Consider the following 60948-nt stretch of genomic DNA (forward strand, 5'->3'; position numbering starts at 1 on the left):
TATTTTTTTGTTAAACAAAAAAAATTTTAACAATATTAAAAATGGCGTCCAAAAAAAGCTATCTTAAAAGATGACTTCCGATGCCGTTGTTGATTTTGACTCTTTTGAACATCTGAAACATAAAAACCAAATAAATTATTAATCAGTAGGGGTGCAGTTATCGCTGGGACTACAACAGAAAAAAATTGAAAATTAAAAAAAAATCGCGCTTTGAATTTCAGATTCTGAAAACAGCTATTTTTGGACCAGTTTTAGATCGAAAAAAAAAATCGAAGTTCTTAAAATCCAGCGATAGATATTGATTTTATAAACACCATATTAAAATTTCAAGTGATTCGGATGGATAGGCTTTTTTTTCATCAACGGCACTCCGAAAAAATTAGTTTTGAGATAAATGACGTACAATGCATCCATTCATCGAACCCCTCAACCGCGCGCTACCTGCTAAAACGGCTGTAGAAGCTAAAATAATGTGAATATCCTTCCAAAAATTGTACAGTATATTCTTAAAGGACTATACTTTCGAACTATTAAAACAAAAAAATGTATTTTTTGAAAATACTAGACCACCGGGACCCCTTAAGAAGAGGATATTAATAGGGATCTCACAGCCTTAGAACGCCTGTCCGTTGTGGTACCTAAAACTCCTATATACTGTATCGTATCGACAAAGCACTTTGAGCCTAGCACAGAATTTGTTGACGACTAATATCAGTTTTTGCTATGTCTCCTAGTTCACCGATGTTAAGACTTCCCAGTTGTTTCAATCTCAGTTTTGCAAAGGATGGACAATGGAGAAGGAAATGCCTTAATGTTTTCACTCTCCTCCATTCAACTTATACAACTTGCGTCTGAGAAGATTTTTATTCTTACCTTTAGAATGGCTATTGGAGAATTTCCAGTAAAACCCCCTACGTTTGTGACAAGATGAACTTTGCAAGTAAATCAGTATATTTTCTGCATTATACTCTAGACCAACAGAAATTTGCAATCGCACAGAAGCGGTTCGCCGACCAGCGTCTGCTAAGCACTCTTGAGGTTCATTAGTACAGTGCTAGAACATAGGTTGCCAATTCATATAATTTATTTGTCCATAGGTTACTATCTTTTATTGGTCTGGCGTCCATCTACCGCGACCATAATTCTCTCATTTTTGTTGCCATGTTGCTATTGTATCTATTTTTTTATTCTATTGCGCTCTTTTTATTATCGGATGTTTTCTTTAGTTCCCACAGCTTCTTCATTCCGTATGCTAGAAGGTCAATTGGGGTATTGCCGCTTGTAACTGCGCTGCGGTGCACTCTGGCCACTACCTTACACCAGTTTTCCTTTGTAACTACATAAGCTCAGATCTCAGCTCTGTATAATAGGACGCAGATTTTCGTCGACATTATCAGCTTTCTTTTTTCTTAGCTGGGGCCTCCTATGTTGGCCATTAGTCGGCTCAGTTGGGAAGTGATCTTCGCTGCCTTTCCTTCGGCGCGTTGGATTTGTAACCACAAGGTTATTTTGGGGTCCTGTCTTCACTGCTTTTTGTGTCCTCAGAATATCCGTACATCAGCTTAACAGGTTGGAGCATAGAATTAGGACATATTTTGTTTGCTCTATTTTACTTTTTTCGATTGGTGGCTAATTTAGAGGCATTGTAGTCTAGAAATAAAAAAAATATCAAAAGCTGTTTTTCTTTCTATTTTGAAGGTTTATTTAGGTTTAGGTTTATATATAGATATATGTATATATCTAAAGAAGGATTTTTCAAAATTCACTTTATTTTCGGAGATGTAGGTATTTTACTGACTCGGCCGAAACTGGTACTTGAAATCGTTTTTCTCATAACTAAATTTTATAAACGATACCCACAATTTCTCAGGTTCTACTGAACAATTTAACTGAAATTCTTAGAGAGTCTTCTTTATAGATTTATTTATGACTGGAAATATCGATACTCCCAACTTAAAGTTTTTATAATTTTTAAAAAATTGGACACAATCTAAAACGTGTTTTTTTTCAAGTAAATCGACGAAGAGGTGGTGCGTGTCGATCCACTTTTCACGGATCTTTTTTTGGGAATTTTGGAATTAGCTAGAGTACACTTAAATTTAAATCGTCAGGCATGCTTTCGTCGTACCATATTCTACAAGGAAAGTTCTTCGCTATCGTATTTGAATAGCTCGGCAATCCATCTACCCAGTTTGTTATTCTTCAGAGGGGTGATTGCGATTCGAACGTCTTCATGGCAATGATCGTCACTGATTGGGGAATCGAGTTCACCATCTCCTAGTGTTAGGCTTTCACTACCATTCAGTAGGAAAAGTGTTCTCTCCATAATTTCAGTATGCTCTGAGACTCAGTCACTAGATCACCTCTGCGTATGCTCCGGTTTATAAACTGCACCTTTTACCCTATAGGCCCTCTCTGTTTTTATACCCTGAACAGGGTATATTAAGTTTGTCACGAAGTTTGTAACACCCAGAAGGAAGCGTCGGATACCCTATAAAGTATGTATATAAATGATCAGTATGTTGAGCTGAGTCGATTTAGCCATGCCCGTCTGTCTGTCTGTCCGTCTGTGTATATACGAACTAGTCCCTCAGTTTTAAGATATCGTTTTGAAATTTTGCAAACGTCAATTTCTCTTCAAGAAGCTGCTCATTTGTCGGAACTGCCGATATCGGACCTTTATAACATATAGCTGCCATATAAACTGAACGATCGGAATCAAGTTCTTGTATGAAAAACTTTCACATTTGACAATGTATCTTCACGAAATTGGTAGAGATTATTTTCTAAGGCAACAATGTAATCTCCGAAGTAATTGTTCCGATCGGTTAACTATAGCATATAGCTGCCATACAAACTGAACACATTGTTACTAAAAGAAATGCACCTGTGAAGGGAATATTAGCTTCGGTGCAGCCAAAGTTAACGGTTTTTCTTGTTTTGTCTGCAAATTCGTCTCGCTTCCCTCCTCAACTCTCCGGTTACAAGGTTTTAACAGGTTACAAGCTACAAATTTATTCAACAGACGGTAACGTTATAAAAAAAAATTAGTTCATATTAGTCGCCCGTTAATTTTTCGAATGTTTTGAAGTACCTTTCTTTGATATATTTTGTGCCCCTCGTAAGTTAAGGGGCACCATTATTCGAAAACCTGTCTTAATTGTTGATTTCCGTAATCCTCTCAATTTCAACCCCATATTGCATTATTTTTCTAGATTTTTCAAAGACGCCATTTTAATTCCCCATCAATTTATTATTATTAATTCATCTTACTATATATCTGTTTAACATTATTGATTTATAACCTCCAAGATTTTTTCTAGAATTAAAACTTTATTCGATTTTGATTTATGGTGAGATGAACAGTATATTCTTAAACACAGTTTGTCATTTTATCCAATAGAAAACTAAAAAAAAAATCTTAGCTATAAAAGCAACTAATGACAATTTCACTTGTTCTAAATCAAAAAAACCGAAAATTCACCATACCCTAATGTTTAAACTACGATGAGAAACTTTCTGCATGCAATCGGTCTTATATATTATACTAGTACATACATACTTAATTCTGCATTTGACGCGAGTGTTTTCATAATTAATGAGAAATTTTGTGTAAAAGCAACACTTTGGCAGAGTTATTAGTTCTCAACTAATTTATACAACTCATAGAATTTGTTTTGGTCTTTAATTAACAATGTGCAACATATGCTATTAGACGTAGACGTGTGTTGCAATTACTTACACATTTGATGTCATTTTTCTATTATAACTAAATGCGTATAGTTAGTTATAGCGACCGCCGACAAAAGATACTAACAACAACCTTTGAGAAAAAATATAAATGAGGATTTCACCGTCATCTAAGGTCTACAGTAGCCTCTCCTAGGTCACAACGATTCACTTAGCTCCACTTATTCAATCCAATATTCTACTAGGTGCTATTGAGGCGATGTGTGTGCATCTACAGGCCGCAGGAGTTTTGGAATTTCAGGGTCCATGTCGCCGTACCGGCAATTTACACAAGGAGCTAGGCCCATGTGATATAAGTGCTTCTTGAGCTTGCTAATGGTCAGTGTAGAAACGACAAGTAGACGGGTTTGTCCCTTGGAAAGTTGATTACATACATATTTAAACCTGCTAGGTTGTAATGACCCATTAGCAACTTGGCATGGCTCATGCCTTCATCCTTGCGGAGCAGCTCCTTTATGATATGGGGACCAAAAACAATAAAAGGTTCAGGTCCTACCTTGTTGGTGGCTGTTGCGTAGCAGGCGAGCTCATCAGCGAGTTCATTCCCTGATATATCTTTGTGACCGGGCGCCCAGAAAAAGTACACTTTTTTACGATCTGACTTTTCAGCCGTTCTATGCACTCCTGCACCAGTTGCGATTTGATCTTTAAGTTCCGCTTGATTGTCGCTGAGTATAACTATATGTTTGTTGCGATAGTTGTGTTGCAGTCTTATCTCTACGCACCGACTTATAACAAAGACCTCTGCTTGAAATATACTCAGAAAACTTCCCGTACTCAATTCACCATATTCCCTCCGACATTTTCTAGCCGTCGGTGTACCACTTCATTGTACTACCCCTAAGCAGTAGCTCGAAAGCAGAATCATTCCGTTCAGTTTTACTGGATAATCTTGAACCTTTAATGAACTTTACTCTTTTGGCAATGCTGTCCCTTGGGAAAAGAGCCGATAGTATTTCGCTACTTAAGTCCTTCATACGTTGGGCTGAGATTACCTTGCCTCTGCCAAACCCTTCTGCTGTCATTTGAAGCAGTGTATATTTGGCGACCTAACCGATTACTAGGTGAAGTGCTGCCGTCTGGCATGTGCGCATGACACCCGTTGCAGCTTCGATAGTTGAAGTCCTACTGAAGTCTACGATACGTGATAATGGATCCCACGATCATCATGTATAACCACCTAACAATCCTTGGCTTATAGCTCCATAATTTACCAGCTGGTCGAATGCACACCATAAGTGCTTTAATTGCTTTGACCTAAAGTCAGGTCACCATGTTACTTCCACCGCAGAGTGGAATCCAGCGTAAGACCAAGTTATTTGACCATATTAGTCATCTCTATGTCTCTGCCTGTAAGGGTTAGATTTCTGAAGCCGGGCAGGGACCTGCGTCTCGTAAACGGGACGATGGTCGTCTTTGAGTGGTTGATTTCAGTCCAACCCCACTGCGCCATCCCTTAGTCAAGCCTAATCCCCTTTATAAAATATCGCAGAAAGTGTCCTTAACTTTTCATTTAGCTTAATAACAAAAACAGCAAAGAGTTGATGATTCGGAGCGGTGTTTTGAGATATTCAAGCGTAATAAACCCGAGTTTTTCCGTCGATATATGGTAAGGGATGAGAAATGCTTTACGATTTCACTCCGAAGTCAAATCGACAGTCATGTGAGTGGACTGCTCGACTATTACATAGCGTTATTTGACCGTTTGAAGGATGAAATCGGCGAAAAACTGCCGCATTTGAGGGAAATTAAAGTGTTGTTACACCAAGCCAAGGCACCGTGTAAGACATGTGGAGGGAACCTTGTATTGGAAACCTTTTTCATTTGATGAGATATTTTCACAAAATTTGGCATGGGTTATTATCTAAGGCAACTGTGCAATATGTGAAGAAATTATGCAGATCGGGCCAGCATACAGGTTTTGTGCGGAAAGTAATAGAACTGAGTCGATTTAAAAAAAATTTATTGAACCATTCTCCGGAATAGCCTTGAGAGCCGAGGTGCATGCTGCTTGGATCCCCTCTGCCGTCAAAAAATGCTTGTCTGTCATCGGCCTTTTTAGGCAAGGAAACAAAGAAAAGTCCGGGGGGGCACATCTGGGCTGTAGGGCGGCTGCGGAAGAGTTGGTATGCCGGCCTTGGTTAGGTAGCTGTTCACAAAAAAGGCGGTGTGAGCCTGGGCGTTGCCGTGGTGCAATTTCCAATCGGCGGCGATGTCTTGTCGAACCCGATTGACCCTTCGTTTGAGTCTCTTGAGGACTTCCACGTACAACTTGGCGTTGACGGTTTGTCCAGGAGGAAGAAATTCATGGTGTACGATGCCTCGCTCACTCGTTTGTTAGCTAGAGACGCCCTCTACCGAATCCAGTCGGTGCGCGCACGCTCCGAAGTACAGTCGCAGCGGAAGAAAATCAGTCCTATTATCAAAGCCTGTAGCATATAGCTGCCATACAAACTGACCGTTCAATATCAATTTTAATATTATTTTATATTCTGTTATTTGAATCTTTGGTGTAGTTGAAGTTAGTGTTTCTTCTTATTCTTGCTTATTTCAGCACTGAAAGCTCAACCAATTTTCAAACTTCCAAGGCTTGGAATACTTTTCTGTAAAATAGTCTAAGCGTCAAAAGCTATTGTGTTAAAAGCTATCGTGTTAAACTCCTCTTATATGCTCATCTTACAGTTTCAGTGAGTTCTCATTAGAAAATCTAATTTCCCCAAACGACGAGCCGAAAAATCATTGAATTATAAAAACTCACTAATCGCCTTAGAAGTATTTTGTTTTTCTTCTTGTTATTTTCTATTTTTGCTTTTGCAGCACAATGTGTGGGTGTCTTAAAACGCATTATTCCATATTAAATTTCCACTCTCACTCGCTTATTCCCTTGTGACAGCTACGCGTACTTCATGTCGTCATACTACACTTGCGTGCATGTAGTGGTAATTGTATAAGCGAGTAACTGTCAAGCGGCTAAATGGATGAAAATGAAGCTCATCAATTCCTTTCATTTCATTGCATCCACAATGAAGCAAGGAATTTGGCGACTCGTTGGCGTACAGCGCAACAGTGGCAACATCAGCGGCTACAAGAACAACAATAACAATTGCAATAACACAAGCATCATTTACACGCGTTGTCATCACCAACTCAACGCTATTTATCGACCCTACTGCACCGCGTACACCTCGTCATCGCACTTCTTGCGGCCTGCGTGCGCTGCTCTTGAGGCGTCTTCAGTTCGTAAAGTGAGTTAACTCCTCACAAGATGAGTAATTAAAGCGAGCTGTGCGCGCCGCAAGGCGTTGAAATTGACAGCATTGCTGCCGCTGCAACCAAAAGTTGGCGAGGGGCGGAGGGCGGGGGAAGGGAAGCGTGGTGGTGAAAGTGAGGCCAAGCGAACCGCGTGCAACTGCATCGATTGGCAATTGAAGACTGCTCGCCAAGGCGAACGCAGACACTTGAGCTTTTCAGCACAAACTTATTCTTTTATATGCTTATTATATATACTCATATATACATATATATATATATATATAGTACATAAGTATAATATTTAAAGAAATGTATAGATGTGTGTGTGTGTTCGCGCACACGCTCAAGTACATAATTATTCGCATTTGCACTCACTCGTTTGCATGCCAACTTAAGCAACTACTATCCAACTACAAATAATCGAGCAGCGAAATTCCTTCAGAAATTCTTCAAGTTGCTGCTTGGAATTTTGCCACCCTTTTTGTTGTTGTTGTTGTTGAAATTTGTGTTCATTGAATCCGGTGCGTGGAAAACTTTTATTTTACTCTTTATAAATTCTGATGATTTTGACGCAGCAGCATCGCAACAAACAGTCGACGCACCACTGTAGCCCGTCATGTAGCCTCCCATTTACCGTTGCTGCATAATGGAACGGATAAAATATTCCATCCTATTGAGTATACTTATTCAATTAGCGTCCCGAATGGCTGCTAAAAGATGCGGAGCGCTGCCATCTTTCTCAATAACCGGCGAATTATTATGTCCGAGCGCTACAATGTTGCCCCTTGGGGTGTTGTAAATTTACTTAACGAACGCTTTTGCTTATAAACATAATAGAATCAACTTTTTTATACTTTCGCAACACGTTGCACTGGTTGTTTGTATCCACTAAAACTAATCGGGAGAATTATAGGGTTACTTATATTGAGTAGTCGAAAAAGTCTTTCTTTCTACCTTTCTATACCATCGTATACTCTTGCCTAAAATGGTTGAAATCTAAGCAATACTTCTCCTAGTCCCCATATACCTAGTATACGTATTTTCAAACACCTGCCTGACTTTATGCCTTATACTACTGTGGGCAAAATAGACTTTTTAATTTAATTTTCGTGCGAAAACCCTTTCGTCCAATTTATTTTTTCTAGGTTGGTATGACTGTCAGTGACATCTGTGACAAATGTCACATTAAAGTAATCATTAGTGCTTAGTATTCGCTTGTCTTTCTGAAGTACATAAAGTTTATTCGGCGATTTTTACGATAAGTGAAATTATTCACAAAGAAGCTTCATTAAATTTTGTGTGTGGAATCAAATTTCTGTTGCCGAAAAGTTCAGAATGTTGGAAAAGGCCTTCGGTGATAATTGTTTGTCGCGAGAAAGTGTTTTTGATTGGTACAAACTATTCGACAGTCAGATCTTACTGGCATCGTTGAAATATCAGAGAAAACCATTTTGAAAGATAATTTAGATCTAAGAAAGGTGAAAGCACGATTATTTCCAAATTCACTAAATTTTTTCGAAAAACTGTGTCACGTTAACGCCTGTAAAACAATGCTTTCCGACTACCAGGATGTCACAAAACTTATTATTACTGGCGATGAGTCTATGCTCACCACCCGGAAACAGGCAATCATTCGGCCGAATATCGTGTGAAAGGTGAGCCGAAGCCGAAAAAACTATGACGAAGCAGGTGGAAAACGAAAGTTGTGTTGACAGTTTCCTTTCGATTGTCGAAGTGTGGTGCACTCCGAATTCCTTAAGACCTACCAAACTGTCGGCAAGGAAACTACTTGCGCATTATGAGTCGTTTACGCGAAACTATTCCTCAAAAGAGGCCCTAATTATGTGCCGACAGCTCTAGGTTTTAGCACCACGATAATGCACTGTGGCATACTGCATTGATTCGTCGTGAGTTTTTCGACAAATTTTCAACCAAAATATCGTGTTACAGCCACCGTATTCGCCTGGTTTAGCTCCGTGTGATTTCTGGCTATTCAGCAAAGTCAAACGACCGCTTCGGTAAAACCGCTTGGAGTCAATTGTAAATATTACGCGTGTATCGCTACGCTCATTGAGGGCTATTCCTGAAATTGACTTTAACAACTGAGTCGAGGTTTGGAAAAAATGTTGACCCATTTGCATTAGGGCCAAGGGGGATTACTTTGAGCGAGACGACATATATTTTGAAGAATCAATTATTCTTTAAACTTCTCTTTAAAAATTATGAACAAAGTCTTACAATTTTTTGCTCATATGTGAGGTTTATTAATTTGAAAATTGCAAGTGGAAAAAATGTCTGTTACACCCGAATTTAGACTTCCTTGCTTGTTTATATTCATAAAAGTGTAAGTATAGTACTTACAATATAAAAAAGATTGGACTAAACAGCATTTGGCTCCCTTACTTCGACCGTCCGTGTAATTTCTATTCGACTGTACAACTACTTCCTGCAAAAGGCGCTTTTAACTACTTTATAGATAGTAGTGACTAAGTGCTCAATTTTTTGAATTATGACAACGTCTCAGATGGTCCATCCATTGAGTCCAATTTTCAATGACTCGTTCGAGCATTTCGACTGGTAACTGGCGAATGATACGCGTGATATTTTGCTGCAAGGCCTGAATCGAAACGGGATTATCCGCATAGACTTTAGACTTTACATAACTCCACAGGAAAAAGTCTAACGGTTTGATATCAGATGATCTTTATGGATCATCGGCAGAAAAAGTGAAATTATCTGCTCACAGAAGTGTTCTCTCAATAAATTCACCGATTTATGCGATGTGTAGGAAGTAGCGCCGTCTTGTTCAAATCAAATGTCGCCGAGGTGATGAGCTTCAATGTCAGGCATTAAATAGTCGATTATTATGGTGCGATAACGGTCGTCATTGATGGTTACGTTCTCACTAGCATTATTTTTGAAAAAATGTGGACCGATGATTCCACAGGGCCACAAACCACACCAGACCGTTGTTTTTTCTAGATGAAATGGCAGCTCCTGAATCTATTCAGCTTGCTTTTCGCCCCAAATGCGACAATTTTCCTCCTTTACATACCCATTGCGCCAGAAATGGTTCTCATCGCTGAGCAAAATATTGAGCGGTTTCAGTTCTAGCACAAGTTGTATTTTTTGCTGAGCCGATTTATTCATTTCCGTCTGTCTATCTGTATATACACAAACTAGTTCCTCAGTTTTTCAGATATCGATCGAAAATTTCGCACACATCCTTTTCTTCTCCAGTAACCATTCATTTGTCACAAACACAAACTGACCAAACAAGTGCTTGTATGGAAGCCCTTTTGGCATGACATTGTCTAAGAAGAAATTGTCCAGATCGTATGACTATCGAATATAGCAGCCATACAAACTTAGCGAATATTTCGTAATACACAAATTAATTCGAGAACAAGAATTTTCCGGTATTAAATAGAAAGAGTCAGCTTTAAGCAAAGTCGAACAATTGCACCTGAGTTGCATATATACATACAAACTAACCAAGTTATCCACAAGTTTTCTTGTGTTTTTCTCGTAAGAAAAGTTTAAAGAAACGAGAAAATGGTCTGATAATTATATGCTGAACTTATTTTTCAATCTGCAAGTTAACTTTGCTACTCAAACCTACCTGACGTAACGTGAACTTAGTCAAGAATAATTTGTTTCAGCTTCTTTTCTTCGAACTACGTCAAGTCGAAAAGTATTATATTATATTTGAGAATACTTTACATACTTAATCTATTGTCCTACAGCACTGAAAAATTGTTCGCATGCCATGCATCGCTGCCTTGCTTATGCCGACAGCAGAGATGTAGCGCGCTGGAACTTAACCCCCACACCACGCTGACCTAGTAGTACACCAATAGCAGATATGCGAGACGCACTGCTGCCGCATAGTCTGCGCTTATTGTCTGCTGAATGGGAGAACCGACCAACGAAGTACGAAACTAGTGGCAACCCTGGCTACGATGAGCTGGATGAAGTAGGAAATTGCAACATCGCCCGTCAGCAGCATTATTGGCTTCGAGCGTGTCCGTCTCGTAGCTGGCTGCCCGACTATAAAGAGAAAGACTTAACAGAATTTTAAATTTATCAAAGTAGACTGAGTAAAAGCGGTTGGTGTGCCGTTTGAATGCAGTGAAAGTGAGTGGGTGTGCGGCCGTGTGAGTGGCAATGGCGGAGCAGAGAGTTTATGCACTCCGCAGCACTGCAGCGCACTGAATGCAATTATGGTAATGCAACTGAAAGCTTTTGCATCCTGCATATCAAATGTACGCCAGTTGACATGCCAACGTCAACGTTGTGTCAGCGCAGCAGCCACCCACACAATGCCACATGCCGCATGCCACTTACCTCTTTCGCTGTTTTCGCTTCCCTCGCCCTCGCATATGCACCGCACTAATGCTGCTACAACATTCAGCTATTGTATTACTTTTACTTTAGCCGCAACAACAGCAAAAACAACAATAGCAGCTGCTGTTGAATCTCCATTTACAGTTATTTTGCGTTGTGCATCTCTCCGGCTGCCACTACTTTGCGGCATTAGCCGTGCTGAAGACAGCTCTCAGGCCAATGTCGGCGTCACAGTAATATCAGCAATGCAACAGCAACAACAATCGAACCGAAATTGAATGTTAGTGCGTGACTGCCACTCGAAGCGCTCGCTTGTCGTGCGTGCAGTGCAGCAGCAGCGCATCATCTTGTCAATGTGTTCCCTTATTGCTCCGCTGTCGGCTTATGCCGTTATGTTTATTATTTGTGCACACTTTTTCATTCTTTTGCCATTTTATTTTCGTTATATTTTTTTTTATACCCTGATCCTCGCTACGAACTGGGTCAATTTAACCATGTTCTTCTAACTGTCTGTCTTTCTGTAACACGAGAATTGGTCGCTCAGTTAATTAGTTGAACCAATCGTTACAATTTTTTTTAAAACTTTCAAAAGAGACTTCTTCTGCGTCGATGCAGCGCTGTCAGATCGATTTCCAAGCATTGTGAGCCGAGGTGCATGCTACTTGGATCCCCTCTGTCGTCTAAAAATGCTTTCCTTTCATCGGCCTTTTCCGGCAATGAAACTAAAGAAAGGCGATGTGAGCCTGGCCGTTATTGTGGTGTAACTTCCAAGCGGATGCGATGTCTTATCGGACCCGATTAACCCTTCGTTTGAGTCTCTTAAAGGCTTCCACGCAAAACTCCTGGAGTAACAAATTCATGGTCGACGATGCCTTTGATGTCAAAAAAAATAATGAGCATCGTTTCCACTTTGGATTTGCTCATTCTTCCGGTCTTCACCAGCGACCTCTCCCCGGCCCTCCAAAAAGACCTGGTGCAACCGAAACACACCACTTTTTGCTAAAGCAACATCTGGGTAAGCCTGCGCGATCATAAACGTCTCTGTCACAGATTTACCGAGTTTCACACAAAATTTAGTCGCGTACCTCTGCTCTAACGAACGCTGCATTTTCGGCTCGCACCACCCACAGAAACACGCGAAAATGTTTGTCCTGACTCACTAGGTGCTCGGAGACAACTGACCAGGCGCTCGTTCGTTAGCTAGAAACGCCTTCTATCGAAGTACAGTTGCAGCGGATGAAAATTAGTCCTATTACTTTCCGGACAAAGCCTGTATGCGCGTTCCTTGACGAAATAATGCCTTTCGACCTTAAGACCAAAAATTTTTCAAATCCAACAAAAACTGCTCAAGCTCCTTGGTACAGAGTATTTGGGTCCCAGTACCTATAGTTGACTTTTTACCGAAAATATCGGTCATTGTGTGAAATATATAATTGAAATTCAGAGAGAATCTTTTCCTGATAGTAGTTTGTCTGTGTGCTACAAAAGGGTTGAATTGGGCTAATACCCCCTTAGCCCCCATATACCTAATATAAAGATTTTCGAACTTCCGAGTGACTTTATACCGCATATATCGGCCAATATCTGAGTTATCTTAATGAAATTGAGAGAGCGTCTTTTCTTAATAACGGTGCACAAATTTGCTTAGAATGAAAAAAATCGGGTAAAATCTTGCCCTAGACCCCATATCACTAACAAGCCTTATGTACCTGAAGGCACTTCCCTGGCTTTAATCCGTGCAAGATGCAGGAGTATAAAATAATCGGTTATACCCGATCTTAGCCCTTTCTCACTTGTTATTATTATTTTATTACTTTTATTTAAGTTTCTGCTCGCACGCTCACGAATGCCGCAGCATAATGCATGAATTATGCCAGTAGCAAAAGATCAAGTAGAATATGTACTTGGAAATTCCATTTTCTTGCACTTCTTTCTTTTCACTTTTACTTATGAAAAATCATGAATATCGAGCAAAATATAAATACGAATCTGCATATTTTATTGAACATTGTCCGAGCTCTAATTTGTGTGCGTTTGTATGCGCGTGTGTGTGGGGTGAGAAATATGCATAATTCGCATGCAAAGCCACTAAAGTTTGCTGTACCAATATGTGTTGCATAGTGTTAGATAAATTGCGCAAATTTTTGTTGCATGTGTTTTTCGGAATGCGGCGAATCAAAATATTTGCATAAATAATTGAATTTATTTGCATTAAATTTAGTTGCTGCGAATTGTTGGTAAGGTCAAACGAAGTTGAGTTGTCTTTTTGTTTGCATTGCACACATTTTTGTTGTATATGGCAAAACTGGTTAGCGGCGAGAAATTGAATTGTTTATAAGTTAGCAGTTTCATATACAAGTATATAATATTTAGACAGTTCAAGTGGAAAATAAAATATTCGGAATGCATTGAGTGTAGCAGAGAGATAAAAAATATAAAATAATATTTTTATTTTTACATTTTAATGAACCAAAAATGACAAATATGGAAATTATTTATATTGCAATAGTTTTACTTGCTTATACTTTAGTTTATGTGTCATAGACTGACCATTGACGTTGGTAGGTATTATTGGAAGTAATAATGTCATAACGTTGCTTTATTTGAAACATCTTCTTTTTGGTGAAAATGAATTATGCAATTTGTCACAATGTCTATTCAGTTTGTGGCTTGCTTAAGAAAATTAAAAACAGGAAAGTATGCACTGAAGCTATAAAAATCTTTTAAAATAATAATAACAGCTATATCCTATAGTAGTCCAGACTGAACAATTTATTCAAACGTTGCAGAATTGCCTTCGACAAGAATCCATAGCAATTTTCGTGAAGATATATCTTAATATGAAACAGTTTTCCATACAAGGTCAAAATCTTGATCGATCAGTTTGCAAGGTTGGCTTCTATATATCGATATTTTCAACCCTAGTGCTTCAAGCTGGCAACTCTCAACTTTATCGTAAAGTTTGACATTTTTGATGGTATGCATACTAAAAACGTTTTGAGATACGAGCGCTATTGGTGCTGTGTACAGGTACTTAAAATATTCATCTCAGCCAAACAATGGAAATTTTCGTGCGATGATTTTTACAATTTTCAATGTGGATTAACTCAGAAACATCAATCATTTATCGATGGTATGGTGAATCCAATAGAGGTCGTAGATCACTACGAAACGAATTTCGTGAAGATCATCCAAATGAGTTGTTGATCCGGAAACTATTGATGCTGTGTGCAAACTAAGATAAGAAGATCGTCGTGCGACTTTTTGTGAAATAGATAAAACTATAGACATGAGTGGAACTAGCTTACATTCAATATTGCGTGAACATTTGACTATAAAAATTGTTCACGTTGAACCCATACAATTTGTTGAGCACTCAAAAAAGGGATCGTATCGATTGTTCGAAAGAAATGCTAACAAAATACGATAGCGATGCTTCGAAACACGTCTATAAAATCGTGACAGGTGATGAATCCTGTACATATGATTGTATGATCCCGATAATAAATAGCTGTCATTTGTATGGGTGTTTCAGGATAAGCCGAATCCAAGAAAAGCTGTGCGCGGACGAAACTCTTACAAGAAAATTAGTTTCTGTTTCTTTGAAACAACTGCATATATCTCAACCATACCACTAAAACAACGCAGCAAAAGAAGCGGTGGATACGTATAGTATTTTGAAGATACCTCAATCAGAGTGGCAAATTTGTTTCGAAAATTGAAGATAACATAATTGCTTTAGCCAATAACCCATGAAAAATTTCGCCAATATATCTTGTCAAATGAAAAAAAGTTTCTTCAGACAAATGAACAGCTTATCACATAGAAAAGAATCAACATCTCAAAAACTGAGTGATTAGTTCGCTTTTATGCAGACAGACAAACGGGCAGATGAACTTGGCTAAATCGACTCAGCTCATCACGCAGATCTTTTATATACATCATAATGGGTTGTCAAAAAAGCCTTGCGGTATTTTTATTGAATTTTTTTTTTATTAAAATTGAAACGAATTTTTGATGACTCATGCCCAGCTCTTGACCGATGCTACGGCTGCTACTATGCCGGTCTCTTTCGAGCAATTCAGCGATTTTATCGCAATTTTCGACGACAGGCCCTCCGGAGCGTGGCGCATCTTCGACCACCTCTACACCAGAACGAAAACGTGGAAACCATCGTTGTGCGGTGGAAATGGAAACTGTATCGGGTCCATAAACTGCACAGATTTTATTGGCGGCTTGAGATGCATTTTTGCCTTTATCTTAGTAGTACTGTAAAATATGCCGTATTTTCTCTTTATTTTGCTCCATGTTTGCGAGGCTATAACTCACGAACGACTTAAACGAAACGACAATCATTCAAACACGTGTTAGCGCGTGAAATGAGCTTTCCAAAAAGGTATAGCATGATCCGATGCGACGAATAAAAGTAGAACTACGCGCTTTCAGCGCCAACTAGCGAAAATACCGCAAGACTTTTTTGACAACCCATATGTTGAATAAAGTCTTCCACGTTTCTCTCTTTTTTACAGACATCGTGCCAAACTTAATATACCCTGTTCAGGGTAGAGAAAATATTTTTTTGAATATACATATAAAAATAGTTCACTCAGGACCTTTGTACCTAAAATAACCTAGAAGAAATTTATCAGTCAAAATATTAAACAATAACAAAAGAAAAGTACCATATTTTTTACTTCAGTGACATATTGCACATAGTTTAAAAAATTTCTTCATATAACTTCAAACTTATTAAGATATAGAAGTAGAGCTATAAAGAGTGACATATAGCAAAATGAGTCCTTCAGATGTCCATGCACGTGCTCCATGACTCTGAAAATTTCAGTATTTCAAATCGTAAAGAAGAGTGTCATAACTTAGTAACAGATTATTGGCTTAAGCCCTCAAAAAAAAATGCTAACTTAGATAGTTTAATTCAAGAATAAGAAAAGCTAAATAATTTTTATCTTTTTCAGGCTTTATAAAGCATATTTTTGCTTGGCTCAAATTGAATAATGGTTTTAGGGCTGAAAAGAGTATTTTAACCATAGAAATATCGATTTTTGTGAATCCTAGACTGACTTTAAGCTACAGATTTCCAATTTAACATCTTTCACCACGTCTTTTAGTAACACAACTTTTGGAAATTGTCCTTTCTTTTAATATGTTTGAGGTGCAAATCTCGCAACCCACAAAATGTAAAGGAAAGTTAAAAAGAAAATAAGCACCATCAACTTTTAGGAGAAATTTCAGCACGCTTGCATATAGTAACATACTTATAATGCAGTTCGAAAATGGGGTACACTACGCAATCTTCCTATATAATGCGATTAGAATTCTATCGGGCCATACAACTGTGAGATCAAAATCAAGTTCTTGTATAGAAAACTTTTTTGTTTGACCAGGATTTTCCCGAAATTTAGCATGGATTATTGTCCAACCCCTTGCTAAAATCTGCGAACACATTTCTCAAATCGGGCCATTATAGCATATAGCTGTCATATAAACTAAATGATCAAAATCAAGTTCTTGTATAGCATGTTATACCACAAGTATCGGTAAAATGTAATGGAAATTATGATGACACATATTGTTCAGCACAATGATTTGGATCTAAAAATTTACGTAATCCCCATGTCCTTCTTAGTTCGAGTTAACAACAGCGCGCCAGTCATTTCTTCTTTGCGCTATTTGGCGCCTATTCCAGATACCAAATGCAGCCAGGTCCTTCTCCACCTGATCCACATGTCTTTATATAGCATAAGTCTTTTTATTAAGAGAAATATATTTATAAAATGAACCCGTAATGAGTGATATTTTGCCATGCCTTCCGTGTGACGAAATCTTATCATCATTCAGGTGATTAAACAAATCCCTAGTTCCAAGTTAATACCAAAAGGTTTGTCTGGTTATGCATGCGAGTAATTACGTTTATAGCGGGATTCTGTAACCAGTCTCTAGTCTCTATTTACTGTCACTTACAGAATAGCAATATCATCTCAAGTCTCAAAAATTGTCTCTAACTTAAAATCTCAAATTTAGAGACTTGAGACTGTCTCAAGTTACAGAATCGCACGGTTAATTTCATTATCAAAACAAATCTGAAGAAAAAGATTTGCGACTAATGTGACAAGAGGTCTGTGATGTATTCGAAGTATCCTGTTTACCAAGTTGAGTTAAAAAATTTTCGATTACGTAAATTGTACAAGCATTTTAGTCATTTTAGAAAATGGAGGTGATTTGAACCCTTGACTACAACACAAACCATCCTACGTGTTAGAAAATTTTTGCTATCATTTTCGGTTTTAGCAACCCAAAATTAGCAATAAACAGCCTCTAACATCACACTCGCAAAATAACTATATGTAAACTAGTGTTGTTACTCATTCGCACTGGCCAACAATTACACTTACATGATATGCATTTTAAATAAAACTATATAGAAATGGTAAAAAATAATGTACATATGTATATAAAGAATTGGAAGATCTAAAATCAGGAATTGGATGACTAACACATTTTGAGGGGGAAACTTTTGAATGTCCTTTGCCGGTTTCTATTGCCTTGTTCTGGTAGAATTTACGCTCTCCACTGATTCTCTTCTTTTATATTAAACGGCATTTTCAGCTTCCTGTTAATATTTTACTTTTTGTTTCTCTTTAAGTAACCTTTATTGCAAATGACTTCTTCTCATAGCATATTGAATATGTTTGCCTTTCGCAGTTACTAATATCTATATTGTTACTCGATTTTTCATTACTTGAATCAAAAAAAAAACAAAAAAATACATATAACCAACATTGCGAAACCTTTGTTTACGCCTTACTGAAAATAATACCAAAAACCCATTTTCGCTCTGTATGCGCCAACTGCGAACAGTGAGTACACCATGACGTATACGTGAAATGCCTTTTTATTCCATATAACCCAATTTGAACGGCCAAAATACTTTAAGCCGTTTTCTAAATAGCAACATTATTGTTTGGGGGAAAGATTGCCTTAAATTCTCCGATTTGCCAACAATGAAAATTACGTGCCTAGAATCGAATTATGTCGGAAAAACTAATGCTTCGTCACTTAGGCGCTACGTGCTTATTTAAATTCGACTAAACTTATCCCAAAAGTAATTGTGTTTCATTTTTCAAACGATTTGCTTTGTTGTTGCTTTTTTTTTTTTTTTTTTTTGTAGCATTTACGTCATTCTTTATTTATCTCCATAGGTGCATACACAGAAAACCCATAAATATCGGAGTAGTAGCAATACTAGAGCAGAGTAGTAGAGCAATGAAGCGAAGCGTTCATTTCTAATTTGCGAAAATAAATGTCGACCATCGCCATTCAACATCACTCGGCATATTGGGCACATACTCGCATGTATGTATATTTATATGCATATATATGTACACAAGTATTTGCTTGTAGGCGTCGTGTGCATTGGCTTTGACTTTCTAGCTCGATAGATTTCCACTATGTGGACATGACAAATGTGTTGAATATTTATGATGGTTTTCCAACGACCGCATTTTAGAGATTAATGACATTGTGCGACTAAAGTGGCAGCAGAAATGTTTTTGTTTTTTGTTTATAGGTCAAGCAGTCAAGCGTATAAATATATGGACTTGCTTCCAACTCCACTCACTCCAATGCATGCTGTGAGTGGTAAAGGGATGACCTTTAGTTTTTGTGACGGACGGTTGCAATTGCTTATGGTTTTGTGCTTTGGTTTGTGGAAGGTTTTTTTATTTTTAAATCTTTTTCTAATGTACGATCAAATCTAGTATGTTGAACAGCCGTTATTTGGTGCAAGTTATCACAACAACGGACTAGAAGATTGACGTAGTTCTGCTGTTTCAGGCATGTAAAGAGTTATTATTGGGTTTTGGGTTTGAATTTGGCCTCTGCACGTGATTATTCCATATCGGGTATATAAATTTGTGGCATTATAAACGACAAGACTGTACCCGAATGGAATCCAGAAAGGCCAAATTCAAGTATGACTTATATGAAAAATTCTATAGTTGAACATCAGTTAGAAGACAGGTACAGAACGACCTGGTATTTATCGTGTAACTATATTCGTGGTTCTTTTCTTTTTTAAAATTAATTTGATAAAAAACATCCAAAAAATAAGGTGACGTTGTATTTATTTTGAAAATTCTTTATTTATTCTTCCAAATCAATTTCATCCCCTTCAAATTAATCCCCTCCCGATGCAATGCACTTATGCCTCTATCGTATAAAAACGGTGTCCCCAGAGCGGTCTTTTGAGCTTGGTGAGCAGCCAGAAGTCGCACGGCGCCAGATCAGGTGAATACGGTGGTTGCGGAACGATATGGGTTGAGTTTTTGGCGAAATGATCACGAATTACGAGGGCAGTATGGGATGGTGCATTATCGTGGTGTAAAAACCAAGAATTGTCTTTCCACAATTCCGGCCTTTTTAGGCGGATAGCATTGCGCAAACGACGCATAACGTTCAAATAATATTCCTTGTTGACTGTTTGACCGGTTGGAAAGAATTCATAATGCACAACACCACGATAATAAAAAAAAAACAGTCAACTTGACCTTGATTTTTGAGCGACTTTGGCGCGATTTTTTTGGTCTCGGCTCTCTTTTGGCACGATATTCGCTCGATTGATCGGTTGTTTCGGGGTCGTAAGCATAGATCCAAGTCTCATCGCCAGTTATAATGTGTTTCATGACACCCTGGTAGTCGGAAAGCATCGTTTCACACATTTCAACGCGACGCCTTTTTTTCCAAAAAATTCAATGTTTTCGGTACCAGTCGAGATTTGACGCGCTTGGGGCCCAATACATCCTTCAAAATGGTATTGGCTGAGCCTTTCGATATGCCAACTTCATCAGCAAGGTCTCTAATTGTTAATCGACGGTTTTTCAACACCAAATCTTTGATTAGTTGAACGTGAGTTTCGTCGGTTGAGGTTGTCGCTCTGGACACTCTTCGTCTTCGACACGTTCACGGCCGGCTTGGAACTCACTATACCACTTGTAAATATTTTTTTTAGACATAGCCTCATCACCAAAGGCTTTCTGCACCATCCTCAACGTATCCGCAGCAGAAAATTGTTCCGTAAACAAAATTTAATGCAAATTCTTTGCTCAACAAATTTCGACATCGCAAAAAATTTAAAATTTTTGAAATCCTGTTCGGGTTTAAACCGTGTGCAGTCAGAACAGGCAAGGACTGGGCTAAAAGCGAGTGAGCTTTAATAGTTTTAACCAGTCTTACAACATGAGACCGAGAGTTATCATTTTAACAAACTATTGTCTCGTGTCTAGTCGCGAAGTGCAAGCCTTTTTTCGGCAATCGATCAATTCAATTTGTTTCAGTTGTTGTCGGTAGCGTTCTGCATTAATGGTATTACCTGATTTCTGAAGCACATAACACAGCACACCATTTTAATCCCATCAAATAAAGAAAATTAGCTGGGGATATTCGGCTTTACCATTGTTTCGTCAGGTTTCACATATGATTTTTAGCATTAAGGGGTTACTTCTGAAATTTTCGGAAACAATTGCGACGTCATTTCCGGTAACTCTTCGAAAAAAAGATGCGCCCGCGTTGGCAGAATAACTCCTCACAGGATCATCTAAAGTGAAAAGATAGTTGTATTAGTTAAAACCTTTTACGTTTTAACACTTTTACAAAAGAATTAAAATTTCAGTGAAAGTTTCACTACGTTTTTTTTTTCAAATAGTTGTAATCGAAAAAAAAGCTTTCGTCCAAGTCATAAAGAATTGTATCTCAAAGACCTGTGTAGAAAAAGATTTCATGAAGATCGGTTCAGTAGTTCTCGAGAAATCTTGCCACTTCAAGAACACAGTTTCGATAAAAACGCGTTTAAGGTCCGCGCACTTAGCCTAGCTAGCCTCAACGCACAAGCTCTCAAAGCTGTATCTCCGAAACTAATACTCGGACCACTTTAAAAAAGTAAGTAGGACAACATTGTAGAGGTGTTGTAGATTTTAATAAGATAATAAAAAAATTAAATTTTTTGAAACCCGTAAACCCATGTAACCCCTTACGAGAAAAGAGGTTTTTTTAGCTTTTAATCCGCCTTTCCGACATGCAAAATAGTCGTTCAATGCCACTTGACTTCAATTCATATGACACTCAATATCATTGCTTTTAAATATATCTGGATGCTTTCAAACGTTTTAAAATGGCTGCTTGAGTGACTTCCATGGATTTTGCAAGCTCTTCTTATGGTTGACAACAATATCCCAATATAATTAAATCACCAAAATACGATTAAATTCGGCTGAGGTTTTCTTCATGTTTAAGTAATGTAGAGTAACACACATTTGTCTTAAATTGTCAGGAGCCAAAGAAATATTAAAAGTTGTAGTTTGAGCTATTACTGACAAATAGTTGTTAAATCTCATAAAAACTATGCATTCCGTATGTATGGCAGCTCCTAGACAAACTTGATACTTACATATGAAATACATGCCTCTTATACTGGTAGTATCCGCAAGCTTAACTTCATTTTCATTCATTGCTCAATCCAGCCAACTCATCCAGCACTATTTCCATTGTTCTAAATACATCAAAACAGCCCGTTTTAATAGGACTTAAATCACCTCTTCTATAATTTCCTAAAGCGAAATGGAATCAAATTAACCGCTATAAAAACAATTACAGCGCCACCAATTAGGGAGAGAAAGTGGAGGAACTCATATTTATTGTCCTAAAGATTTGGTGCGTTCCAAAGTAAACAGGACTTCAAAATAACAGAACAAATGATTTTTTCGGCAAAATCAATTTATTTTATTCAAAATAGTCTCCTTTTGCTTCAATACTTGCACGGTCCAAAAGCATATCGAACGAGTGTTCTAGCTCGTCGGCTGGTATGGCCGCCAGTATGCCGGTGCAAGCCTTTTGAATGGCCTCTACGTTTGCATAATGCTTTCCTTTCATGGGCAAATGCATTTTTCAGAAAAGGAAAAAGTCGCACGGTGCCATATCAGGTGAATACGGGGAGTGGTTAATGGTTAAAATGTGATTTTTGGTCAAATAATCGGTCACAAGCGTCGATCGATGAGACGGCGCATTATCATGCAACAAAAGTCAACTTTCATCTTCGCGATATTCGGGCCGAACACGTCTAATACGGCGCACCAAACGTTTCAAAACTCCAAGGTAGAATACCGCATTAACGTTTTGGCCGGGTGTAACAAATTCTTTGTGGACAATACCCTTGGAATCATAAAACAAATCAGCATTGCCTTCACTTCTGACTTCTCCATGTGCGATTTTTTGGGTTTCGGCTCGTCCGGTGCCTTCCATTCAGCACTCTGGCGTTTCGTTTCAGGATCATATTGAAAACACCACGTTCCATCACCAGTCACAATATTGTAAAGGAAGTTTTTGTCCTTTTTGACCTCTTTAATGATGTCCTTCGAATGTTGGATTCTGAGCAATTTTTGGTAGTCAGTCAATATGTGCGGAACAAACTGTGAACACACACCTTTCGTAAGCCCAAATGTTCGGCCAAAATGCGATAAATCGATGTTTTAAATTCATGTTTAATTCCTTTTCCATGAATCTCAATGATGATTTCGGCTGATAACTTCACTTCCAATCTATGAAATGTAAAGTACCAATCGACATGGCGACACCGGGGGCGCTAGAACCAAAACTAACTATAAACTAGGAGTCTCTCTGTCGGCTGAATTCTTCAAGTGCTGCAGAGCTGAATAGAGAACATATAATCCTCCACAAGAGTGTACAGTTGTTAGCGTACGCCGATAGTATTGATATCATTGACCTCAACAACTGCGCCGTTAGTTCTACTTGCTTCAGACTAGATATGGAAAGGAAGCCTATGAATCTGCTAGTGAACGAGGACAAGACGAAATATAGTATCAAACGTACAGTCCTCGCACTCGCGACTTGGCTCACACGTCATTGTTGCCGGTCATTACTTCGAAGTCGTAGATAAGTTCGTCAAACTTGGAACCAGTATTAACAGCAACAACAATATCAGCCTTAAAATTGTAAAGAAATTGAAAATAAAATTCGGCTCTCGACGAATAAAGACCAAAGTCTAAACGTCCTGCTATAGGATACGGAGGCACGGACAATGGCGAAATCTACTAAAACGGCGTTAAAGGTGTTCCGGCCCTTAGGCACCATAGCATTAACCTTTTTGCTTATCAAAGGTGACCTACTGGGCACATTATATCATAATATCAATCTTCATTTAAAGAAAGATGAGGTTAAAGTTTGAGAATGGGTTAAGGTCATTTCGACTCTAAGGCCTCTAATCATTCGCTTTGGCAGATAAGATTATTTTACATAATACTTAAATGCATCAGCTAGCCTGAGAGAAACTTTGGAGGAAACCAGCTACTAGATGGTTCGATTGACCTTTCGCCCCATTCTCAATTCAGACAATCGATTTGTACGACAGAACTGATTCGGTCTTCGCAGGTGATGGAAATATGAGCTGTGTGAAATATTTGGCCACATTGACATACATACATACATATGTAATTCAACGACGCAAGAGATAGCGGCTACGCTGGCTAGGTAATGTTACTCAGATGAATGAGAATACTCCAGCGTTGAAAGTATTCCCTTCAGTACACGCCGGTTGAAACAGAGAAAGAGAATTTGTTTGTTGAGGCCCTATCTTCCACCTACGAATTCTGGTAAACTGGTAAACAAAAAAAAACACCATAATAACCCATACACTCAAAGCACTTTAACATCAGAGTGCCGCTGTATTACATTTCCTCGCTCTGTTCTTCAGTGATAAGCCATCGAGCCATCATCCCCGCTAAGTCAAAATTTAAGCTCACAAGTCGGAGCAGTGAAACTAATTTCCATATGCAAATAATTGGTCTACCGAAGTGACTTATTTGCCTGGTCACTTAACTCATTCATAAAATATTATTTTCGTTGTTGAACACACGCACGTCCTAACGGACTGACTGACAGGTGTGCTGCCAGTGGTAGTTGCGATTGCGGTAAACTTATTTGCGCATAATTTAATTTAAACTTTGGCATTCGCACTCGAACTCGCACTCGTGGCCTTGTGCTATTAACGTGTTTGTACAACTCAAAAGTGACGTGGCTGCGGATGCGGACGCCGTGCATAACGTGACGTGACGTGAAGTGATTCATCACCTTGAGTTCAGCGCGGTGGAAAAAACAAAGAACATGCAACAATGAAGTGAAACATTTCTCTACACTACAACAAAAATAACAAGCTTGCAGTTCACATATATATGTACACTTACATACATACATATATATGTATATGAAGCAGCATAAGTCCGATTTATTGCAGCGCATTGCCGTCTTGTCGGCCACCGAAATATAGAATTCCACGTGCGTATGCCAACTGCGGTTTTAGTGATAAACGACGCTGGGCTGGCGCATGTTTATTTGTCCGGCTAGTCACTCCGTAATGCACACATGCACGTACATAACTGCGCTAGACTGCAAGCGACTCTGTATGTGTGTATGTATTAAGCGGGAAATGCACTCAACATGTTTGCACGGATTACGGGTCGTTGGCTTTGGGGAGAGAGGAGGGAAAATGACAGCTACTGCCACCGCCAACTTACAACGCCTGCTGCGAAGCGCACATCCGCTTAACCTCACTGCAATTGTAATGGACAAATGAACAACAAATAGTGTGGTAATTGCAGCGAAGTGAGTTGTGGTCACAACGGTATTGGAAGGATGATTAGCAAACGTCAGTGGTCGCAAAACTTTCAGCTTAGATAATAAGCCGCAAACGAAATCATAATTAGAAATACGAAATTCGTGACTAGTGCGCAGTGGATTTTAGCTCGGAGCCTGGGAAATGTAAAAATATGGACAACTTTTTTGTAATAACGTTGGCGACAATGGCAAGCCTCCGATTGTGTTTTTGCTAGAAGAAAAATATCAGAAATCTATGAACTACGAGAGTTCTTATTCATTACTTTAACCTGAAGAAAAACGCAGCCGAAAATTAACGTGAACATATGCTAGCTGAACGAACGGGCCAGAAGTGGTTTGCACGATTTAAAAGTGGTGATTTTGGGTTGAAAGACAAAGAACGTTCTGGGCAGCTAAAAAAGTTTGAAGATGAGGAACTGGAAACATAACTCGTTGGAGATTTTTTTCAAAAGAAACTCGCAGAATATTTGGGAGTCTCTCAAGCAGTCATTTCATAACGCTTAAAAACAGCCGGAAACATTCAAAAGCAAGGACATTAAGTGTCATTTAAATTGAAGGAAGAGATGTTGGAAGATTATTTTGCATGTCAGAAATGATGCTTAAAAGCTGCAAAAATAAGTCATTTTTACATCGAATTGCAACTGACGATGAAAATTGGAAAATGGCTTAGCCAAATATGCATGACGCCAAGGTAATGCCAAGGTATTTGGTGTGATCACAACGTGTTATGAGTTTCTAAAACCAAGCGAAAGATCTCCGACTCAGCAAATTAATGCGGTCCATTGCCAAAAAATGCCTAGAGTTTGCTAGTAGTCATGAGGCAACTTGTTTCCGGCATGACAAAGCTCGGTCTCAAGTTACAAGACACCGTTTAAAAACTATTTGGGAAGTTTTGCTTCACCCGCCTTATAGCGCAGACTTTTTCCCTTTAGACTATTCAGCATACATATGTTCCGATCGGTGCAGAGCGCTCTCACTGAAATACGCTACACATCAGAACAAAGTATCAGAAATTTGCCGCCCAGCCGGCGCAGTGCTTTTGGGTTGGCATGTTAAGGATGCAGATGGACAATACTTTGAAATCCGTTTGGTTTTGTATGCTTCTCGTTCATTCTCTCCATTTTTATATTAGTATATTACCGTTTTAATGGCGCATCTGTCTTACTTTTCTTAAGCTTCGTATTCATCTGCATCTTCCTCTCACACTTGGCACTGAGGTTTACGGATACTGGCCTGCAGTAATCATGAGATTGCATGTTAAATTTAAGGATCAAGATATGGATTAAGCGAGGTCAACAACAATGAAGTTAGACTTAAACTGTACGCAAATAATGTCTTGAAATTTGGCAGCTCTTCTGTAAACATAATTGAAATTGGACTTTTTTATAGGTGTAAACACCACTTACGCGCTTATAGCCGAGTTTATTGCCGCGAATACTTTCAGAGCTGGAGTGTTTTCGTTCATTCGGACGAGCAGGACCGCAATAATGAGTGACTTACAGAGTTTGGTCTTTACATCTCAATGTCTACTCAGTCCGAAATAATAGCACCATTTGGAGAGAGTTATCCTGCGTTGGATTTCCAGGCTGACATTATTGTTGCTGGTTCCAAGATAGACGAAATTATCTACAACTTCGAAGTTACGACTGTCAACAGTGACGCCCCCCTGCGGGTACGGGGGGACCCCTCCGGGTTCGAGGGGAAACCGAATATACCCGCGGTTAAGGCATGCCTGTCGCAAGAGGCGACTAAGATCCTGGCCACCAGTCCAAGACTATATGGAAGCTCAACTGGTCGTAGCTTCGGCTACAAGGTCATACCAAAGACTTTAACCTGGTACCACGGGGAGCAGTAGCCCCTGGAGTTCGCTCCAGTCTGCTCATTGGGTTTGACCTTTTGTGGAGATTCGTGGTGGCTGTGGTTAAAACCCAAATCGCGGTAAGAACTGACTTTGTCAGTCGAATGTGGAGTTGCATTGCAACCGGGTACCGGACCCAAAGTACGGCAGAGGTTTTAGATGGGCCTCGAGCACTACCAAGGTGGTTAGTGTGTCCATGCCACACTGCCAATTGGTACTGAAAATTCTTACCCAATTCTCAGGGCGCTGATCGACGCTTTGTATTGATCCGTTGTGTTTTTGAGCACCGTGGAGTTAAGCTGTTGACAGCAGGATCCCACGTTAAACACAATCAGACGTTGTCAACAGTGACGTGGGTGCTTAGTCGCGAGTGCGACGACTGTTTGTTTGATGACGGGAGATATTTCATCTTGCCCTCGTTTACTATCAGACCCATTTACTTCACTTCTTTGTCCAACCTGGAAAAAGTAGAAAGGAATCTGTACACTCTTATAAAATAATGTGCCGTCTCGATTTTCTGTAGCTCGAATTATTTTCTCCAGCAGTAGATTAAATAAATCGGACGACAGGAAGTCGCCTTGTTTCAAATTTCGTTTGGTATTAAACGGCTCGAAGAGGTCCTTCCTGATCCTGACAGAGCTTTTGTTATTACGCAACGTCAGTTTACGCAGCCGTATTAGTTTTGCTGGGATTTCATATTCAGACATAGCGGCATAAAGGCAGGCCCTTTTCGTGCTGTCAAAAGCAGCTTTGAAATCGAGGAGTAGAAAATCATTCGGCTGTCTGTTGTGATTGCAGGCTCTCGACGTCGAGCCTACCGACCGTTGTGCCAAAGATACCTTCTTTGCCCACCTTGGCATTTAACTTTAGAACTTTAGAAATGTTTAAGATATGCTGCAAGTGAGTGAAGTCCAACCATGAATTAACTCAATCCCTATATTTTGTTTATTCTAGCTGACTTTTTTTTATAATAAAGAATAGAAATATGTTCTCAAGAATGGTTTTTGTATTGCCAAAAGTAAATGCAATTGATCCAAAACCTTCCTTGATCTCAATACCCTAATATAGAGCGTTTTTATTTTTATTTGTCTTGATTGACTAGTTACTGCCAGACTGGAACCAAAATACTTAAATTGAAAAAAACAATATCAAGGCTTGTGCTGACTATCGATTGATTACTACTCTCAAAGTTAGGGAAAGCAGAATCCTCCAGAAAAAAAGAGCTTTCTGTACTACTTGTGATTTACTCTGTGTATGAAAAATCTTGAGACTACGACCTATAGTATATACATACATATATGTACTATATATGTATATAAATACTAAGCTTCCCTCAAACTGAGAGCAATCTTCGCTCGGCCGGCTTGAGAGATCACTAGGTCATATCTTATGTGATTACTCTAAAGCGTTTATTATATCATATAATCAAAGGTTCGATGGCACTCTCTTTTTGCGTGTTGCGCCAGAATTTGAGGCTATTTTGTGCCACTGTTCTCTGAGCCTACGTGAATGTACTGCTGTATGATTACGCAGACACTTTGTCAAAGCTAAAATTGTGGATTTTATACTGACTGTCAGTTTGATTTTCATTTGGTGATAAGCATTGTTGATGTGTGCCAGAAATCCAACGAGCTTACCATATTCGCACACACACTAACAGCAAAGACAGTCAGCTACGAAATACCCGCCAATCTTTTTGTTTTGTTCTCATTTATAGGCTTGCGATGCTGTTGCTGCTAATCCTTTTTGTGTAACTGCTGTGGGCTTTGGCGATAAAAGCGATTTGCTTTTATTTTACGCTTCAGTTTAGTCTTTTGAGCCGCAGCTGGCAGGACGCGCAGGCTTTTTTCCGCCATTTTGCTTTGACTTTTGTTGTAATTTCTGTTTTTGCTCATTCCCTCATTATTAACACTAAACTTGACCACTCAATTACGCAGCTCAATAGCCGTAAAAAATGTTCATGGAGATGTAAGAGGAAAGTACTGCGCTCAAAAGAGTGCTGCGAATGATAACTGGTTTTCTAGGTTAGGAGTTGAGTACAAATTTTTGGTAGAGGCACATTATTAATGTAAATAATGTGTGCTCAATAGGCAGGGACGTGAAAGTAGCTCGTTTGAATAGTTGAGTAATTCTCAGTGGCACAGTGGCGCTCTGGAGAGTCATCTCCTTTTACTATTTATGGCATACGGCTATTCAACTCTGCCTTTGCAAAAATTCAACGCTTTTTTGCTTTGTTGTTTTTGTTTTTTTTTCTTTTTTAGTTTTCGTTTTTTTGATTTTCAAAAATAATTTATTAATTTTTTACTTTTGTTTTTTAATAAGAAAAATTAAAATATCTTAAATGAAAAGGAATATTTAAGAGAGAGGTGTTATGTAATCATGTTCTAGTTACTGCTTGCTTGCTGTTTACACTCTTATAAATATTATTATAAGTAGTTGTATATTGTTGTTGCTGTGCCTATAACAACCTTTCCTGCTACATGAACATTAAATATTTATATATAACTATATATAAATATGTGACAGATATATCTATATATGTATGTAATTATCATATTAAGTCTGATTTAAGATTTTCATCTCATTTTCAAAGATTTATTACAAACAAATTTGAACAATTGTTGTTTTTCTCAGTTTTTTCTTGTTCTTCAGTTGCTATATATTTATATATAAAAAAAAGACAGAGAGAGAGCGAGCGATAATGCCGTCATGTTGTCACTGTTGTTGTTGTTGTAGTGTATGAGTGTTCGAGTGAGTGAATAATCAGTCGAGAGTGTGTCAGAGTGAGTTTAAATTCGAATTCGAGTGAGAGAGGTACTTTGACAATTTCAGCAGTTTTCCACATTTAAATATGTTCTTTTTACTGCGTTTCTTCTTCTTCTTCTGAAATTCGCTCGTTATATATATGTTTTTGGATTTTTTTTTGTGTTTTATTTTGTTGGTAGATCGAATAAGCTAATAATAACTATTTTCTTTGTTTTAAAATTTTATTAAATGTAGTTAAATTAATTTATTCTTCTTCTTCCTCTTCCTCCTCCTCTTCTTCTTCTTCTTCCTCTTCTTCTTCCTCCTCTTCTTCTTCTTCTTCCTCCTCTTCTTCTTCCTCTTCCTCGGCCTCCTCATCTTCCTCTTCGACGACCTCCTCTTCGACCTCTTCTTCGTCTTCGACGATATCTTCGTCAGCCTTGGCATCTTCCTCGCCTTCGGGTGTCTCGGGTTCGCCGGCCTTCTTGCCTGGTCGTTCGCCGAACCACTTGGGCAGTTTGGCTGCACATTGCAAGGATAAGAAAAAGAAAAAAACAATCAATAACGGTTTTTTTTTGCAAAAACAAATAATGCGTTTAGTCAAAAAGCAAATATTTCGCATTAAAGTTTTGGTTAACAACCAGTTAACTATTAGCCAAAAAGACAAAACATTGAGCAACAGTTTTCAGAATTGTATTGAAGTGTAAAAAATCTGCAAGTTCTAGGCATCTATGCTTGTTGTTAGCACATTTTTTTTATTTTTTTTTTTTGTTTGCATACGTACATTTTTGGCGGCCTGAGTATTGATCCTTCTTCTCGTTCCAGATCTTCTCATTCACCTCCTTGCCGATTTCTTCCCAGCCCTATTGGCCACATGTGTTTTATGTTATTGTTGTTTGTGTTTGTGGTTTACATTTGGATGCAGACGATAACGGAACACGTAACAAATGCATACATAAAATCCAAGTTCAAGTGAAATAGAGCAAAAAGAGAGAGAGAGACAATGATTGTAGTAGAATGCATAAGGAGTATGTATTTGGATGTGTTTGATTCAAGGAAGTCCTTATGTGTTTAAATATAAAGTATTCGTTGTAAAAAAAAAACAATGTGGGTATTCATGATTTAAGTGTAGAAACAAAGTTTTGAGTAAAAATATTCACTTTGTAAAAATACGAATTTAACGTAACTGCTAAAACTACCGTTAAAACCTATTCAGAAAAATTTACTTTCATAATCTTTTTTTTTGTAAAGAACGTAATACATGCGACAAGAGAGAGCGAGTCTCTAGGGATGACCTGCTTCCTACAATACTTAGTACTAGTACGCTCACTGCACTCCCAAAATTTTGAGTGAGCTCAAGAGCGCTTGTTTTTTGGAACTACCAATCAGCATGCTCCTTTGCTCTTTACTTTTTAATGCCAATCAAATAACGCTATCGTTTACAAGTTGTAGGGTTTGTGTATGTTTCGTTCATTATTTGATGATGGAGTAACAGAAATTTAGTATAAAAATATTGTTAATACTAACATGTTCCACCGATTACACTCAAAGAGCACTCAAACTATGAGCACATTTCTTGTGAGAACAATTCACACACACAAACAATTCATTTTGTTAATTTTTCTTCGAACACAACATTGACAAATACATAAAGGACAGGCTACTGCAGAAATGAGACCACACACCAAGCCTGGTCTCAAATGAGCGCACGTGTTGGTATAAGGACTCAGCTTCGGCAGTCACACAACCGATTTGTATTCTTACATTTGGTTCGCGACGTAAATCTTTCCTGCCTCTCTTGCCAGCGCTTTTCGAGTGCCTCTTTGAAAAGCGTATTATAACCCTTCGTGAAAGAATACATAAAATATGTTTATAACTATAGACTTATAACGTATTTTATAATAAATATCATCCCCTTGAACTATCCACATGTAAGTAAATGCAGCAGCTACTACGAGTTTTCTTAGAATTAAGATACTTACACCTTCGAAGAGCTTCTTCTTGTCGTCATATGAGCGTGTGTCTACACGTCTCTCATATTTGGAGGCGACTTGAATCTTGGGCGGGTATTTGCCAGTCAAAGCCTCAGGGTCGAGACCCTTCTTCAAGGCTTTGTGCCTGAGCTGTTGCTTCTGTCTTTCCTTCAATTCTTTCAACTGCATAATGAATGGCAAAATTTAGTTTCTTTCTAAAAATTCTTAAATGCGTGGCTACTCACATCGTAATCCTGACGTTTCTGCCTTTCTTCCAAGTCATACTTCTCAGTTTCCAATTTGACGATGAGTTCCCACAGTTCTTGGGCCTTCTCACGCAATTTGCTTTCGCTGAAACCTTCAATGGCCAGAGGTTTAATACGGAACGACAAAGAGATTTTCTTCTCCTCCTCCAATTGTTCCTTAGTCTTGTTACGCTCCATGGCAGCGGATGAGAGTCCCAACTATATGATTGTTTGGTTTTTGTTTTGTTTCGTTTTTATTTATTTTTTTGCGGTGGTTTTGGTTTGAGATGATGAAACACACAGTAGCATAATCGCGTAGACCATAAGAACCGAAGTATGGCATGGACCATAGAGAGTCGGGTGTAATACAGAAGTAAATTGTGAAGCGTAAATAAAAGTGAAAGATAGAAAGATAAACACGAAAGAGTGTTTGTGAAGTTGGTGTTTGTTTTCGTTTTTGTTGTAGAATCGAACAACAACAGAAGCATTTGCGTTTTTGGTGCAAAGTTGACGAAATAACAAAGGAAAGACACAGAGAAAAGTTGTTGGGTGCGGTAAAGACGTGGGATTATTGGAAGGTAATGGTCAGTAAGTCAAGCAAAGAGGTTATTGGAGTGTGTGAGTTGGTTTGGAAGATTTAATTTTGTTAATTTTTCACGTAAAAACATTTTTTTCAATTTGGATTTCAAATAAAATTTTCGTTTTTTTGTTTTTCGAATACGTTTAGCCAATGTGTGTTTTTTGACAGTGAATTTTCAGGATGTAGATAGTGATAGTTTGTGATAAAGATGGAAATGGGAAGACACATGGATAGCGTAAGAGCGGTAAATAGGAAGAGAAGAAACAAAACAAGGGAACACATATAAGTATAAGGCATTGCATTAGAATGAAAGGATTACCACGCCTGCCTCCTTTTTGGCAATAGTGAAATTGGGTCCCTTCTTGTCCTTGTCCTTCATGGCCTGCAGCATAGCTTGACGCTTCTTCTCGGCCTCCTCGAGACGCTGACGCTTCTCTTCGATTTCGCGCTGTTTCTTCTCTTCAACTTCACGTACACGACGCTCTTCTTCCTCCTTCTTGCGTTGCGCCATCTTTTGTTCCTCTTCGGCACGCGAGATCTTGCGCTTGGCCTGTTTTTCTTTGAGTTTCTTCAACTCATCCTCCTCCTTGGCACGCTGTTTACGCCATTCATTGATGTATTCTTTCAGTTGCTCATCGAGATCGGAGCGCTTTTGATCCTGACGCTTAATGAATTCTGGATCACCCTCACCTCTGTTAAGTGTACCGCACAAACGAGTATAGAGAAAGAGTGGGGGAAAAGAGATAAATAATAAATTAGTTGCTGTTTTTACAGTGCTTTTAGTAGTTATTAAATAGGTGAGAGAGCGAGGTAAAATAGCGGTTTTACGAGCTCACATTTAAAAGTATAAGAGAGTAGTTGAGAGAAAGGCATTTAAATTCTGTTAAATATACATTCTTAAATAGTTTTGTAACATTTGGTTTTCAAATACTTTTAGTATTGATAATCGTACATAAGTAGTAAGAGAGTAAGTATACTTAAATATGAGTATGTGTGAGTAGTGTCATTGTATGTCATATAGCTTACTGGTGAACACATATAATGCAATGGTTAATCGAAGGATGGATAGTACTCAATATGTTATTGAGTGTATGAGTTTATACTTGATTACATTTACTTAAAAAAAATTTTGTAATTACAAATTTATGTACTTAAATTACTGTTCACAGGGATGACAGTTTGGTGGTAATTTTTTACCGTAGCATATCATGATTACTTTGTTCTTAAAATTATAATAATGATTACCAGTAATCATTACAAAATTATAAAGTACTAGTAATCATTACAAAATTATAAATTACTATTTTGTGTTTGTCATTGAATGCGTCTGTAATATTTGTAAAATTAATCAATATCAATTTAGTAATCATTACATGTAATTATTATAGTATTGCAATTACCTATAACTATAATGTTTGCTTGTAATTAAAATTTGTTTAACATACCTTACTATTATTTCTTTATATTTGTCGCTTTTTGCTTATTAAAATTTTGAAAAATTCAAATATTTGGAAAATTAATCAATATTATGATTACATGTAATAATTACAGTATTTGATTTGCTTATAAAGTTGATGTTTACTTCTAACTCAAAGTTAATATGAAAAAACTTTGAAATATTTGAAATTCATTTGTAATTACATTATTGTCTATACTGTGTTTGCATTTTAATAAATCTTCTAAAATAGAGTACTATATTTAATTACAAAATGTAATAATAATAGTAATAAACAATGTAATCATGTTTTTTACGTTTATATGAATTTCACGTATGTATTTGCAAAAATTTTAAAATATGTAATTATTCAGTAATTATAATTACTTTTTCATTACATGCAAACGATTACGTTTTAATTACATGCAATTAAAATTATTTTGTTTTGTAAATTATTTTAGTGTCTTAATATTTTTAATAGTTTAAGACTACTATTATGTAATTATCATTTCTTTCTGATTACATGTAAACAATTAAATTTTAATTACATGCAATTAGAACTCTTTTTTTAAATTTAATTAGTTTATTTATAACTTTCATTGTCTAAGATTACTATTATGTAATTATAATTACTTTTTGATTACATGTAAATAATTACATTTTAATTACATGCAATTGAAAATCTTTTTTTATGATTTTTTTTAGTAACTTAATAATTTTCATTGTATAAGATTACTATTATGTAATCATTACATGTATTGCTGATGCAGCGAGGGCGCTATTTAATTACTTACATATGTAATTTTAACAATAAAATCAATGAATTTGAAGATTATTATTTTTACACAGTAGAACTGTCATCCCATGAAACAAAAATCGACAAGTTAAAATAATGATTACATATTTGTATATAAAGTAATGGTCTTTACTTGACATGAATGACATTAATTGACTTGTCTTTGCTATTTTTCGAAATGAAAAGGCCTAAAATAGCTTTATGAAATGCATGTCTACGATACACCAAATGTAATGCAATAACAATAACAACATCAATATAAACACATACATGAAGTACGCATTAAATACATATCTACATACAATTACAACACAGAATTTTGATGCTACCATTACAAAAAGTACTTGATATGAATGATATTTTTTTGCAATTTTTGTTTTTGCCGTGCGCTGCCAACTTTAGTGCAGCTCAGAGCCGAAAATCGCCTTAAGAATTCGGTGCTAAAATGTATATGTGTTTGTATGTACAGGATGGAGCCGAGCAGGCCTTGCTGCATGCCATATAATAAATAGACTAAATGCACATTGATAACATGGATGACATGGATGGGCAGATTATAGCTGGTTGTTTTTATTATTATTATTTTTTCGTTGTTTTTGTTGTTTATGCTTGTTTTTTGTTGCTTGTTGGTTCAACACTCAAACATTACTGTTTTGGGTGAGTACAAAAATGGTTAAATTAACTAACTAAACAAAATTATTTTGCACTTATATCGGTTTGGGGATAGCTTGCGAGGATTTGGGCCACACAACAAATGACACATAAAGCAAAATTACAAAAACAAACAAAGGAATTGTGGCTTTTGGCGAAAGGAAATTTCACATGGCTGCAAGCGAAGTTTAGCTGAATTTAAATTGATTTGCCTGGGTATAGTACGTGCAGCAATTCGTGTTTGAAACAAAACTTTTTGGTGGATTTTTTTTTTTTAATTTTTGTAGCCGAATTTGGTAGTTCGTGCAAAAATTTTTTTGCTTTTTTTTCTCGTTTGCCACGTTTTTTTGATTCGCTTAATTTGCTTTTAGCGCTTCACTTGCAGCCAATTTGGCGTGGGGTGAGTTCACAACATTAAAAAATACTAAAAATATTTATAAACATTTTTTTTTGGCTTTATTTTCTAACACTTACTCGGCTGGTGTTTGAGGTGGCTTTCTACGTTTTCATAAGAGGCATTTGCAAACAGTTTGTGGATGGATTGATTGGATTGAATTGTGTGTGATATAAAATTTGCAACATTTTTTTTGGTTTAATTTTTCAAAAATCGTTTTTTAATTTCATATTTTTTTTTTGTTTAGCATATCCACAGTGAAGGATGTGTGGTTGGTTGGTTGATTTATTTGGTGATGTGTTTCAACATTTTTTTGCGTGTTAGCAAAAACGCATTTGTTGTTTTTGTTTATTATTTTTTTTTTGTTTCAAATAAATTTTTTGTTTTTTTGTTTACATTTGTTTAAATTTGGCGTATTCATTTACAAAAAATCGCATGAGTTTGCAAGATACGCACACACGCAACAATACAAAAAAGGTAAACGTTGACGAAAAGAAAGAATATAAAAAAAAAACAAATATTTGTTTAAAAATGTGTTATATATATACGTGGTAAATATACAGTATATAAAGAGAGTTATGTAAATGTATTGAAATGTATGTTTGTATATACAACGTATATGTATATGTACTATATAAATATATATGTATATATTATGCATATATGTATGTATATAAAGAAACGAATGCTTGAACTCAAAGCTAAAACTATTTTCGAAAAAAGTAAGGAAACTATGCAAACGAGCCAAAAATAAATGTGTCTCAAAATAAGTCAAAAGAAAAAAAAACAGTGCGCCACATTTACGCTTCGTAGCGGTTTTTACAAATTCGATTTTTTTGTTGTTGTTGTTCGTTGATTTTTTTTATAAAATTGGCAAGCGCTGTTGTATTTACTTTGCTGCTTTAATTCAAACAAAAATCGTATGATCTCATTTAAGTATTTAATTCAGTGTAGAATGCATAATAATTAGCAGAAAAATAATCTAGTTTGTTGCTAACGGTGCCGTTCTTTAATGATATGCATATTTACAATAAGTTTTGCTAGTTGCATATATGTATATATTTTCAAATGTATGTATATTTGGTGTGCTATAAGTATATATACAAATATATGTACATATATATAGACGCGAAAATTTATGGTGGCAACGCTGTACTTAATTGCATTCAACAAAAAATAATAATTTCCTCAAAACTGCATCAAAAGCGCACTGTGTCCCCTAGAAGTATGCTAATGCCTTGCAAGTGCATACATGAGAGTAGTTGTTTAGGGATTTTTACATACATTTTTGGTATATTTTTTAACGCTTTTGTGATTTTTTTTTTGAAGATTGTAATTTTTGGTGATTTTTGATGATTAAACTTTTTTTTATATTTTTTAAATTATTTTTTATTTAAAAATTAATTTTTTTTAATTTTGTTTTAAATTTTTTTTAACTTAAAAATTAGTTTTTTAAGTTAAAGCTAAGTTTTTAAACCTTTTTATTTTTTTAATTTTTTAATTTAAATTAATTTTTTTTAATAAAAATTGAAAATTAATTTTTTTAAGTTAAAGCTAAGTTTTTAAATTAAAAATTACTTTTTTTTATATAAAATTAAAGTTTTTTTGTATAATAACTGTTTTTTGATTTTTTTTAATTTTTTAAATATTTTTTGATTATTTTTTTCATTACTTATTTGCTTCTCATCTACTCATATATAACGCCGCTCTGCAACACTTAAAAATAAACGCGTTTATGTGTAAGTGTGTATGTTTGTGGCGCATATTTGTATACTCTGTTTTTTGTTCATTGGTTTTTTGTCATTTTTCTTGCATTTTAGGGATATTCTCTACTTACTTCCTGCAATTAGAAACAAAAGAAAGAAAAAAGAGAAAAAACAAAGGAAAAACATTTTTTGTTCAGTTTCAGCTTCACACCCAGGTTTCACAAATACATGTGCATATGTAAATATGTACATTTTACATATTCAAGTTGATTTGTAGGTATGTATGTATGTGCGTCGCTGACGAAATGGCAAATTTCGCAAAATGTCCAGATTTTTGTTGTAAGAATTTCAAACTAAATGCTTTAGTTGATGGATTTTCTGTGCTAGTTGCAGTAAGAGCATACATACATACGTGTAAGACATATACATACAAGACACGTACAAAGTGGTTTAGAGAGTAGTAGAGTGAGTATACGAGTAGTACGTAGTAGAGAGTTGTGAAAGAGCGTTAAAGAGTGGAGTGGTAGGAAGTACAAGTAGATAGTAGAGTCAATAGAAGTTTCAAATTCGTATGAATTTAGTAAGAAATTAATTTGTTGTTGCTGATTTGTTTTGCCATTTTCCGTTAGAAGTATGTAGTTGTTAACAATTTTTTGTTTTGTTTTTTTTTCAATTGAAAATTATTTGTTTGGGTCTAGTAGGTAGTTTGAACAATCGAATTGTTTGGCTGCCACTTGGCATTTCGTTTTACTTGTTTAGTAAATTTTTTGTTGTTGCTTGTTTGCAAATTAATAGTTTTTATATTGCATCAGCGCAGCGTTGCCAATCGCTTTTAGGCAATTTGGTTCATTTGCATTTGATTCGTTTTAAATTGTTCAGCTCTAAGCAATAGCTGCTGTTGCTAGGGCTACCTTTTGGTATCTAAATTTAATTTTTCCAGTTTGTGTGAATTTTTATAGTTTCAATTTGCAACTGCTGCTTTTAATTATATTGATTTTCAGCGTCGATTTTCGAATTTTGCATTTTTCAGTTGCAATTAGAGTGCTTTTTAGTTTATTTTTTCAATAAAATTTGGTAATCGAGTTTGATTTGCCATTATTTTTCAGTGTTTTATTGCCTCGCCAATTAAAGAAAACCTTAGCCAATTTTAAATTTGCATTTGCACTGCGAATTTTGCAAATATTTTGGAATTTTTTTTTTGTGTTTTCGAATTTTAGCAAATTTGTTAAGAAAAGGCATATTTGCCATGAAATAACTAAAAAAAATTGAAATCCTTATTAATACTTTTTGTTGTTGCCCTAGGTTTTTTTTAATCTATAAATTTTGCATTCCTAACAATTTTGTTAAAATTGCTTATTTATTTTTTCCTTTAATTTTTTTTAATAATCATATATTTTTATTTTTTTCTTGTGTTTTCAAATACAAAAGCTTTGAAAGATTGCAAAACATGTCCAAAAATGTATATTTCTTCAAATTCTCGAACTCGTCTCTAACCAATTTAAAGTACTTTTTGGAAAATTAAAATTTTTTTAAAAGTTAAAAAATTTTATTTAATGAAATTTTCTTAAATTTTCAATTTTTAGTTAAAAATTTTTTAATTAAATAATTTTTTTCAACTAAAAATTTAAATTTGTTTTAATTAAATTTTTTTTTATTTTTAATAAAATTTTTTTTTTATTAAAATTTTTTATTATTTCTATTATTAGTTTTCTTTATTTGTCTTTTTAATTTTTTCTATTTTTTTTTTTATTATATTATGGTTTATATGTGTAATAATAAATTAAAAAATTAATATAATTAATTAAAAAAATTAAAATAGTTGTTTTTTATAATTTTAAATCAAAAATAAATTTCTTCAATATTATTTGAATTTGTTTTTTTTTAATTTAATAACAAAATTCGTTTGACAAGAATATTGCTTTTTATTAATTTTTATATGTTGACCAATTTAGTTTAATAATAAAATATTACAAAAAATTATTATTATAATTAATTTTTGTGCAATTTCTTTTTGATGAACGTATTAGTTAATTACTATTTAGAAAATACAAAAAAAATGAGAAGATTATTTTTTTTTAATTTTAACTTAGTTAATTTTTTTTTAATTTAATTAAATAATTATTTTTTTTTAATCAGAATAATATTTTTTTACTATTGTTTGTTGACCAATATAGTTTAATTAAACGAAAATAACAATATAAGTTATTAAAAATTAAAAAAATTAAACTATAATTTTCTTCTTAATTTAATAATTATAATATTATTAGTTTTTTTATTTTTTTTCAACCGGAATAATTTCTTTGCTAATTATTCTCTGTTGACCAATATAGTTTAAATAAAAAAAGAAATATTAAAAATTAAAAAAGAATCAAATTATGTTTTTCTATTTAATAATTGTAAAAATATAAATTTATTTCTCCTTCCACTAATTCAATACGAATTTTCAGCAATTTGACAGCCTTTGTTTGCAATCGTTCAGAGCTTTCATACATATATAATATTAATTAATTTTATAAATTCAAATTAATTTGTAGTGCTTACGTTTTTAGCATAAAAATAAATTTTGAAATAAGAAATGGTTAATTAAAGTAAGTAACGAAGTGAGTATGTGAAGGATGCAGTTATGAGTATTTTTTTTCTTTTTTTTCAATTTATTTGCCATTGCAATCAACCAAATGAGTATGTATGTGTATGTATTTCTTTTGAGTGCAATAAATGGTTTTATACATTTTTTTTGGGGTTTTTATGAGTTTGAAGTACTTACTCTTTGGTCTCCTCGACAACCTCCTCCTCCTCTTCGGAACTATAGCGTTCATGGCAGAATGGGCGTTGGACGTACATGCGAATACATATATGTATGTATACGTTTCGTGTGTATTGTAGATTTGATGTGTATATTTTTTTGCACACATACATTCAAACATTTTGTTTTTCGTAATGTAGGTGGGACGGGCAATACGATCAGGTGGACGGGCGGTCGGTTGTACAAAACGATCGACATACAATGGGCGAACAAACGTGGTAACGTGTACGTAAATTGTTGTATGTGTGTTGTTGTTTTTATTTGTGGTTTATATAACGGTGCAAACACAGTGGTACATGTGAAGAAAGATAAACAATGACATAAAAAACATGAAATCAATATGCTTATTAACAATAAGTGGTGTAATTTGTAGGCGAGTGCAATACTTTTGCTAAAATATTACAATAAAATTTAAGAAAAATATGACGAAAAAAATTTTTTTAAAGAAAATAATTTGGGGGGAACTACTGCTATTTTACTTTTAAAATTTTTTTTGTATAAAATTTTTTTTTTATTTAATTTTTTTGTTATTTATTTTATTAAAAACAATTTATTTTTTAATTTTATTATTTTTAAATTTTCATTTTATAAAAAAAGTATATTTTTTAGTTTTTATTTTTTTCTTTGGAAATTTTAGTTTATTAAAAAATTTATTTTCCAACTTAATTATTTTTTTATTCTATTATCTTTTTTTTTAATTTATTAAAAATATTTTTTTTTATACAACAAAAAATATTTCAGAAGAACTAATGCTTATTTTCGAATTTCTTTAATAGTCATTGCATTTTAATTTTATTAAATATTTATTTTTAATTTTATAATTTTTTAATTACTATTTTATTAAAAAAAATATGTTTTTAAATTTTATTCTTTTTATTCCATTAATTTAGTTTTTTATTTATTAAAAATATATTTTTTTATACAACAATAAATATTTCAGAAGAAGTACTGTTCATTTCATTTTCGAATTTATATGTTTTCTATTAAAAAACCAATTATTTATATTTATTCCTAAGCTCTATGAACATGCAGCTAATTTTTCCTAAAAATATTTATTCTTATGAAAAAAAAAACCAATTAAATCTCATATTTCCGACAAATAACTCTTGTGAAAGAATAACTTATTAGCTGCGTTGATTTTTACCGTTATTACACTAGAAATAAATTCATAAACTATCAACGAAAAATATCAAAATATCATTTAACCAACGCGCGCATATTTAACTATAGAAAAATATGTGTGTTTGTGTGAAATTAGCCGGTAACAGGAAGTGATAAATTCAATTCCTTTGAAATACCTGTATATAATTTTATTATGAAAATAATTTACAAGCAAATTTTGCAATTCACATGCACAAATGTGAATTCGAAACGAACTCAATGACTTTTTTCATGTTTTAATATTGTTTTATGGCTTTTTGAAATGTTGCTGCATACAACAGCAGCAGTCAGAAGTGCTGTGTTACGTATACGCCACGTCGCACCGGGTGTATACGTGCATATAACGCTTAGCAAATAAGCAAGTACATACATATGCCGTTATATATGTATATATAAAAGAGAATATTGCAAATTTAGCTTAAACTAATACATATGTATGCAAACTTATATATGTGTTTGTGTGTATATAACTTGTTGAACTATTTTACGTTTCAATTCAAAGCAATTTGTGTATTAAAGTATTTCGCTTTTTTCTTTTATTTTGATTTTTAAATCAACTATTTGTTCAACTGCTCAGTGCGAGTAATTGCCAGCTCTTTTAATCACTCGCCTGTGATATATGTGTTATTCTACTGTTATTTGCATACAATTTTTATACACACGCACATATGTATTGTTATTTGTATATTTTTGCTATTGTCTGTTTGTTGTTGTTTTAATTCGTTTAAGTGCTGCTCGCTCCAAAAATATCTGAATTCACTTTGTGGTTGCTATTTTACTTATATTTCCATGTTCGTATACCCTTGCTACATATAGCCACTCATATGGTTTACTTACGTGTACTCCTCTTCATCGGACATGGTTATGGTTTGGGATTAAGAAACCTGCAAAGCAAAGAGAATTTCGGTTAAAGTGTGTTGGCATTGAGTGTAAGGATTAAATTGCATTAAATTGAGTTGAATGCAACTTTATTAATATTTTAACAGTTAGCTTGCTTGAAAATAAATTTCGATATTTCATATTCAATAGAGATTCTGGTGTTTCAAGTTGCTTTTCAAGTGGCATTTTCAAGAAATTGTGGTTGTAGAATAAAAAAAAATTTACAGAGTAAAAAAAAATGTTTAAAATATAACAAAAAATATAATAAAAAAATACAGAATCAAATAAAAAATTCGTTTGTGAATTTGCACAAAACTGCCTTTTTTATTGCTTTGAAAAAATATATAAAAATAAAATAAAATTCTTTCAAATAAAATTTCAACTTTTTCCTATTTTTGTCTTTTACTCAACATTTCAGTTTGTTTAGAGAGCGTACAGATTTTAAGTGAACACTACTTTACTTTCACAATTGGCTATTACAACACTAATTTCGTATATATATTTCGTCGACAGCAGAAATAAAAACAGAAACAGAATCCAATATACTAACTACAGAAACCACGTTACGAAGAAAAACAGTTACCTTTTGTCATTTACATTATCTTTTCTGTAATATACATGTGACCATATTTCAGTTTTATATATCATATCATCATATGAAATTCTAATTTTCTTCACAAATCAGTTTCTGTAGTTGCAAAAACTGAATATATGTGTGGTTTCAACTACAGAAACAAAATTATGAAGCAAATTAGTTTTTCATATGCAATTATGATACTAATTACTTTTCTGAATCATATTTTTCCCTCACTGATTAGTGCCGAAATTTCGTGATTTTAGTTTGATAATCCCGAAACCGCTTGAAAGCAAAATAAATATGTGCATTTACTACAGAAATGAAGAAAAACTTTGTTTATATGAAAATAAATTATTTCTGCAACACATTTTTGCTGACCTTCTGATTAATACCAAAATTTCGGGATTTGAACTTAACAATCCCGAAAATTTTCTGGACCTGAAGAATTATTTTTGCTTCTACATATGTATGTTTGATTAAACCTACAGCTTTCCAAAAAACCGAATTTTCGGTATTTAAATTTAACGATCCCGAAAATAAATTATTTCTGAAACATATTTTTGCTGACCTTCTTATTAATACCGAAATTTCGGGATTTGAATTTAACAATCCCGAAAATTTTCTGGACCTGAAGGATTATTTTTGCTTCTTCATACATATGTTTGATTAAACCTACAGCTTTCTAAAAAAAACCGAATTTTCGGGATTTAAATTTAACGATCCCGATATTTTTCGGGACTTTGAAGAATTATTTTTGCTTGTACATATTTCTGACTTAATAAGTGCTTATCAGTTATTTTTCAGATTTTATACTAATTTTAACACTATTTTCTTTTCTTTTTCAGACATCAAATCGAATTAAAATAATAAAAAACAAACATATAATAGTTAACTTTATAATGTCTAAAAGTTACTATGACAATCTTCACATGTATAAATACCGTTTTGATGAGGACTAAGAAATCGTAAAAAGCAAGAACCTTAAAAACTGGCTATAAAAAGGTATGTACAATTTTTATGTTCGAAACAAATATTATGGTAATTGGCTAAGAAGCACACTGGTAATTATTGCTGCAATATATTGTTGATAGAACAGTGACTTACTGTTGGCTTAGTGTGCTTCAAGGCGCACTTGCCATATAACGCTAAAAAACTGATTAGTTTTCAATATACAGTTGAATTTCCATAACTCGAGTATCTCCATAACTCGAATTTTTGAGTTGTCAATAGAAGTCAAATTTCATATAAATTTCCTGCCATAACTCGAAGTCTCTTTAACTAGCAGTTTTTATGTGGATTTTGGTGATTCGAGTTAGGTAAGTTCAACTGTATATATCAATGGGAAATGAGAAGAAATTTCCGATAATTCCCTTCTACCAGAAGTCTGAAAAATCAAACCACTTACGAAATCGCAATTTATGCTATTTCTAAAAACCCATTTGGATGCCTCCACTTCGTCTATTGAAGCACGAAACTCTCTAAAAATTGTTTTCCTTAATTTATATTGAGTCTTTTAAGCATAGCCATAATGACCTGTGGCACATAAAAGCAAACTCAGTTTTGTTAACCACCATTTTGCTTACCTAAAGTACACTCACACACCCACAAGCATATATTGCTAGAAATTCATAAATGAAGGCAATCATATAAAGTGCATATTTCGCACATAAAAGTCAAGCCAAAAACGACCGAAAGCTTGCTATAGCTGTTCGTGGCGAGAAAATCGCATACTTTCAGTAGCAACTTGTATGCTTACATACAAACATACATGCATGGTACATATGGATATTTGCATATGCGCACAGTTTGCTCAGCGAAATGGTTGGCGAAATTCGTTTGAATGCATTTTTAATTTGTTTTATTTACGCCGACGGCAACAGACAAGCAAAGTAAACAAATTTCGCAAATTTTCTAAAATATTTGCTATCAAAAGTTTTGTGCTAACGCGTCACATTTGAAAATAAACGGTTAACCAGGCATACCTGTGCACGCACGCATACAACCAAACACACATACAACTACAAAGAGGAAATCCAACCACGAAGCTACAACAGCGTTGTTTTTCGTGTTGCTGTTGTTGTTGGCGCTGCTGCTGCTCATTATCAAATATTCCCCAGATCCACAAATGTGTTTGCATGCCAGCATATATGGTTATATGTGTGTTTGTGTGTGTGTGTGTGTTAGCAGAAATCACTGCACATGAATATTTACAAATACACACAAATATACATTTATAAATATTTTAAACATATTTTCACGTATTCTCTACACATTTATATGAGTTCGTTTACGTATGCACGTGTGTGTATATCTCTGGATGGCTGTGTGTGCGTTCCTGTGCTCGTTTCAATCCCTTGAGTGTGTGTGCATAAATGAGATTTTATATATGATTTTGTATAACTTGTCGCTGTTTATTCGGCGCCAAAGCATAATACTTATGCAAATAACACGGCTACCAACTAAAACACATTCATATATAAAACACACACACACACTTACAGAAACACAAGCAAATGCTTGAATATTCATTGCTGAGGAAAATATGTTTTTTGTTTTTTTTTGTAATTTGGTGTATATTTAAAAATAGATCGTATTGAATTTCCACAAGTTGAAAAGCTTAACGAAAGAGCGCAAAAGTATGTGCGTAAAGTGAGAGAGGGAGGCAGAGTGGGTGAGTTGGAGGCGAGAGCCAACAGCAGGAAGCACAGTGCTCAGTGTTATTGGGTAATAACAAATTAAATGCGCATAGCAAAGCACTCAGCGCTTGATAAGTTGATCTTTTCACAGGTGATATATCACGCATACCTGGCTGTGTACGTGTGTGCGTGTATAAGTGTCTGTGTGTGTGGGTGTGTAAACTTTTGGGTTCTGTGTTAATTGGCGCAAATGTGTGCTGTGTGCTCATACTTTGGCCGGCTGATTCGACATTGAGCGGCGAAAATAACCCATTGCGTGGGTGTGGAAAATACTTGTGGTGGGGTGCTTTCTCAAATATTTTTTAGGTGGATTTGAAAAATAGCATATAAATGCGAACATATTTAATTACTGACGTCTTGTTTGTGGGGAAAATATAATTTCTGATTTTTATGTTTTTTTTTTTTTATTTTTTTTTAATGCTATTATTGCTTGAAGGCAGCGCTTATGAAAGATGATCTTATTTCAACAGAATTAGTGGATCCAAGGGTGTTTGTTACACTATAGAGTGCTATGCCTCGATAAACCAGAAAAAGAAATCGATATGATATTTTTATATTTCTTAAAAATGCTTTCAATATTAATAAGATAGCCATATTAATTGAAATATGTAGACTTAAGGGATACCCATCCCCTTGATCTAACCAAGCAATTTTATAAAAAAAAGTTAAATCTCTGTTCAAAATGTGCATAAAGATTTAGAAAATATTTTTTTAAGATGAAAATATGGCAACAGGAAAGGACTTCATATTGGAGTGAATAGATTTGTGGGAAGTATTTGTTTTTTTTCTGAACAAATATTTTTAAAATTTGTATTAGATTTTAAAAAACTATTTTTAGAATATTTACTAAAACATGATTTATTGATTTGTGGGATATATCATAATAATGGTTATTCACTTTTTATCATAAATTGAACTTAAGCTTGCAAAGTGTACATATGATTGTATAAATAAATCAAATTTTGAGGTAGCAAAAAAATTAAAAAATTCAACAAATATTTCTTCCTCATTTAAAAAAAAAAACAAAACTTTTTAATTTTTTTTTACAATTTTCCAAAAAAAAAAAAAAAATTGTTTGAGTTTGTTACGAACTACTTGTTTTCCAAAAATAAAAATTTTAAAGCGAAAGAATTTTTTGCTTTTTTTACGATTTTTTTTTTTTTGTTAAAAAAAATTATTTAGACACTTAACAAATTATTCCTTAGACAAAAAAAAATATTTTGCTTTGTAAATTAAAAAAAATAATAATTTCTAACTAACTTATTTAATTTTTTTTACAATTATCCAAAAAAATTAAAATATTTTCTTATTAAAATAATATTTTCTTTGATTTTCCTCGAACACTTTGTTAAAAAATCACATAAATTAAAAAAAAAAAATATTTTAAATTGAAGGAATTTCTTTGATTTTTTATCAATTCTTTGTTAAAAAAAATTACTCAAAAAAAATTATTTTTGTTTTTAATAAAAAAAAAATACTTAGCCAAAAATTATTTTAATAAAAAAATTACTTTGACAAAAAATATATATGCATATTTTTTTTAAACTAATTTCTTTGATTTTTTTTGCGAATTCTTTGTTAGATTTTTTTTTCATTTTCTACACATATTTCGGAAAACAAAATTTACTTAGACAAAAAAATATTTTTTTTCTTAAATTTTCAAAACCAAAATGCTTAGATAAAAAGTATTTTTATTTAAATTTTCAAACAAAAAGTAATAATTTTAGGCGCAGATATTTCTTTGATATTTTTAACGAATTTTTTGTCAAGAAACAAAATTATTATTTTATTTCTCACAAATATTTAGGCCAATGGAATTTCTTCGCCTCATTAATATTTTGATACAATAACACTTAGTTAGTGTCACTAAATACTCTACACATAAAAATTACATAGTACATATATATGTATTTATGTATAACATGTATATAACGTATGCTTGTCTGTATATGTGTGTCACTAAATTTAATAACACAAAAGTATCAAATGGCAGAATTCCAAATTTAATAAAAATGACAACGACAAATACCTGCTGTCTAAACGCGCTTGTATACGTGTATGTGTGTGAATTTGTGTAGTAAAACCCAATAACAAGAAATGATAACAAAAATAGCTGATTGCGTAGGCGAAACGCATTGATCGACACACATACATATATACAAACGACATTCGCTAAATCTGTCTGCAAGGGCTTGCGCTAGCATAATTTAGACCCGAACTAGCCCACGAAAAGCTGCAAGCACTTCGTGTGTTCCGTTTCATGCGCAAAAGAGCGAATATTTATGCGATCTCTAGCCTTCTATTTCCTATAACTCAATTTTTTTCTACTTTCTTTTTCTGTGTGTGTGCATGTGTGGGTGTTTCGTTATTGTTTTTTTATACCGTTTATATGTGTGTGTGTGTTATTCCAGTTTATGATTTCCAATTTTCAGTTTGTTTATCGTTTCGAAATTTCCGTATTTAGCGCGTCTTAACCGCTGCTCTCATTTTTTTCGCCTTTTCTACGTGCACATACGCACATACAATATTTAACACTTATCCATGCAGCAAATTTGCTTTTTTCATTAGTTTTTTACGGCTGCCTCGTAGTGTTTATTGTTTTTCTTATTTTTTCTCGACTTTTTCCATATTTTTCTTTTATAGTTTTCTTGCTGTCCTTTCATCGCAATTCATTTTGCCAAGGTGGCAACTGCACATATCGTGCATACACATGTACTATATATACAATATATCACATATATGTATTTGTGTGTATATCATGAAATTTATTTTTAAAATCACTCACACATATTTTTATTTTTGTTTTACGTTTTTTGTTGTTGCGCCATTGCGTGCTTTCGTACGTCTCATATGCATATATACATATATGTATGTATGCGTGTTTGTATGTGTGTTTATCTCTTATAGTGACAGTAGCAGCTGCAGCCAAAGCGCTCTGGTGATGTTACCTCACTTTTGAATATGGATATGTTTTTATGTATGTATATGTGCATGTATGTGTGCTTATGTATGCATATAATTTTGTTGTAGCTCGCCTTGGCTGCTGGCTCTCCTTGGCACTTAGTTTTTCTTCTACATTCAATTGAGTTTTCATTTCGCTGCTGATGTCGCTTTTGAATGTATTTTCGTTTAATTTTTCTTGTTGTTTTCTGTTGTTTCTCTTTCTGTTTCGTTTGGTGTGTACGCTATTGGTCCACTGATCGCCTCGGTATATCATGTAACACACTGAGCTCAGGCCCCGATGTCTATTTTTGGCCATATGTAGATCTCAGGCGCCTGACGTGCCACCAAATGTATGCGCAGCATCGCATACCGTTGCGATACCATTGTGGTGCGTGGCAAGAGCATAGAGCATACAGTGTTGCGGTGTCTTGTTTTTTTATGAGGAGACTTTTCTGAGAGGTGCTTTATTGCACTTTTATTAATATTTATAAATTATAGTAAAATTTATATATTTTTAAATTAAAAATTTATTAATATTTATAAATTTTTTAAATAATTTTTTTAATTAAAATGAATAAATTTAATAATTTTTTTTTATAAATTTAGCTATGAAAAATTAAATTTTTTCTTTTTATTAAGAGGAATTGCTGGAAATGTTCACAAAATGCATCAAATATTCAAAATATTTTTAATTATTTTTTTCAAGCTGCACATTAAAAAAAAAATTATAATTTCTACTTTTTCTTACTTTATTACTAATTTTTATTGCAATTGCAGTTTTCTTTGGCAAATATTACGAATGTTATCAATAAAAAAAAAGTATTTTAATTACGAATATTTCAAATTTTTTAGCATTAAATTTTTTCATATTTCATTATTTTTTAATAGTTACCGTTAGCTTTAGTAATTTTTTTTGTCTCCGCTAAAATTTTTTTCGTTTTTTTAATATTTTTTACTTTCGAATATGCTAGCTAATTTTTTAAATAATGAAAAAATATTCTTTTACTTTTTTTAATTTTTAAAATAATTTTATTATTTTTTATTTTATATATATATTTTTTTATTTTATAATTTTTTTTTTTTATATTATTATTACTTTTAAATTTTTAAAATTTTTTTATATTTTAACAATTTTTTTCATATACTTTTATAATTTTTTAAATATTTTTTTTTTACATTTTTATATAATTTAACATTCATTAAACTCCAATTTTTTTCAAATTTTTATTTTATTGATGAATTTTTACATAATATTCTTCTAGTATGCTTTTAATATAATTTTTTTTTTTCAATTATATTTTTAATATTATTACTTTTATTTATATTTTAATTTAACTTGTTAAAATTATTATTTTTTTTATTTTATTTTTATCAGCTCCATATTTTCTTGTTTTTTACTTCGTTATCCTTTTCTGCGTCAATTTTTTCAGCTCAATCGCAGTTGTAACTACACAAATGCACACACACACACACTTTCTTCGTAGAAAAAGTAAAATATTCACATAATTGAGTTTAATAGGTCACTAGGATGCGAAAACCGTGCGTTCATAATATTTCTAAATTTACAAATTTCTTTGTCAAATCGAAAATTTCTGAGCACAAATTCAGCAAATACGCAAAAATGTCCAGTATCGTTATATAATATTTTCAGTTCGTGTGCAAATCCTTTGCGCATTTATACAAAGTCCTCACTGCGAGCGCTTTGCACTCACTCTTACGCTTGTCCCATTCAACCACAAAGCCTTGAAATGCTCACAAGGATAAGACAAATTTATTGAACATAATTTTTTTTTACTTTTCAAAACTTCGTCTTCGAAAATTTTTACGCTATTTTTGTATGCTTCGCAGCTAGTACTACTTAGGATCTGTATATTATAGGTTTTTGGCTTTATGAATTTTTGCTTCAAATTTAACTAAGTACTGTAGACTTACTTAGGGAAAAGAAACAAAATTAAACTCTCTACGATAGTCCGAGCAGCTGGCGACGTTGGGAGCGAATGCTGCGGTTCGACTAAACAGACTGACGATCAAGCAAGAAACCAGTGCGTTATGTTGAGGAAATTTTTCGGAAAATTACATTTTACCCAACGCACACCATTGCAATGAATTGCGCAAAGCAACAACAACAGCGCCAGCAGCTGTCCGCTAGCCAGCCGTGCGATCGTGTGCAAGCATTTTTCGCGAGAGAGCGTGTGTGTGCGAGCGGCAGAGCTGTAGGTGACACTGTATGCGCCAAGCGTGCGTGTGAGTGGGACAACGGCCACCACCATTAGGCATGCAGGTGGGTAGCTGTGTGAGCTTTTGGTTGGTGCTAAGCAGATGAACGCTGCGGTCAGGTGGGTGGTGGGCGGTTGATTGGCGCGATGATCGGTGATACGGGTAGAGAGTGCGGATGTGTAAGTGTATGTGGGCGCTGTCTTGATGGCTAGCGTTGTTTTTGTTGTTGCAATTGCTGCTGCTATTGTTGTTGCTGCGAGCTATCATAAACATATCTAATTTGAAATCTAAACTTTTTATTTGAGACATTCTTGTTTTCCACATGCATGCACCAATACATACGCACACACTCGCATACAGCGCCAGCAGTCCACCTACGTGTTGCAGCAACGATAGTCAAAAGTGGCAACAGGCCATAAAGCAACAATACACAACCACCAAGCAGCCGTTGTTGTTGGTAGGCGCGCACTGCGTGCCAGTTTGTGTATTATGTGCGTTCAGTGCCGGTGGTTGATTTTTTATTGTTGTTGTTTTTTATTTTGTTTTTCCTTTCTGTTGTTGTATGGGTGGTGTTGCCAAAGCCGCTGGCGTTGACTGTGATTCATTTCGGCGTCGCCGGGTGCGGCCGCTATTTCGCGAGGAGCTGTTAGCCACCGAAGACTGTGCCGCTGCCTCGCGTTGTTGTTGGCCTGTTGGTGTAGGCGAGCATTTGTTGTTTGGTAAAAAAATTAAATAAGAAGAAATAGCAAGTTATAAAAACAAAAATGTGTGTGCGGTCGCTTGATTTTATGAAAATTGCCTACATTGTATACATATGATATTGGTTGGTGGTATTTTTCTCGATTTCTTTTTATTTTTTAAGCGAATTTGTGCTTTTCAATTTCTCAAATATTTCGCGCATATTTTCACTCGCTTTATATTTTTGAATGTGTGCGCCGGTGCACACAGTTCAGTTTCGACAACGGTTGATTGCTGAATATGCGATACTGCGCTGTGGGTGCGCACGGGGCGTATACGTAACCTGAGGGTGCTATATGAAAACCAAAGAATAATTGCTTGTAGAACGAAATACATGCAATAAATGCATAGCTGTCATACATATGCATATACATATGTACATATGTATATATATCAACATACATACATAAACATATATATACATGCATACATATACATGTACACAAATATTCACACGTATAAATATGGTATTCTATATATGATATGTGGACAAACACATGACAGCGCCTAATTGCACTAATGAGTTTTTATACCTCGTTATAATAAGTTTGCCACGAAGTTTGTAACACTCAGAAGGAAACGTCGAACACCCTATAAAGCAGCATGACGAGCTGAGTTGACTTAGACATGTTCGTCTCTCTATCCATCTGTCTGTATAAACGCGAATTAGTCCCTCAGTTTAAGAGATATCGATCCGAAATTTCGCAAACGCCCTTTTCTTTCCCAGAAGCTGCTCATTTGTCTGAACTGCTGATATCGTACCACTACAACATATAGCTGCCATACAAACTGACTGCTCAAAATTAAGTTCTTGTATAAAAATTTATTTTATTTGACTTGATATCTTCACACAATTTTGTGTAAATATGTAAACTATATTCTCCGAAAAAATTGTCCAGATCGGAGCACTTTGGCATATAGCTGTCATACAAACTGGCCAAACAAAATTAAGTTCTTGTTTGGAAAATTATTTTTATTTCACAAATCATCTTCACGAAGTCTATCATAAATGATTGTCCAAGACAGCGCTATATTCTCCTAAGAAATTATGCAGATCGGATCACTATAGCATATAGCTGTCATACATACTGACTGAACAAAATCAAGTTCTTGTATGGAAAACTTTTTTATTTGATATGATATCTTCACACAATTTTGTGTAAATTATTGCCGAAGACATCACTATATTCTCCTAAGAAATTATGCAGATCGGTTCACTATAGCATATAGCTGTCATACAAACTGACTGAACAAAATCAAGTTCTTGTATGAAAATTTGTTTTATTTGACAAGTTATCTTCGCTAAATTTATCAAAAATAATTGTCCAAGACAGTGCTACATTATTCTTTAACAAATTTCCAAATCGGATCACTATAGCATATAGCTGCCCTACAAGCTAACCTTTCAAAATACAATTCTTATATGAAAAACTTTTTTATTTGGCAACTTATCTTCACAAAATCTGTGATAAATGATTGTCCAAGACAGTGCTACATTATCCTTTAACAAATTTCCAAATCGGATCACTATAGCATATAGCTGCCATACAAAGTAACCTATCAAAATACAATCCTTGTATGAAAAACTTTTTTATTTGGCAACTTATCTTCACAAAATCTGTCATAAATAATTCCCCAAGACAGTGCTACATTCTCCTAAGAAATTGTCCAGATCGGATCACTATAGCATATAGCTGCCATACAAACTGACCGATCAAAGTCAAGTCCTTGTATAGAAAACTTTTTCATTTGACAAATTATCTTCATGAAATCTGTCATAAATGATTGTCCAAGACAGTGCTACATTCTCCTAAGAAATTCTCCAGATCGGAGCACTATAGCATATAGCTGCCATACAAACTGACCGACTAAAATTAAGATACCCTTTTATCCTATAAAAAACCTCATCTGTGAAGGATATTATATTTTCGGCGCGGTCGATGTTGCAATTTAGTTTGTTTTTTTCTTTAGTTTTCATAAATTTTTTGGCATGCAGCTCTGTCAAATGTTGCTTGCGCAAAATTCAAATACAAATGTCCCCAAACCTCACACTCCAACATATTTATATTGACATTGCTGCCTGTAAGACACCGTAATTTTTCTACAACCGCCTATGTATTTTTCCTGCTAACCCCCTAAATTTAAGTCGATCTTTGTGCGGCCATTCAGCAGTTTGACAATTTGTTGCGTTGAAGATACACGAATATATCACATACACATACACATATATTTACATATATGAATATAAGTATGCTTTGATTTTGCGGCCCATTGCATTTCCTTACAATTCCTGTTTGGCTGCGTTGCAAACCGACCGGCTACACACAGCTGTTGCTGCTATAACATTGTTCTTGTTGTTCTTATTATTGTTATAATGGGCAGTGGGCCAAGTGATGCTCACTGCTCCTACTCAGCTCTGCAGCAACGAACCGACAGCACTAGTCAAAAGTGAATACCAAAACTAATAAAAAACACACACAAATGCATTGCCGCAAAATAACAACAACAACTTGCGCTCATGCTGTCAGCACTTATACACATGCATACTATATACCAATATGTGTATGTATGTAAGTATGCCTTCATGCATTTATTCGAATGCACTGTTATGACCATAAGCATTGAATACAATTTATTTCAAGTTAATAAATATGTTTATATGCATACACTTGTGTATCGTATGTTTGTGCATGGCTTAAATTTTGATTTCATATTAAATAGCAAATGCCAACTGTCTGCCCGACTGGCCGGTTGGCCGGTCGGCCGGCTGGTATTCGTGAAATGCGCATTTGCCTGATTTTATCCCGACCACCGGGAATTGTGTTGAAATTTTACATATTTGGCAAGCGCTGTTGCCTTTGCACGTATTGCATTAGCATGCACATACTCACATAATATTCAAATCATATATAATAAAATGAGTGTTGAATTCTTGTTTATATTAACAGCTTAGTGGCGCTCGAAAATATTTATTTTTCAGCAATTACTTAATAATTATTGCCAAATATCACAATGAGCTCATAATTAAATTCCACAAACAGCATGTTGGTTGATAAATATCGATGAAATATTGAAGTATTCACATTTTTCAAATTTATTAGTCGTAATTGGTAAGCAGTTTGTATTTATGCTGTTAAATGACCTATATAAGCATGGAACATAGAAATTTTTGTAGAAAACTGTGGTTATTTGCATAAATATAGCCGTTGACAGCTAATTAGAAACGCTCCCTTTTTTGTAGGTGGCTGATAAGTATAATGATAAAAAAAATTTATTATACCGTTATTTATATTCCTAAAAGGCTTGCAATGTTCGTTTTACTCTATTTACTACAAAATTCACTACAAACCAAGTTGTGAAGTTAAAGTGCTTTTAATTTTTTTCCCAAATAGTAAATGCGTTACGATATAGAAGGTGAATTAAGTGCGACAGCTAAGAAACAGTTGTTTAAAGAATAAAACTTCCTCAAGGTGTTAATTTTTATTAATAATATTATTAATTTCTGGTATGGGTGTGTTTCAAAGTTGTGGTTTAAAATATATTAAATTGTATTATTCAAGTTTTTTAATGAGTAAACGCTCCCCGTCCTACGTAGTTACATTTTTGACCTTCGTCAGTCTGGAAAGATGTACAAACAAATTTCGAATCAGGTTAAATGCTCAAAAGAAATTGTTTTCAATGCCCTTAAGCATATAAAGAATTTTAAAGCTATTTCCAACGCTGCACGCGAAGAAAAAACCCGAAAAACTTCAACAGAAATATACCGCATAATTACTACCATCTCTCGAGGAGACCCAGAAAAAGAGTTCCATAAAATTCAAGCCGAATATAATGTCCAAATAACCAAGAAAACAATTGCCCGGCGTTTAGTCGAATCTGGTTTTCACGGCAGACCAGCATGCATGAAACCAATTCTAACCAAAATTCAAAGGAAAGAGCGTGTAGAATTTTCCAACGCTTATTGATCTTGGACAACAAATAAATGGAAGTATGTTGTTTGGAGCGATGTAACAAGATAAATCGCATAGATTGTGATGGTCGAAGCTATGTTTGCCGACCAATCTAACAACCAATCTAACAAGAATTTCATGCGTAGTGAGGCATGGCGGAGGATCAATGATGGTGTGGGAATTTTTTTTCTTGGGTGGTGTAGGTCCGCTCCATATGATTGACGGAATTTTAAATAAAGATAAATACGTCGACAACCTAAAAAATGTCATTCTGCCATGGACTAAGGACAATGTGCTTGTTATATGGAAATTCCAACAAAATAAGAATCCAAATCAAATGGCAAAGTCAACACAACAGTTTTTTGTTGAAAATTCCATGTATGTTTTGGAGTGGTCTGAAGAGAACACATCTCTGTTGATGTTCGGAAAGCTATAGATACCAAAAATATCACAAATATGGATGTCCTTTGTGATGAAATTAGGACGGCAAGGCACGCAACACTATTGGTGTGCTGTCAGAGTCTTATAACGTCAATTCGCAGTGGATGTGAAGCAGTATTAAAGTAAAAGGGTGAAGTAACAAAATACTAACTGAAAGCAAGCAATATTTTTTAATAGCAGTCTTTTTTTGCTGATAAAAAATTTTCGTTTCTAATTAGTTGTCGCACTCAAATCGTTGATTCCTCACATTGTTGTTAAAATCTTAAAAAAAAAACGGATTTTTAATTAAAATTTTTTTATTAGAGTTTAAGTTTAATGCAAGTTTCATTAAAATGAGTGGAAAAACGGTAAAAATAAGTGATTTATTCGAAAATAATTTCATTTACTTCAAAATAAGTCGCATTTCTAATTAGCTGTCAACGGCTGTATTTAACTCAAGGCCACTGACTGAAAAACCATACTCAAAACATTAAATATTATAATATTCGACTCTAACCTTTGCTCTGTTCTTAGATACAACTCTAAATAAGATGAGGTGGGACTTCTTCTTGACGGTCCCGCGTTTGGAGCGTCAAGAATTAAACACTTGGGAGCGCATACTTTCAAACTGGCGGGAATGGAAATTATACGCCTATGCAAATTTTTATTGCCTACTAAGGGTTTTGCTAATTTATATGGCTCTTTTATGGCTCCACAAAGGGTACATATAACAGCCCACGTGCAGTCTCTCTATATCAGACATCTAACTTAACCTAACCTAAGGGATATACGTAATAAACTGGGTTAAAATATTAAAATTGTCAATTTTTGAATACATAATATCTCATGTATAGTGAGTGTTCATTCCATAAGAAGTATGAAAACCATAATAAATACTTCCTTTAAAAATCCGACTTTCATTTGTGTCAGCATAAGAAACACTCTCGCAAGCTTAAAATTTCTAAATCAAAATTTCAAGTCGATTTGAGCGAAATTGTCGGAAGTTATGAATATTTTTATACCCGCCTTATTTTTAAATCCGATTTTTTAGGTTAGGTTAGATTACCTGATAGGCTAATGAGCCACGTAAATACCAGCTACGTACTTTTAAAAAAGTATTCAACCGCTAGGGAGTCAGCGCGTCATGCTAATTTTAATAAGTTCTGTGATCTCAATATTGTTACCACTTCTATTGTCTCATACTGTGGGGCCCCAAATGCTTAAAGTGTTGCCCTCCTAATACAAGACAAGTGCACAAAAGCTCCAAGTCCTTCATTGTTCCTCTAATATCTTGTTCTTGACATTTCCTGCACTTACATATCTCGATCTTTTACATCCATTTTGCAGTCAGGTTCCGCCACCATATTTTGACCACTTATTATTTCAAACATGTTGACAGTCCCTTCTATCCAAAGTGAGTAAGAACTTTATGTATTTCTGTACATGCTTTTTGCAGTATTGCATTCCGGTAGATCATACCACCACGCCTTTATACTCCTGTCTAAATCATCGTAGAGGCAATCCGTTTTCGGATGACAGTCCTATATCTCAAGAGCTATTGTCTTGATTTCTAGTTGCCTACTGACACATTAGAGGCTAGCTCTGCAGCTTTCGCAATAGCAAAAATATCTGCTTGAAATATACTAAAGCGATCCGAAATATCACAAGGCAGCTTTATGCCTAATTTCTAATTCAAAACATTAATGCTCTTTCACCGCAACTCACTTTTTCAAAGTCCTCTCATAACTTCGATACTTTTGAAATTTGGAAAACTATTTCTGTACATAATGCACGACATAACGTCCCAACTTTTTGATCCAAGTTATGTGGCCACCGCAATTATATTTCCTTCCAATTTGTTTACAGTGCGTTACGATTTCTACAATGGATAAAAATATCAAACAAAGAATTTGTCTCAAGTTTTGTATTTCTAACCAAATTTCGTGTGCAGAATCGGTGCGAATGTTGGAAAAAACTTACGCCGATTCAGTTTTATCAAAAACACAAGCACACAAGTGGTAACATGGTTTAGCAATCTGAGGGTATATAACGGAATCTTAATCTACATAAGACTTCTTAGTAAAGATCACACGTTGCGGCGGATTTTACAAAAATATGAAATGTTTTTCCCAAAAAAAACTGCGTAGTTTATTATATAAGCCAAAAACATGTTTTGATGCTTTGAGAATCCTATTCTGGCTTAACTCCTTAAGTGCTGAACAACCAGAAGAATTTGACGTCAACAAACTGCAATTTGCCAATTTGAAATAATTATTAAAAAAAATTAATTAAACTCTCTATTGCAATTCGGTTTTTAAATGTTTTACGCTTTCCTAACTGTTTATCCCTGTTTTAAAATTGTATAATTACGTATACGCCATGTATGAATTCTCACATATTAGAGCTGAAGCCTTTAATAATTTAATGGATAGAATTAAAAGAGAAAATGTACAAAATAGCTGGCTACGGTCATAACATAGCCTCTAGCACACTGTGCCAAAACCAAAAATACGGTGCTTTGGTAATTCTATTGTTCTAAGTCTAGTCAAGAGATCATTATAATTCTTTCAGTCCGAGGACCATTAAATGATAATAAATAACGATTTTTGGATGAACAAACATTGTCGAAGCTCAATTTTCGTCTGACTTAAGGTGATATTCTAGTTTAGAGGCTTGATCACGGACGACATAACCTAGCCAACATAGCCGCTGTCTCTTAATTCACTGAAGTATGTCAATGTCGTCGTATAACTCATACAGCTCATCACTCCGTCGACTGCCGCCGTTCGCCGTTGACAATACGTAAAGGACCGGAAACCTTCCGCAGACCCTTTCTCTCGAAAACTCGTAACGTCGACTCAGCAGATGTTGTCATCGTCCATGCCTCTGCACCAAATAGCAGGACGAGAATAAGGTGCGACTTATAGAGTTTGGTCTTTGTTCTTCCAAAGAGGACTTTAATTGCCTACTCAGTTCGAAATAGCATCTGTTGGCAAGAGCTATTCAGCGTTAGATTTCGAGGCTGATATCGGTGTTGGCTATTAGCTGGTTCCAAGGTAGACGAAATTATCTACGACTTCGAAGTTATGACTGTCAACAGTGACGTGGGGGCCAAATCGCGAGTGCGACGTCTGTTTGTTTGATGACATATATTCCTACCTATTTCATCTTGCCCTCGTTCTTCTACCAGACTTGTTGATTCGCTTAATTATCTAGTCTGGAGTAAGCAGAACTGACGGCGCGGATGCTGAGGCCAATGATATCAATATCGTCGGCGTACGCCAGCAACTGTACACTCTTAAAAAAGATTGTGCCTTCTCGATTCAGCTCTGCGGCTCGAATTATCTCCTGCAACAGTAGATGGGAGAAGTCGCACGATAGGGAATCGCCTTGCCTGAAACCTCGTTTGGTATCGAACGGCTCGGAGAGGTCCTTCCCAATCCTGACGGAGCTTTGTATTGCTCAACGTCAGTTTGCACAGCCGTATTAGTTTTTCAGGGATAACAAATACAGGCATTTCGTGCTTTGTTAAAATCAACAAAGAGGTGGTGTGTGTCGATTCTCTTTTCACGGATCTTTTCCAAGATTTGACGCATGGTAAATATCTGGTCAGTTGTTGATTTTCCAAGCCTCAGATCAAATCATTATAGAATAAAGATACCATACAAACTTATTGATTATTCCTTAGTATTCCCAAAGTAACACAATTCAAGAAACGGAATTTTCAGCTATTAAATATAACGGGGGAAGGTTAAACTAATTTTTAAACAAAATTGAATAATTTACCGTAAAAATAAAAAACAAAAAAAAAAATGAAAAAAACTTTAGATTTCCGAAAATAGTTCGTTTATTAGCTTGTGTTACGGCTAATTGTGATTGACTGCACTGACATATTTCGCACAAATTGCTTCCACTTTAGTTTTTCATATATAGTACATACATATGTATATGTACATATTTATATATATTTATATTTATATTAACAAATGTAAACAGGTGGTCGTGACTACACATATTGCTCGTAAATAGATATACAAGTTTTCCAAGTCGTTATATATAAACGATATATAAGCAAAGTTAGTAGATTGAGTATATGAAATCTTCTAAAGAGACTTATGAGAAATCTGTAATTCGATTAAATCCAACTAAAAAATTTTGCTAGCTTCCTTTATGGTTCCTATAGACAAGTAAGCCACAAATTGAAAAAAATGCCATTTGTAGCCTCAATATATGCGCTTATTAAAATTGCGGCCAAAATGATATTGCAATCCTTCTTATATAAGCAATTTAATTTTTATTATATTTATATACTACATACTTATACAAGGTCTGTCGCAAAAGAAACAGGACTGTTAAAAAGAAAAAAAAACAAAAAATTCATATTTTTTTATTCAAATTAGTTTTCTTGTGCTTCGATACAGCGTTTAGCCCGGTCAATTAGCATTTCAAATGAGTGTTTAAGGTCATTTTTCGGAATGCTCTTGAGAATATCGATCGTCGCCTTTTGGATAGCTGAAATGTCCTGAAACCAGTGTGAAGGATGACAGATCAGGTGAGCAGGGTGAGTGATTAATGGTTATTATGGAGTTTTTTGTCAAAAAATCAGTGACAAGCGTCGACCGATGATACAGCGCATTATCGTGCAACAGGCGCCAGGACCCTGCCTCACGGTATTGTGGTCGAGCACGACGAATGCGTGACAAAAGACGCTACATAACACCAAGGTAAAACACAGCATTAATCGTTTGGCCAGGTGGGACGAACAATACCCTCGGCGTACAATACCCTCGGAATCGTAAAAACAAGTCAGCATTGTCTTTATTTTTGACTTCTGAAGACGACCGACTTCTGACCATCACAGAGGTCCTCACGACCTTCTTGGAATCGCTTAAACCACTCATGCACATTACTACGGCATAGGCACTGATCACCATAAACTTTTTTCATCATTTGAAATGTTTCAGTAAACGTTTTCCCAAGTTTAAAACAAAATTTAATATTTGCTCTTTGTTCAAAATACATTTTACTACCGATGACCAAAAGCTGCTGTCACTTTTTGATCGATAACAGCGATTGTAGTTATCCAATTGTCTTAAAATTTTTACAAAATGTCAACAAGAGATCAAACTTTTTA

General features: G+C 34.9%; 1 protein-coding gene across 12 annotated transcripts; it reads right to left on the bottom strand.

Moving 5' to 3' along the window:
• Positions 1 to 29466: 29466 nt before the first annotated feature.
• On the bottom strand, positions 29467 to 50526 carry LOC120774288 (troponin T, skeletal muscle). 12 transcript variants are annotated; one of them, XM_040103784.1, is made up of 9 exons: positions 50422 to 50526; positions 42232 to 42278; positions 40195 to 40233; positions 35805 to 35828; positions 32771 to 33140; positions 31869 to 32087; positions 31633 to 31806; positions 30435 to 30513; positions 29467 to 30172 (listed from the first exon to the last, which is right to left on the bottom strand). In XM_040103784.1, exons 2-9 carry the CDS (start codon positions 42252 to 42254, stop codon positions 29916 to 29918), a joined length of 1185 nt encoding a protein of 394 aa, XP_039959718.1. In that variant the 5' UTR covers positions 42255 to 42278; positions 50422 to 50526; the 3' UTR covers positions 29467 to 29915. The 12 variants fall into 12 exon arrangements, with proteins under 12 accessions (XP_039959718.1, XP_039959720.1, XP_039959715.1 ...); XM_040103786.1 differs by lacking the exon at positions 30435 to 30513 and adding an exon at positions 31415 to 31493; XM_040103781.1 differs by having other exon boundaries at positions 32768 to 33140.
• Positions 50527 to 60948: the final 10422 nt, after the last annotated feature.

Source organism: Bactrocera tryoni, chromosome 4, assembly GCF_016617805.1.
Source record: "Bactrocera tryoni isolate S06 chromosome 4, CSIRO_BtryS06_freeze2, whole genome shotgun sequence".
Classification (NCBI taxonomy): Eukaryota; Metazoa; Arthropoda; class Insecta; order Diptera; family Tephritidae; genus Bactrocera; species Bactrocera tryoni.

Bases quoted from the DNA above. Each gene is read 5' to 3' on its own strand.
- LOC120774288 (XM_040103781.1), bottom strand. From the start codon at position 42,254: ATGTCCGATGAAGAGGAGTACAC. The intron at 40,234-42,231 runs GTAAGTAAACCA...TGAACGCTATAG, and splicing joins TCCGATGAAGAGGAGTACAC to TTCCGAAGAGGAGGAGGAGG. The intron at 31,807-31,868 runs GTGAGTAGCCAC...TTCATTATGCAG, and splicing joins AGAAACGTCAGGATTACGAT to TTGAAAGAATTGAAGGAAAG.